The 58518-nt window shown below is 34.0% G+C and overlaps 6 protein-coding genes and 1 long non-coding RNA gene across 8 annotated transcripts; 5 read left to right on the forward strand and 2 right to left on the reverse strand.

The window, feature by feature from the left end:
• Positions 1 to 8443: 8443 nt before the first annotated feature.
• Positions 8444 to 10576, forward strand: LOC107909376 (probable NAD(P)H dehydrogenase (quinone) FQR1-like 2). The gene is made up of 2 exons (XM_016836865.2): positions 8444 to 9239; positions 10114 to 10576. The coding sequence occupies exons 1-2, from the start codon at positions 8674 to 8676 to the stop codon at positions 10340 to 10342; spliced, it is 795 nt and encodes a 264-aa protein (XP_016692354.2). The 5' UTR covers positions 8444 to 8673; the 3' UTR covers positions 10343 to 10576.
• A 728-nt stretch (positions 10577 to 11304) lies between these two features.
• Positions 11305 to 13010, reverse strand: LOC107909375 (UDP-glycosyltransferase 72E1). The gene has a single exon (XM_016836864.2). The coding sequence runs from the start codon at positions 12927 to 12929 to the stop codon at positions 11397 to 11399; it is 1533 nt and encodes a 510-aa protein (XP_016692353.1). The 5' UTR covers positions 12930 to 13010; the 3' UTR covers positions 11305 to 11396.
• Positions 13011 to 18353: 5343 nt separating this feature from the next.
• Positions 18354 to 20593, reverse strand: LOC107909374 (uncharacterized). Its single transcript, XR_001687230.2, has 3 exons — positions 20163 to 20593; positions 18928 to 19179; positions 18354 to 18741 (listed from the first exon to the last, which is right to left on the reverse strand). It is a non-coding gene; the product is annotated as an uncharacterized lncRNA (long non-coding RNA).
• A 1866-nt stretch (positions 20594 to 22459) lies between these two features.
• On the forward strand, positions 22460 to 24966 carry LOC121202996 (UPF0496 protein At2g18630). 2 transcript variants are annotated; one of them, XM_041089553.1, is made up of 2 exons: positions 22460 to 22979; positions 23441 to 24966. In XM_041089553.1, the coding sequence occupies exon 2, from the start codon at positions 23476 to 23478 to the stop codon at positions 24646 to 24648; it is 1173 nt and encodes a 390-aa protein (XP_040945487.1). In that variant the 5' UTR covers positions 22460 to 22979; positions 23441 to 23475; the 3' UTR covers positions 24649 to 24966. The 2 variants fall into 2 exon arrangements, with proteins under 2 accessions (XP_040945487.1, XP_040945488.1); XM_041089554.1 differs by having other exon boundaries at positions 22573 to 22979; positions 23474 to 24966.
• A 717-nt stretch (positions 24967 to 25683) lies between these two features.
• On the forward strand, positions 25684 to 26559 carry LOC107909373 (UPF0496 protein At2g18630). Its single transcript, XM_016836863.2, has one exon. The coding sequence runs from the start codon at positions 25684 to 25686 to the stop codon at positions 26557 to 26559; it is 876 nt and encodes a 291-aa protein (XP_016692352.1).
• Positions 26560 to 29641: 3082 nt separating this feature from the next.
• On the forward strand, positions 29642 to 34133 carry LOC107909371 (UPF0496 protein At2g18630). The gene is made up of 3 exons (XM_041089555.1): positions 29642 to 29993; positions 30490 to 31744; positions 31845 to 34133. The coding sequence occupies exon 3, from the start codon at positions 32859 to 32861 to the stop codon at positions 33828 to 33830; it is 972 nt and encodes a 323-aa protein (XP_040945489.1). The 5' UTR covers positions 29642 to 29993; positions 30490 to 31744; positions 31845 to 32858; the 3' UTR covers positions 33831 to 34133.
• Positions 30495 to 31325, forward strand: LOC121215252 (UPF0496 protein At2g18630). The gene is made up of 2 exons (XM_041089464.1): positions 30495 to 30677; positions 30753 to 31325. Exons 1-2 carry the CDS (start codon positions 30495 to 30497, stop codon positions 31323 to 31325), a joined length of 756 nt encoding a protein of 251 aa, XP_040945398.1.
• Positions 34134 to 58518: the final 24385 nt, after the last annotated feature.

A 58518-nucleotide genomic window follows, 5' to 3' on the forward strand; every position in this document is an offset into this window, starting at 1 on the left:
AAAATTTTTGAAAATTTTAATTAGATCAGCCTATCAAGACTCTCAACAAAACTAGAAGACAAAAACCTTGATCATGGATTTCCTTTACCAAGGTTAACCTTGGATTTCTTAAAGTTCAACCAAGGTGTTAAGAAAAGGGATAAGGATGAATAGAAGGAAGAGAGAGAGTGTGAGTGAGAGATTCTCTAAACATCCATGGCAGCATATGAATAAATAAATAAAATAAAGTTGAAGAAGATGCGCATGGCATATGGGGGGGAAGGGATTCCTTTACCCAATGCTTTTGAGTTGTTGTTTGGGCTAATTAAATAATTAATTCAAAGTGGGTAAACAAAAATTAAATTAATGATTTGCCATGTTTATCCCGACATGTAGAGCTCTTGTTTCCCAACCTTCCAACTTCAAGTATATGCTCAACAGCTATTTGGTGATTAGATTTTGCTGGCTAATCAAAGTTTCCCCCCATAATTAAGGAGATTTTTAACACAAATGTTTATCAAACAAAGCAAAATCTTAAGAAATAGTGGTCCACTCCTCATTAACTTCATAAGAATATTCTTAAATCATATGTATATACAATTTCTTTTTGAAAATTAATTTCTCCCATTACTTTGCTGTAATACAGCTATAAAAACAGCATATTCTCTTTGTTCTCCAATAGATGTTAGAATGTGCAAAAGTGTAGCAAACAATACCATATGGAACACCCCAAGTTTTAGGGTTCATTGCACAGTATTGTATCAACCACGTACTTGCATTAGTTTAGGTGTCAAATATTAATTCGGATTTAACGTGGGACTTATTTTGAATATGTAGATCAAATTGTATCAAAACATACCTAAATCGTGGTTTTGATTTTAAACTGGTCTCTGAACTTCAAAATGTTCTTCTGTTAACCTAGTTGTGAAATGTCAATTCGTAATTGATACGGAACATTCATGAGGATCAAATTGTAAACATGGTGTAACTATAGTGGACGACTTTAATCTGGCGTGTTAAAGAAATCATGCAATTTCAATAAATTTTTAAGAGAATTATTTCTGTTCTTTTAACATGTCATATCCAAGTTATCTATACAGCAAATACATATATGGGAAAAGTTAGGAATTTGGCATTGGGGTGGCCAAAATAAAGTTATAAAATTGTTACACCCTTACTCCAGCTTGGACATGTACAAGGAAACATAGCAAGCCCCTATGGATGGCCCTACACCTTGGATTGCCGGTGAAGTGGCACTACTAGACAAGGGACCTCTCTTACATATAGCCTAATGCCTGAGATAGAGAGGGACCATCAAGGCCAAGTATTCCACCCGATAACCTAAGCATTCTTTAGCCTTCTCCTCCTCCTTAACTCCTTCCTTCAGCTCTCCACCTGAACCAGCCTCTAAACACCCACCACTTTCTCCTGATTCCCTATATCAACAAAAATTTTGCGAACTCAAGACTAAAAATATTGTTTTAAAAGGAACTAAATTGAACTATTAGTAATTACGATAACTAAAATTATTATTCCATTTAACCAATGACGAAGGCCTTTCTGCCCTCCATGACTATACCTCAATACAAACATGTTTACAAATTAAACATGCTTTATGTGATATTTAACCCAAAATTTAATGTCTACACCATTAAATAAGTTGATAGAAAAACTTTATTTGATATTCATACTTTATATATTTTTATATAGTTGTACACATTTCCTCTCTAGGTTTTTCATTTAGTCATATGAAAATGACACAAAGCCTATGATGACAAAATGCACTTAGGTTAATGAACATTGGGAACATCTTTTTTGTTTTTTCAACCTGTCAACCAATCGTAATTTCACGTGATAACAGAGATGCTAGCAATTGGACCCAACTTTTTTTGTTCACCTCAAGAAAGTCTGAAAAAACCCCATATTCGTGCTTGCATTTCATCACATAAAGTTGGCCCTTACCCAATCCTCTAGCATATAGCGACAATAAAAAATAAAAAAGCTGCAATATGATAGTTAAAGTCTGTGTCTCCACATTAATTTGAGTGCTTATCAAATATCAATGTCCTTTTCCAATCAGTTTCCATTGTTCTCTCTTTCTCTCAATCTCAAAGTCAATTTTGTCTGTGTTTTATAGGCCAATTGCCACAGTCCATGTTTCCCTCCCTTTTGTCTTTTACACCATGCTTTAGTCGGAGGGGAAGAGGGATTCTTTCACCATTTTTCTTATGGTCTAATTCTGGTTTTAGTCCCTCTATGATTTCAAGTAATTCACTTCTCTACTTTATTAGTAAATTCAATAGTTACTTTTGTTAAAAGTGATGACCTTTGATTTTCTTTTACTATTATTCAATGACATGGTCAAAGCTACATAAAAATAGCTAATTAGACCTTGGCATTATTGGCAAAAGCTGAGGTCTTAAGATCTCGACTCTCACATTACGTAAATCATATTTGGGTTGTCTTCAAATTTATTCTGACTTAAATCTCATCACATGTGGTCCTTTCCGAAGCTATAATCCAATTGTGCTTTGTAATGCTTAATTCTAATTATAGTTTTTTCAGATATGTATTGCTTGTAATTATACATATACATGTACACTTCAAAAAAAAAAACCAACAGAAATCTAGTGAATCATGTTTAACCAATGATAAATTTACACGAGAGTTGAATCGTTAAAGTTATTCTTTGAAAAAAAAATGCATATCATTAGTATAATCATACTAATAACATCATGAAAATAGCAAGACCAAATTATGTCAGTATATTTCAAATTTCAACATAATAGAAGGAATCAAACCATACTTAGATCAAGTGAAATAAAAAAATTTGATGGATTTCTACATTTTCTTTCTTTGAAATTCAATCGTTCCATAAATGAAAGAAAATAAAAATTTTATAAATAAATTTATACCCTTCAGTTCAGTACTATATCAACCCTTATTATTAGAATTTATTCTCCGAATTGAATAATTAACTCAACAAATTAATTAACCTGTCCACATATAATTTGCACAAGTGGAACTCGAATCTATAAGGTAAGTCTCAACACTTAATTAGTCTTTTATTGTAATTTTTTTAATCTTTGATACTTTATTTTTGAACAATCACATTATAAGTTCTGATTGTATTTGCTCTTTCTAAAACAATACCTAAAACCACCCATAGCTCCTCCCCAACCCATAAATAGGAGAATAATATGCTTCAACGCACTCGAATCCACATCTTTCTGCACTAGTAATAATGCCCATACCAATCGAGTTAAGACTCAATCGACTTTTAATCTTTGATACTAAATATAATGAAATAATGTTTTCTTTTTCCATTTTTACTTTGATAATTTTTTTTTGGTCTAAAGCACCAATTAAATTAACAATTTAGGACATGGGGGTTTTTCTATTCTTTTCATTTTTTAAACGTAGAATCAACCCTTGAATTACGCCTTAATTTAGGGCATTATCTACATTAGTTATGACTTTAAGTGTAGCATAGGGTAATTAAACTTTTAATCTAATCAAATCCAAATTTTAAAATACTCAAAGCCTTTAATTTATACTAAAATGTTAATCACCTGTGTCACGTGAGAACCCAAAAAAAATTAAAAAAAGGTAAAAAGTAATTAATAAATTAATTAAGACCTAACCCATATCTTACCTATTAGTGTAAAAGATGCCAAGTCAAATACTTAAAATGAAAGATAGTTACCTACTTCATCTTAGGTGAACATTATTCAATTTCATTAACACAATTTTCATAAGTTAATTTTTTATGGAAAGCTTGTCACTTTCATTTTCATTTTGAGTACAAATCAACACACATAAATACAAATTAAGGTAGGATTATATTCTCTATACTTTAAATCTAGGTAAAAATTAGATTTTTCGTTGCTCTGATTATATCTGTTTTTTTTAACGCAATGCCTAGAACTACTCATAGTCTCTCTCCAACCCATAAATAGGAGGATAATGCACTTCAATGCACTCGAACACACGTCCTTTTGTATTGATAATAATGCCCGTACCAATCGAGCCTAGACTCAATCGACAATTATAATCATATTTGTATGCAAAATCTTTTTAAGTCAAGCAATAATATTTTTATTTATAAATAAAAAATTTACCATATCCGTGACATGATCTAATATTCCTTATACAGCTAAGTTTCGTGTCATTGGGTGTGTATTAAATAATGTTTAATGATTCCACAACACTCAGATTAAGTCATTAAACAAACCCCATAATTTATGATTAAAAACCACATGAAAAAATCGTACGAAAAAAGAATAAAATAAAGAAAAAAATGTTTGATGGAGGACAAGTGGATGATTTCAGGCGTATACTTTTTAGTGCCCAAACTTTTACGAAATTCCAAGCTGTCTATTTGCTTCTTTTTATTTCTTCCCATTTCCATTCAAAAGCTTAGCACATGGTAGCCATTATAGTGTTCTTCTTAGGTTTTTGAACTTTGGGTTCTTTTTTTTAGGGTTTTTTTTATTGGGAGTTTTGGTTAACACGTGTATGGTAAGGGTTTTAGGATTTTGGGGGGATAGGTACGGATTCTCGCTAGGTGCAACAAAAGGGTTGGCCTTAGATTGGACTTCAAAGTTCAAATTGTCATATGATCCGAAGACAATGGTGTGTGTGTGACCCCCTTCTTGTGTTCTTTTAGAATATGTGCATCTCTTTAAGTGGTCCATTGCTATTGCCTTGCCACCTTGCTTCTTCCGTTTTTCTTTAGAATTATGGTATTTTTCATTTTCATTTTATGGTTTATAATTCTTTTTTTGAAGTTCACGGTTGTTCATTTGAATAATATTATTTTTAAAATTTAAACCCGAATCCTCTTATTAAGAGTGTAATGTGCTTTGCTATTACTTTCAACACACGTTGATTCCTTTTTTATACACTAAACTCTTACTTATTCAATCATCAAGTTTATACAGTTAACTTTCTATATAACAGTCCATTTGTTTGCTAAAATTTTGGATATTATAGAGAGATGGTTGTTATACACTTGTAACAACAGCACCTGAAACATTTGTTTCTTAGAATATGTGTATCTCTTAGTGATCCATTGCTATGGCATTGCCATCTTGCTTCTTCTTTTCTTTGGAATCAGGGTATTTTTCATATTTATTTTACAATTTATGAAAATAAATTTTTTCGACATGCAAGATCTTCCATTTCAATAATGTTATCTTCAAAATTCATACTTGAATTCTCTTATTAAAAGTGTAATGTACCTTATTGTTGATCTCAACACTTTCTGATTCACCCAACTTTTCATTTATCTTTCATATGATATTTAAGGCTTCCAATTTTAAGGTGTTTGATTTGATTGAAATTTTAGCAACATTATCATCAAATTTGTACATGTACCTAACTATTTTGAGATAATTTACAAAAGGGGTTATAAAATTACAGTTTGAAATTTAAATAAATGTTTAATTGAATTTTTAATGTATAAATATCGTATCAAACAAGTCCTTTTTATTTGTTTAGTTGTCAATTTAGGTACTAAAATTTAACTTGTATTTGAATTTAAGCGTATTTGAAACATATTTGTACGTATTGCATAGACAACTTTTTATCTAATGTGTTTATATTTTAAATACTGATAAATTCTAACTTTGCCTTAGATTTTTTTTTCTATTATGATTGTCAAAAGATGTCAAATAAACATGCGATAACAAAATGCAATATGAATTAGTTATTTTTTAATACGTTAGATCTAATCTGCCTATATGATAAATATGCATGTATATAAAATTTGGTCTATGTGTTTACGGTATGCTACTCAACATCAAATTTTGATAATACATTTAACGTCTAAGCTAACAATTAGGTCGATGAATCTAATTATTCTTTGATCCGAGTTGAGGAACCCCTAACACAAGATGCAAAATACAAAAAGGAGTACTCAATCCACAAGATACTTTAGGCTTTTGGGATATGGGTCATATGATGCATTCAGGTTTTTCTATTTGATTGTATTGAAAGGTTTAATGGATTGAGGTTTGTTGATACGCAATATCAACTAAAGTCAAGATGGAGAGGGGAATGGTGAGGAACAAATTTTTACTTACGAAAAACACAATTTGCGGTATTTTGCAATACAATGCTTGACTCATGTATTACACTATCGGACAATAAAATTTATTCAGTAAAGTTTCAAGTTAAAACCCATATGGTAAGCTTCAAGGTGGGGGACAAATTGTTGTGCAATTATAATAAAATATATAATAACCCGACCTGATTATTCGACCCGAAATACTCGTGATTTAGGTAATCCCAAAGACTCTATTTGTCTGGGCGAGGACACCATTCCTCTCTCCATCTTGACCTCCGTTGATATTGCGTATCAACAAGGTTTCTTTATTGAATCAGATTATTTCAAGACAAACATATTATTTCTAACAGAAAGGGACCAACTTCAAGAAAATGATTCGAAGTTTTTGCAGTGTGAAATGATGAACATGATACTAGTAATACTCAATTAAAATGTTTTAATATCTATAGTGGTTAACCTAAATCATCTCAAATAAAAAGAAAAATAATAAGCACCTTCTGGAAAGAGTCTCCAATAGAAGACATGTATAGGTTGTGTGTGTATGATTATTTGGTTGGTACAAAGTATCGGATATGTTTTTGCTTAATCGAGAGATTAGTGTTTTTACCATGTGCAAAAATAGTAGGGTGTGGAAACTTGTTGATTCCTTTTAGGACAAGTGATTTAAACTTTAATTACTCGTTTAAGAGAAAAGAAAATAGTCATTATGTGTCGGTATTATTTTCAAAGCTTGAATTATAACGTAAATTATATTAATATTATTTTCAAATTTATTATAGCTTAAATCTTTCATCTAAATATATGTTTAGTCGATTGAATCTTAACTTTTGTTGTCAATTTAGGAGGACGTGGGTTCGAGTGCGCTGAAGCGCATTATCCTCCTATTTATGAGTTGGGATAGTTCTAGGCATTATGTCAAAAAGAGTAGATATGATCAGAAACTATAATAAAACTATTCAATATATATATTGCTTTAACTTGGAAACATTCGGGGCGTAGATAAGGGCCAGCGATAGTGGTGCCTTAGGCCCCAAGACAGTGTAATGATATATTTGCATTTTGGTCTCAAAAAATTTATAATTTATTTTACATTCGGATAAAACTTTTTGAGAAAAATCTATAACTAATCGTATTCAAATATTGAAATAATCTAATTAAAAAAGAACATTGAATTAACCAATAACATAATAAAAATAAAAATTAAATTCATTTTAAATTTAGATTTAAATATAGTAGTATCTCAGTCGATTGAGTCTTAGTTCAATTGACATAGACATTGTTATCGATTCAGGAAGACATAAGTTCTAATACATTGAAGCGCATTAAGTAGTACATAAAGCATTTGATTTTAGAGTTGTTTTAATGGTCCATTGTTATTTGGGCATTATGCCATGCCACTTTATGCCTTTGAAATTGAAGCCCACATTTTTGGTTCATATAGGCTTTAAATTATGGATTTTAAACCATCATCTAATGGGATAATGGGCCATTGTCTTAAAATTATGGCCCACCACTCAAATTCTAAAATCATAAGGTTTTTTTTTAATCGTTAGATCCGAGCTATCTGTGCAAGAGTTATATATACATGTTTAAAATTTAATCGCATATTTTAAACATACTTTTTATCTCATACTTGAGTTAACATTTAGCACCTAAATTTATAACTAGAAAAATGAGGAATTAAAAACGGACACGAACCATGAAGTTTGAACATTTTTAGAATATAAGTTAAAACTTTTATCTTTTGTTTATTATAATTAGATGTAAAAATAATTTTTTATATTTAATTTTTTTTAAAAGTTATTTTTCAAAAATACTATACAAAAGCTATTGATTGTTTCACTTACCCAAAAAAATATTTTTAGTACTATAAAAACTAAAAACAAAATTATTATTGTCGGTCTAAAAAATTAAAGGGTAAACTACACTAACATTCACTCAATTATTAGTAACTTTCTTTTTTCTTTTTGCCGCCCAACTATATTAGGCTTTTGGGTGTTTTTATTTTTTACTTTAGTCGACTAGTGATCAAAAAAGATAAAATTAAATAACTTAAGGATCATTTTGTACCTTTTCATATAAAGGTAGCTAAAAAACATTTACTAATAGTTAAGTGATAAAAAAATTTACTAATAATTGAGTGACTATGAATATAATTTATTTAAAATTAAAAAACCCGATTAAATCGAACTCAACTATGAAAGGTGGGTTTGGATGAGCGGTGCGTTTACTTGCGGTTAGTGTAAAAACAGCGTTGGTGGTGAGATTAAATATTATAGCGATACGGTAGCGTGAGATAAAAAGTAAGCTAAACGCACCGCATCGCAGCCAATCCAATCGCTCATCCAACCTGAAGTCTTATAATCTTGGTTTAAAATTTTGATAAATCGGACTGGATCAATCTGGCCGAAGTGGACCAGATCGCAAACTCCTCTAGTTAACTTTCTGTTTTTCCCACTGCTGTCATTGGAATCCGAAGTATATATATTTCATTTTCATAAAGGAATTGAAAAAGGAAACTTCATGCGAATCTTTCATCTTCTATGTTTTACTTAATTTGGATCCAAATTCCTCAGAAAGGCCTTTTTCTTCTTTGAATCTTCCATTTTCATCCTTAATCCTCCATGGGCAAGGGTGGTGGTTGTGTCCCCAGCAAGAAAAAGCATCCTTCCTCCGCCGAAGACCCTGCTCGCCGCCGTGGGTCTTCCACAACAGCCGCCAACAACGCACCCATCCCCGCCACCGATGAAGAAACCCGCGAAATCCCCGCCTCGACGGCGGATTCCGTCAATACCCAATCAGTCGCCGCGACCCTGAAAGTGTTCATCGTTTTTTATTCCATGTACGGGCACGTGGAGAAGCTGGCGAAGCGGATGAAGAAAGGGGTGGAAGGCGTCGAAGGTGTGGAGGCAGTTCTTTTTCGGGTCCCCGAGATGCTTCCGACTGATGTATTGGAGCTCATGAAGGTTCCGCCTAAAGACCCAGAAATTCCGGAGATTACGGCGGCGGAATTGGCGACAGCTGATGGGTTTTTGTTTGGGTTTCCGACGAGATATGGGTGTATGGCGGCTCAAATGAAAGCGTTTTTCGATTCAACGGGTCAGCTCTGGAAGGAGCAAACGCTGGCCGGGAAACCTGCTGGATTCTTTGTTAGCACCGGAACTCAAGGAGGCGGCCAAGAAACCACCGCGTAAGTTACGATAATTGTGATTTATTTTCATTGCTTTAATGGTTGAAAAAGAAATTGATTCTTTAATGGAACATTTTGCAGAGAAATTTAGTAACTTTACAATGTTGGCGATGGGGTTAGTGCTGTTTAGTTGAAGTTATCATCTATGTATTAACAAAGTGTTCATAAATTAGCTTAAAAGCTTAGCAACCATGGCAGATAGTCTCTCTTGATATCTAATAGATAGGGAACTGGAGGGTAAGAGCGGGACTGCATTTTACGCCCTTTATTAAAAAATTAGCAAATTAGTCCTTGTAGGTTAGATCATAGATTAAATTGACCATTCTCTTAAAATTTTCATCTATTTCTACAATTAAAAAAATTGTCCCTGTTTATACGTATGAGATTCAAGTAACAATAGAAATGAATAAAAGTTTTAATAGAAAGGACCAATTTGCTCTTTGATCTAATGTTATAGGGACAAATTTGCCCATTTTTTGAGTAGAGGGGCAAAATGCAATCTGTTTCATCAACATTGGAGCTGTTGTAGTATGCCCTTTGTGATTGTAACTTCTTTTTTTCTCTTGGAAGAATAAAGAATTTTCTCGAATTCATGTTATTCTATCCATTTTTCCAACATATTACATCCTTGAATTCACTGATGTTAGTTTATCAATCACATCTTGGCATTGGTCCATTTCCATGTGATTATAGCTTTTCATCATTCAAAGTTCCTTTGAACATACAATATGTACGTTGGTTGAGGTGGTAGTGGCCTTGCCCTCGCAAAATAGTGAACAAATATACTGTTTTTATTTGCTTATCGACGAACTTATGTACCAAATGAGTATATTTGTCAACATTTTAATGCTTCTCATGCTACTGTCTTGTTCAGTTGGACGGCAATAACCCAGTTAGCGCACCATGGAATGCTATTTGTTCCTATTGGCTACACTTTCGGAGCTGGTATGTTCAAGATGGATTCCATACGAGGAGGTTCACCATATGGTGCTGGTGTTTACGCTGGTGATGGCACAAGAGAACCAAGTGAAACCGAGCTAGCTCTTGCAGAGCATCAAGGGAAGTACATGGCCGGCGTGATCAAGCGGCTTTATCAGGCATGACATACCCCCCACACTTTTGTTTTTCAATCTATTCTTCATTAAATTGAACTGTGTTTCGGGTTTGTGAATTGTTCTTTTGGCATATTTGTACTGTTAGCAATCCAGCATGAAAAGATAGTCACACGAATTATTGGTACCCTCTTTGCCAAATTCCATTTCAGTTGAGAAACATGTACATGATTTGATATTCTTATGAGCTTTGTCTTATCAAATAAGATGTCTATATTTGGGAAATAGGGTTCTTGGTTTTGTATAATTTTCTCCAGGTAATTCACTCAAAAGCTTTCATTTACTAAAGAGAAAAAAATTTGTGTTGCATTGTGTGTAATTCTGTGTGTTTGAATCACCATTTTGTCTACCAATGAACTGTTACATCTATTGGTAATCTGATCTGAGAATTGGGTGAGTGAAACCATAGCATTCCGACTTCGACTATAATCGAACCAAGCTCGAACTATAAGAAGCTCAAAGCTCGATTTGAAACTCGCTGCTTGAAACTCGAGTCAAGCTTGATTTAATAATATTATCCAAGTTTGAGCTTGGCTCTAATTAAAATCTAACTATTCAAGCTCGGCTCAATTAAGGTCGTTTACACGATTTTTATGTAGTTTGAGCTCAAGCTCATTCCATATCGAAATATTTTTGGTTTAGTAGTAATTTAATATATAAAATGTTAGAAATGCATTTGTAAATTAAAAATTCGATTAGACTCGTGAACTACTTTAATAGAGGATTAATATACTCAAATTCAGCTCGTTTAAGTTTGAGATAACCTTGAGGATGGCGGAGTTGAATTTGAGTTTCTTTTAATCAAACTTGAATAGGTTGCGAGTACAGATGTCTTGTTTGCACCTTTACTTCTTACAAATATGAGATTTATTTTATAGATTATTCTATTTTTGCTAATTTGTATGGTATCTTTATGAATTAATTATTGTTTTTATATATGGGAATGTTGAGACTTCTAGGAATGAAAATAGTCTCAATTATTTCATCAATAATCTGCAACATTAAACATCACCACACTGATACAGCATCAAACTAGAGATGAAGATCAGCCTGTTTTTGCATTCCGGCGTTGCATTCCAATCTTGCACTCTTCGGCGACTATAGCCAGAGCATTATAAGAGGAGCCGCCATTGCTAACAGCCTTTACAGCGCATGATTTTAGCATTTTCACTTTGGCTCTAATTGCTTCACCTTCTTTATCGACCATAATCTTTTGGATCATTGCCGCTATCGCATCTCTCCCAACCACACCCTTTGGCGCTAATAACTTCGATCTGGTTGCCACCCCAATGTGCTCAGCTAGTACCGTAGCATTCATCTTTTGTTCGGCGTATAATGGCCACACGATCATCGGAACACCGTTGACGATACTCTCCAGACTTGAATTCCACCCGCAATGAGACAAAAATCCACCTATGGATGGATGGCTCAAGATTTCAGTTTGAGGTGCCCACTTTGGAACCACCAACCCGTTTTTGCAGGTCCGATTCAAGAACCCTTCGGGCAAGTAGTCCAGGAAGTCATTGTTGACGCCGTTTGACTTAAAAACTGTCGCTGCTGAATCATTCTCTACCGGTGGACGAACCACCCAAATGAACCGTTGTTGACTGTTTTCTAAACCCCATGCCAACTCTATGGTTTGCTTCGCCGAAAGGGTCCCACCACTTCCGAAAGAAACATATAACACCGATTCTTTAGGTTGCATATCGAGCCACCTTAGAACTTCACCTCTCAAACTCAGCTCAACTGGCCTCACCAACGGTCCGATTGGGTAAACGGGCGCTTTCGGAGCCAGTCCTACCTTCCGTGTATCATGCAAAGCAGCAAGTGTCAGTGGTTCCAGATCGTAAAACGAGTTCACTAGTATTCCGTCTGCTGTGGATATCTCAGTTCCCATGCGGAAATACACCTTGTTTCGTCGCAGAAATTGCTCGTAACAATCAACAAACCGAACCGGTTCACACCCGGGAATGTGAATAGGCTTTTGATTGTTAATGTGATCATCTTGATCCACTTCCTTATCGAGGTTCGGTCCATGGACTGTAAGGGCAAGAAACCAAGCATTAGTAGTGACGAAAACATACTTGAACATCATGAACTCTTCCGCAACAACAAAAGCTTCGGTCGCAAACATGTCGACAATAAGAGCGATGGGTTGGACTTCCATCGCTAATATCGCGGATCGTAAGCTCGGTAAAGCCTCGTGGACCATCATCGCCATCTGCCTTAAGATCCCAGTGGTTTTATCAACCCGAGCCGAAATATCCACAGCCGGCAACAAAACAACATCAAGGAAATCATCCGTGATCCCTGATACTTTCAGGAGTTGGGATCGAGACAAAGAGGCATCCATCGTGACTACAAAGATAGTTGCACTAATCCCGTGATGAGAAACTAGTCTTTTTCCGAGTTCGAGCACCGGAATAAGATGTCCCATGCCGGGACTGGCAACAAGAGCAACATGAACCTTCCCGGTGTGCATAATGACCCACAAAATTTTGAAACTAAATGACCAAGATGAAAACCATAGCTCAAGCTTGGCCCTGATATATACAGGGACCAAAAAGAAAAACGACATGGAATTAAGCTTTTTTCTTTTTCAAGACAAGAATTCATTAAACATGTCACATGCTTTCGATTAGTCATTTATTAACGTGAAGATCCTTTTCATACAAACAATCAAAACATGCACTAAAGAAATAGAATATTTTGGTACCTTAAAAGAAACCGCAAAACATTAATGGAATTTGTCCAAAGACTTCTCAGAAAATTTGAGCCTTAATAGCGGGTCAAGTTGATTTTTTTTTTAAAAATTTAAAAAAAACGTTGAAGGTAAAAAAGTTGGTATAATAATAATTTTAATTTTCAACATTTACTTTTTCTATCAATTTGGTCCTTATCGAGCTAAATTTGGTATTAACCTTTCAAAAAGAGTCAAATTATGGCAAAAATACTATAGAGGCCCTTATACTAGAAGTCGGAATATATTGCCATCTATAAAAAAAAAAAAATATATAGATCAAGATTAGTCTTTCTGTTAAAAATTTCATCAATTTCTTTTGATAAAAATTGGTCTCTGTACGTCAGTATGAGATATACATGGCACGTCATGTGTTATTGTTTGGTTATTTTTTCAATTTTTAATAGTAAAAATGAATGAAAATTTTAACAAAAAAGACTAGTTTGCTTTGTGATCTAATGTACGACTATTTTGCCCATTTTTTAGTAGAAAATGCAAAATGCAATCTACACCTGTTATAGGGGCCTCCATGATATTTTTGCCTTCAAATTACTTTTCTTTGATAGAAATGTGAACTAAAATATTAATTTTTTAATGATGTTGGCGCGACAATCCATATGGCAATTTATGTATACTTCATGCTACCATGTCATTATTTGTCTTATATGTTACATCAATAAATAATATAAAAACTATAAAAAATTCAAAAAAAGTTCATAAAAAAAAGATGAAGCATGCGAGCTACCATGTTTATAAATTTAACATTTTAATCAATATTTCCATTAAAAATCAAATTGACTATTTTTCAAAAGGGGTTAAATTTGACTTTTTTTTAAATGTTTAAGGTCAAATTTAACTTAAAAAAAATAATGACTAAATTAACAAAAGATGTAATTATCAAGGACTAAATATGATATTAGGCCAGTATTTTTAAAGAAAAAAACCTTAAAGGGCGGGGCATTTACTGGATTTTAGGATCGGGATTTAATGATAAGTTGAAAAATTTTTAACTTTTGTTTAGGCAAGTCAAAGAAGAGTTGCTTTGTTTTTGGGTTGATTCCAATTTTAAGATTTTGGATTTATTTACGGTTTAGCATTTAAATTAATTTAGATTTTAAAGTTTTAAAATTAATTTTTCATTTTTGGTCCTTGATTTTTCATTTTTGGTCCTTGATTTTTAGAATTTTAAATTTAAGTTTGGAATGGAGAAAAGTTTGAGTTTTATTAAATTCAAATTTGGTTCATGTACTTTTATAATAAAACTGGATTGAATTGAATTTGAATCTCAACTGATTGGATTGAATTTTTGAATAAATTTTTTTATTTAAATTGATTTTAAAAAATGACGAAAATTAAAAAAAATTAAGATTAATAAGTGTTGGATATAGTAATAAGGTATATTACATTTTTTAGGGGAGAATACAGGTTCGAATATTGAAAACGAGATTGTTGGAAGAGACAAGCATGAGTTCCCAACATGAACAATAGAACGGACATGGATAATACAAAAAAATTCAAATTCAAAATATATTTAAAATATGGTTAAAATATGACATAGGTGCTCGTACACTCATAAATTTAAAATTTAGCCTCTGTATTTTTATTTCTAGGAATTTAATCACTCTATTTTTCAGATTTCAAAATTCAGATCCAATTGTTAATACTGTTAAATTTATTGGTGTGACATTTTGGAATAAATAAAATACTCATTTGGTGGCAATGTAAATAAAAAAAATGTTGTAATGAACCTAAATTTAACAAAATGACTTTAACAGTGTTAACAATTGGGTCTAAATATTAAAATATGAAAAATAGGAGGCTAATGTCCTAAAAATACAAATACAAATAGTAAATTGTTAGAGTTTGTGTTACTCGAATCTCGGCCTGAAAAGTTCGATGTGCAACTCACTTGTTAAGAAAATAAAATAGAGAGACAAAATTGGGGATTTGTGGGGGCGAAAGGCCGAAGGCATTGCCGCACAAGTTGAATCTGTATATGATTATACATCTTCCTATTAGACATTGATTATAAAAGAGTTGTTTAACCCTTAAAATGAGCACATCAAAAAACCTCTTGTACTGTTATTTTTTTAATATTAGTGAATTTCTCCTCTTTGCTTGTGATTTTTCCCAATGAAGGTTTTCCACATAAAATCTGCGTATTTTTATTTTTTTTCTTTTTACTTTATGATCATACCTGTTATCATTATTATAACAAGTAAATACATGTTGAAATTTTGACCAAATAAAAAAAACAAATATTAATTATGCATGAAAAATAGTGATGCATGTCGAACACATGTCATTGAAAACCTGAAATGTAATGACAAATAATAAAGTTCTATTCATTTTATGTTATCTTCAACTATTTTTAATTGTATTAAAACCTAAATATTAATTTTATCTTAATCTCTGTAATTTACAAAAAGATTGTATATTTAATTTTATTTTTTAATTTGTTGATTTTAATTTTTTATATTTTTCGGATTTTAAAATTTTAATTCTGACTCAAACAGTAACAATTAAATTTGTTTGGTTAAATTCAATTTTTAGTTTAGTACTATACGTGCAGTTATAGATATACTCCATATTCTTCAATTGGATCATAACGTTACTATTGTTTTAAAATTTTAGTCTTGACACAAACGGGAGTAGTGAACCTATTAACTAAACTTTTATTGAGTAATAATATGTAAAAATAACAAGCTAACATAACAATACATATATGATAATATGTTTACCGTATCAGATTTTAGAAATAATTGAGCTTAATAAATTTAATAATTATCACTTGATAATAATTAAAATTCTAAATTCTAAAATTATAGCAGAATTTAATTGGTAGTAAAACTCAAGCTCACACCCCTAGAAAAAGTTTAACCCACTTATGGGAAAATGTACCTATTTTTAGGTATACAAGGTAGCCCACCAATCACTCTCGATTAGCAAGGCTATGCACATGCAAAACACTGAAATTAGCTCTTCAATACAAAGAAACAAGAGAAGAAAAAGAGAACAAGGTTTCTTTGAATTGACTTACGTATTTTAATTAACTTCAAAAAGGAGAGAAAATAGAAAAAAATATAAAATTGATTTGGTTGGTCGCTCCATTGGTCGATTTGTATTGTTCTTGACATGAATGGTTAGAGTAAAGAAAAATGGGTTTTTTGGTGAAGAAAAAGATGAAAAAAGAGGAGAGTCTTGAGAGCAGATGTATATAAAGAAGGTTTTCGGGTTAGATTCGGAATCACCAAAGTAGGTTGGATTTCATATATTTTATTTATAATTCTATAACAAAATTATTTGGATGATTATAGTGTTCATATTCAACACTAGATACGTTTCCTTCATAGTCTATATTTGGATGATACACCTGCAAAAATAAAAAATAAAAAATTAGGGTTTGTTACAAGAGACATGTTTTAATTAAAGTAGTCAATATCGCATTCTGTTTTCTTATTGCAATTAGTGTATATCGGTACCAATATGTTTTGATGTACCGTTTTATATTTGTCGATATTTAAAAAAATTTAATTTATGTATATAAAAATATTTACAAATATCAAACGAATGGTATTAAATAAGTTTTAAATATAAAATATTCATGTATTGGGGGATGCACAATGTTCCTATAATAGTAAAAAATTAGAAATTTTATATTTTTAAATATTATTCATGCAACAATTAACGTAGAATGTTGTGATTGATAGGATTGGTGAAAGTCAGAATTTTTTATTAGTACAGAAAAGAGAATTAATTGTATCGATTTATTATTGAAATGATGCGTATCTGTCGAAATAACCACGATGAATACGAAATTGACAATACTACTGTTTTTGGTGAGAGTTAATGGAAGAGAAGATGGGTTGGTAAATCGGGATTTAACTTTGGGTGCATCATGGGATACACTAGAGAAACCTGAAAGGAGAATTTGAATGCTCCACCACTGTCAAAAATAGCAGCCAGCCCAATACATAAAATATTTAAAGGGTTAATTGTACTGGGCCTACTTAAACTATAGCCTAATTTTCTAAATTGGTTCTGAACCTCAAATTGTTTTAGTTGAATATTTGTGGTTTCGATAGACCTGATAATGGTCGGGCCTTTGAGTCTGAAAAGTAAAAGGATTTAGGTGAAAATATAGGTACAAAAAATGAGCTTCTTGACACTACAGCAAAACAAGTTTTTAGTGGTGCTTTTTTGATCCTATAGTGGTTAAAACAATTTCAGGTAAGCGCCGCAAAAATGCCGCTATAGATAATAATGCTAAATTTTGTGACGTTTATGTAGAAAAACGCTGCTATAGAGCATGACATTTAGCAGCACTTCTCATAAAAATGCCGCTATAGAACATGACCGCGCTTTTCCACATATAGAACATGACCTTTAGCAACGCTTTTCCCACAAACGTCGCTAAAGAACATTACCTTTAAAAAAATTTATTTTAATTAAATAATATTTATTTCTATGATAAATATTATATTATGTTTTATTTTTGAAATTTTAACTTTAAAACTAAATATAAAAATTAATGAATGTACATTTAGAATTTAAAATAATAAATGAATAACACAATTAAAATCCAAAAGTTAGAACTCAAGTTATCTTAAATATTAAAATAAAAATAAAAATTCAGAATCAAAAGTAAAATAAATAATAAAAATTGGATTAAATATAAAGATATCAATAAAATAAGATGTTATAATGAAGTTACTTAAATGAAATAAGGACTTAAATCATAACCATGTAAAATATAAGATTTGAATATCCATTCTCATGTGAATTTAGGGTGCTAATGAATATTCTCTTTTCTAAGTCAAAATTCCAATTCTTGTTTTTCTTCTTTCAATTCAAATAAAAATAAAATGTTGAAAACAAAACAATTAAATAAAAAAAAAATAGAATAATTAGTTGACACGAGATTATTATTAAGTATATGCAAATATGCAAGTAGACGATTACAAAACTGGGTGTAGTTTTTGATCAACTAATTAGTTGATCCTACTGCAGGCAGACTCGGGCAACTTTTGAGCAAGATGAACATGGAAAGTCGACCTTCAACTTGCATATAAAACACTATTCAATTACTGGAATAAAGTCAAAACCAATCACTCTATGTATGGAAAATGCCTTTAAAGTTTTCATAAGGAAGAATTAATAAAGTCAATTTACTTTATTTTAAGGTTCCAAGTTTTGAAGAAAGAACATTCACTTGTATGCATCTTCATCTTAATTTGAAAAGTAGCAATCAAACTCTGGATATTTCGATGAAATCACTATTAGAAACTTCACAAAATGAAATTTGCCAGGTTCTATCTATAATCTGCTTAACTAACATACAAACATAAGGCACTCTCATACTTTTTTGCACATAAAATATCTGAAACTCACACCTGAATCCGGTTAACATAAGAGATAAGCAACAGTGAAGTATGATAATCACCTCAGCAGATAGCATTTGATGGTCAGATTTGGCCATTCCTTTTGAAAAAGCACCAACTGGTTCGGGGTTAAGTAAAGGAGGGACCTCGTAAAAGCTACATTTCTCAAAAGCCTCTTCTACAGATAATATTGGTTCTAAATTCTTCTTGTCATAATCAACCACTGCAAGTTTGGCTGCCATATCTGCATTTTTCTGTGTATCTGCAACCTGAAATAGTAGTCATTTATATGTTTAATTTTAAGAATGTCATTTTGTTTATGATATTAGACACAAAAGGCCTTGAAGGGAATGTTATTACCATTCCATTGTGCTCGATATTAGTGAATATTAGATAAAAAAACAAAAACAGAGGCCATAAGTGGCCAACCAACAAAAAGGAAACCATGGAATTACCACCAATGCAATGCGCTGACCAGCACATTGAGTAAGCTCATCTGCATAAAGGTTCAGAACCAAATATGGTCTGAGCCCCTATATTCTCCCCAGGAATATCTTTGAAAGAGATAGCCGTGGAGACTCCATGGGGTGATGATCCAGGCTAAAATTTTATGCCCTGCACCCGTGCCAAAGGCTCTGTGCTATAAATAAATGCTCCATGCAGACAGTTTCTCGGAGATGGAATGTCATCCTCATAAACAGCCTCACCTACAAAATACAGTAGATAAAGCAACATAGAAAAGTTGCAAAATGCTTTCAGCAGGTAAATGAAACTTTGTATATGAAAGCTAATACATTAGTGCCTTTCACAGGGAAAACCTTGAAAGCATCTAACCAACAGTACTTTTGATTCAAGAAAATGAGAAGTCAACTTATCCAAATAAGCATTTATGTGTAACATTTTTAATTTATTAAGGCATTACGAAAATAAAGCTTTACAAATTTGAAGTTTCAGCTGGCAATAGTAGAAGCAAAAGTGTATACACACTAGCAGTAGAATGTTCCAACTAATTAATTACCTCAAGGAGTCAAGCTACTAGGAAATAGCAGGAAAGCATCAATCATATTAGTAGAGGCTGGTTATCATTTTTGTAACTTGATTCTTACTTTTGGAAGCAAAGTGAAAATATCTTTCAAGAATTAGAAAGTAAAAATTTAACTTCAGTGGCAGTAGAATGCATGATTTTGCTTCTATGCAGAATATAGAAATATCTGTGTAGCTGTTCATCAAGGGGCTTAGGAACTCAAAGAGAAAGCCAACAGCCAAGCTGGTCCTGTAAGCTGGACTGCTGGTGCCTTTTTCAGGTATTATGGTACTTTCAAGTAGTTTAATAGCCTCGTATATAACGCCAAAATTTAGCAACTTAGCAAATAGAAATTCCTCGACATTCCTTGCTCTAATTGAATGTTTTGTTCCATAAGCACCAAAAGCCAACCGGCAGTTATTTAGCACAATCCCAGCAGACTTTTTACATTCAGTCACTAAACCAAGCTATCCTACATGTAGTACATTGTGAGTTTAAGCCAGATAAAACATGTATATCGAGCAACCTAATAACGAAACCTTTAATGACAAGCATTTTACATAATTGTATTCAAAACATCCATCAATTTGCAGCAGAGAAAATTCGAAAAATAGCAAAATGATATTACAAATTTAAAAAAGCAAGGAAGGGCCTTTAGTTCATTACCATGAAAGCAAGGACCAGCCACTTTCGCCTCCATTGTTACCAGTCCCATCACCTTTGCCACCAGAATTCCCATCACCGGAACCTCCAAACCCACCGTTTCCACCGGACCCACCGTCCGAAACTGCTGACACACGTTAATAATCCAAACCCAACTGCCCAGCTCCCATTGTGCGAGCACCCCAGTCCTTAAAAACAGCTCGATGGTTTGAACTCGAAAGACATGGATACGAACCGTCTTTGGACTCTCTGATGGGGAACCTGGTCCTTAAAAAATTAGGGATTTCGGGGAGGGGGGAACTGATTTGGGGGAGGGGACAAAAAAAAGAAAGGGTTCTGGGAATAAAACAAGCTGTTTTGAAAATTTTTAATACATATTTGCCGGCGTTTTTAGTCAAAACGTCGCTATTGCTTCCTAACTTTTTGCGCCATTTATAATAAAAACAGAGCTATAGCCCTAACTTTTTGCAGTGTTTATGAAAAAAATGCCGCTATAGCTCTAACTTTTTGTGGTGTTTTCTGATTAGCGTCACTAAGTATAACTTTTGCGATGTTTTTATTCCAGACACCACTAAAAACGTCACTAAAAGCTTAATTTCCTATAGTATGAACAAGAAATAAGACTCTTTTTTTAAATGAACCGAACCTCGGGTAAGCTTCTTTCATCCAGACCTGACCCGATTCGAATCACATGCCTATACTTCTTTCCCTTCTATTAACCTGAATCAGCTCAAAGAATGGAGCTAAACCCTCATAAAGAGATTGAAAGCCTTTTGAAAGGTGGGAAAGTGAAGGTGTTTAGTTAATTAGTAGGTAGCATAATAGTAGTATTATGTATGTTACCTGAAATCAGACAGCTTCTGGCATTTTTGAATGTTGTGATGAACCTGGATAGTTCTTTTGGTCTTAATCCTTGTGGCATTTTATGGAATTTGCACTACTAAATTGCCTATGGTAGTATGAGTGAGTCATTTGGCTTTTTTTTTTAAGATTTTCTTTTAATCTATTTTTAATTTGTTGAGAAATATTTATATTAATATTTTTAATGCATTTAATGTATTATATTTTTAAATTCAATTTTATATAAAAATAATCTAAAAAATATTTAATACAGGTGAGTTGAATCGGGCTCGGGTTTAGTATTTTTTAATTGGACCGGACTTGAGCAAAATTTTAGGCCCATTTTTCAGGCTGGGTTGGGCCCATGCCTAAAAAACATGTCTAAAATTCTGCATAGGCCCAACCCATGATCAGATCTAGGTATTGATATTGTATCAATCCAAATCTTTTATCAGTCTAGGTATCAGTTTAGGGCTTTAGGCAAGGGAAAAGCCAGGAATTTTGTTTAGAGGAGGTTGAGATAAAATTATAAAAGAAAATTTGGAGGGTAAAGCTAAAAATATTGTGTTAAGAGTACTTAAATTAAATTATTTGTTTTTTAAAGAGGCCAAAATTTGAAATTTTCCATTTAATTAAATTATGTTTGTTTTCTCATTTTGGTACTTTTTTTTTCTCACTTTGGTATCTAAACTATCATTTTAATTCCATTTTACCCCAAAATTACTTGCATCCAATAAGGATGTGTCATGTGTCACAATCTTATTGACAACTTCTATTTCTGGGGAAATTTGAGACGAAAATGATAGTTTAAGTACCAAAATGAGAATTTTGTATAGTTTAAGGATCAAATTATGAAATAATCCTTTTTAAATACGTTAGAATAGATACACACGTATTTTCAAATGCTTTATAATAAATTTGAATAGACATTTAACACCTAAATTAGTGGCTAGGATGATGGAAGGATTTGATTGCTACAATATCGATACTTTAAAGACTCAATTAGAATGTTTTAAAATATATGTACCAATTTAAAATCTAGGCAATGGTTATGAACATTTGGTGCAATAAACCCATATATATATTTATAATAATATATTTAAGTCATTGTTGAGTTGGTGTCACGAGCCCATCATACACTGATTCAATGGGAAATTACCATTTAAAAGAGGCATGAAAAAAACAAACAATTTCTTACACGTAATAGCCGTCTTCAGGTGAAATTGTAACCTCAAAGTTCATGAGATCATCCTTTCCATTAGGAAATGATATGGTACAACAATTAGGTAGGTTCAACTCAATAATGTCTGAAAATACAAAGGACAAATTTATAAAGAAAGGAAATTATGAGGGGGGAAAACACAATGAATTAAAAAATATTAAACTAATAATAATAATAATAATAATGTTGTGACTCGAATCCAAACCATTAATCAACAACCTGAACATTAGAGTAAGACATGAAATTTAACTTTCAAGCGGTATGAATAAACCACAAACAAAATAGTGGAAGAGAACAAGGCAGAATCAAAGCTTTATGTGATCTGATGTCGAAATGATTTACGAACACGTTTAGATTCTGTATACATTTATTACAAATATCCCAACTTCAAGTACTGTATCTTCCAATGGACCAAAAATAACATTTTTTTTCCACATTAGCTCCACTCTCCAATCATCATGAAGGTAGAGAAATAAAAAACAAAGCTTCACTCGCAAGTTTGGCCTTTGAAACCCCTCCTTTAAGTTGAAAGAGACAATGTTTTAAGTGGTAGACTACACTTTGCCTCATTTCCCTTCAAATTTCTCACCCTCCTTCAACGCCCATTTCTTGCATTAACTCAATGCATTTCCCTTCACCAAAAAAAAAAGCCCCCTTTTTTAATTCTCTCTCTGTGTGTAAAGTTTGCTCCTTTGGGTGGCTGGATTATAGCTTTATCAGCTTATTTGCTAAGTATTTCAACTGAGAAGAACTTTCAGGTACTTTTTAGCTTGTGCATTTATAGAATCTCTCAAATATTTAATCTTTTTGGTCTATATGCTTGAAAACTATCTCTGGGTTTTGTAAGATCTTGCTCAAGCTTTGCTTATTTTGTTCATTTGTTGAACTTCAAGAATATATTGTGTGGATTTTTTTAGGGATTTTTGTGTGAAAAGACCGTATTTTTCACTTGATTACTGGGTTTTATTTAGATTTGTGGATTATAAATGCAATTTTAGCTAGAATTGATGTTTGTAGTGAAGCTTCACGTTAAGATGCGAGTTATTTTAGGGTTAAAGTATCTGGAAGGTCCCTGTATTATAGGTACTGGATCAAATTAGTCCCTGTATTGTTAAATGGATCAATTTAGTCACTGTAATCAAATAAGTTCAAATTGTAAGAGTTAAATTAGCACGTAAACTGATGTGTGTGTGTATGTACTGCTTTTGGGTTTTTTAAGGAATTCTCCTGTGCCATTTTGAATCTTTATCAGCCATGGTGGGATGTCAATCGAGTAAAACCAAAGGGGGTAATGCCGAATCGACATCGCAAGTTAAACCGGATTCTCAGTTAGAAGCTGATTTGAGTTCGTACGAGGCTGCTTGTAGACAAGATTCGACTCTGCAACATTTTGATGTGACTCACCAGGAACATACTAACAGTGTTATCGGCACGCTTGCTGTCAGTTCGGGTGTTCAATCGGTATCCTTTAACACGCTCCAAGAGGTTACCAGTTGTCTTCTCGAAACAAATCAGGCAGTAGTGAAAGTCATTTTGGAATGTCAAAGAGATATATGGAACAATTCAGAGTTGTTTTCTTTGGTTGAGGAATACTTTGAGAACAGCAAGAAGACTTTAGATTTTTGTACCATGCTCGAAAATTGCCTCAAACGAGCTCGGAATGATCAGTTGATCATTCAATTGGCGGTTAAGTATTTCGATGAAGAGGTTGGATTAGAAGTTGGGGTCGATGAGAAGAAATTCGTGAAGACCTTGGAAGAACTGAGGAGATTTAAAGCAGCTGACAAGCCTTTCCCGAAGGAGTTCTTTGTACTGTTAGATTTGGTCCGTAAGCAGCAAGAATCGATGCTAGGGAAGTTGCTAGTTCGGAAAAGGAAGCTTGATAAGAAATTAAAATCTTTAAAAACATGGAGGAGAGTGTCGAATGTCTTGTTTGTAGCAACGTTTGTCTCCGTGTTGATCTTTTCCGTGGTGGCAGCAGCTGTATCTGCACCACCCGTTGTGACAGCTTTAGCAAGTGCATTGACTGTTCCTATCGGTTTGGTTGGAAAATGGTGCACCTCTCTTTGGAAGCGGTACGAGAAAGAGGTGAAAGAGCAGATGGGGTTAACAAACACAATGGAGCTCTTTGCTCGCATTACGATTTATGATATGGATGACATAAGGGTGCTCGTGACCAATTTAGAGATTAAAATCGAGTCATTATTGAAGACTGCCGATTTTGCCCTCGGTGAAGAAGATGCGTTGAAGCTTGCAATGGATGAAATCAAGAAAAAGTTAGGAGAATTTATGGAAATCATCGAGAAATTAGGTCAACAAGCCGATAAGTGTAGCCGTGATATTAGGATGGCGAGGGCAGTGATTTTGCAGCGGATGATGACACACTCTAGCACATCAACAACCGGAGACATGCCTCTGGATCTCTAGCAACAACGTACCAACCTCGCTGTGTTTGTCTTATACCGAATATTTACGCTCTCGAGAATGCCAAATCTGAAACGTACCTGCTAGTCCAATGTTATATACGGTGTTTTCGACGATATCTAATACATGCTTGTTTCGTAGCAGGTGTTGTTGTACTTCATATTGTAACGGTGCTATGGGTATTCCGTTGATGAACCGGATCTCTTTGTTACCATTAGCAGTTAGAGTAAGGTGTGAAAGTTGAAAGAGTCTGAGTTCAAAACTTCCAAATGATTGAATTAGATGTGTTGGAAATAAAAATAAAGATTTATTTTGGTTTTAGTCCCTCTATTATGCTATCATTTAAGATTCCATTTCTCTTACTTTAATATTGTTAATTGTGTATGGTGTAACGACATTAACTAATAATGTTTTTAATTCCAAAAACGGTCCCAATGATTTAATTAACACGTTGACAGATGTTATCCATTTCCCACGGTGCCAAACCATTATTTATTTATTTAATCGTGTAGCATGTTAGTCTTTTTTTTAATACAAGAGATAGACAAAGCCGTGATTAGTACGATTCGAACTTGGATCATATTTGGGATAGCAAATATTCTGATCGTCAAGTTAACATATGGGGTTCATGTCAGATGAAAATTTTAATAAAAAAAGACTAATTTACTCTTTAATCTAATATACATAAAAATAATTTATGTATTTTTTTTAAATAAAAGAAACTAAATAGAGCTTCGTTCATACTTTTACCTTTTAAATTCTCTATTTTAATACTTTCGGTTTAAAAAATATTTTTATCCCTGTCTTCCACGGCCTAGTGTTTCTGGGTCAACGACTTTCATTGTAAGGGTCTTTGAACCCTCGGCCATGTGCTAACACTTGAAAAGCCAGAACTTTTCAAGATCTTGTTTGTTTTGTTCATTTGTTGAACTTCAAGGGATTTTCTTGGATTTTCCAAGGAATTTTTCGTGTGAGAAGACGATCTTAGTTCGCTTGATTACTGGGTTTTACATAGATTTGAATCTATTATCAGCCACGATGGCATCATCTACTGTCCCGATTCGTACTGACAGGATCATCAACTCACTTCCGGTCGATTCGGACTTGAGGTCTTTGATGATGGAATACTTTGCCAACTTCGAAAAGACTTTAGAATACTGTACTGCCCTTAAGGATTGCCTCGAACATGCTCCAACCAATCACTCAATTATTGAGTCGGCGGTTAAATGTTATGATGAAGAGGCAAAATTAGTAGTCGGGACCGTCGAGAAGAATTCCGTTAAGGCCTTGGAGGAACTGAGGAGGTTCAAAGCAGCTGAAGAGCATTTCGTTATGGAGTTCCTTGAACTGAAAAGAATGGCCCATATGCGGTACGAATCGATGCAAGGGAAGGTGTGTGCTCGGAAGAAAACGCTCGAAAAGAAAGTGGAATCATGGGAAACATGGAGGAGGGTGTCAGTGGCCTTTCTTGTTGCCGCTTTTATTTCCGTATTGGTTTTTTCCGTGGTGGCGGCAGTCAAATCCGCAAAGCCTGTCATAATAGGTTTGGCAAGTGCGTTGACGACTGCTATAGTTCCGTTGGGAACATGGTGCAACAATTCTTGGAAGCGGAACAAGGAAAAGATAAAGATGAAGAAGAAGTTAACAGCTATAATGGAGATCTTTGGTTCTAGTGCAACCACCATATGGATGCTTGTTGAACAATTGGAAATTAAGAAAGCGTCACTGTCGGACTCCGTTGATTACGTGCTCAAAGAAGGATATACTTTGAAGGCTGGGATGGATGATATCAACAAAAAATTGAAACTTGTTACGCCTATCATCACAGATTTGCTTCGAGAGACCCATGACTGTAGCTGTAAATTTAGGAAGGATCAGAAAGAGATTCAGCGGCAGATGATGCACATGCTCTAGCACATCAACATCAACCGGAGAGCGAAGACAATCCCTTGGGAACTCTAGCAATGACATACCTCACCGTATTTATGGCGTATCGGTTTTACATTCCGATTTATGTGCATTCAGGTTTGTGATTACATATATGATCTAATGATTCTATGGTCCTATGTGATCATATACATTTGACCCGAAACAGGTGGTGTTGTACTTTAGTCTCTTAAAGTGCTATCCCTATACCCCCGAATCTGGTTTTCTTTGGACCAATTTCGGTGATGAATTGGAACTCTTTGTTACCTTGAAAATAAATATTATTACATTGACAAATCCTTTAAATTGGATATGTATATTCAGCTGTGAGAATGCATACATTTATTTATATATATGTGTGATGCAATGCTGCTATGTTCCTACTGTTGATTGAATCATTTGTTTCCCAGCAGGTGGTGTTGTACTTTAGTCTCTTAAAGTGCTATCCCTATTCCCCCGAATCCGGTTTTCTTTGGACTGATTTCGACAATGAATTGGAATTCTTTGTTACCTTGAAAATAAATATTATTACATTGACAAATGCTTTAAATTGGATATGTAGATTCAGCTGTGAGAATGCATACATTTATTTTTATATGTGTGTGTGATGCAATGCTGCTATGTTCTTAGTGTTGATTGAATCATTAGCCCCCGATCTCCAGGCTTATTTCCTAGCAGGTGTTGTTGTACTTTAGTCTCTTAAAGTGCTATCCCTATTCCCCCGAATCCGGTTTTCTTTGGACTGATTTCGGCGGTAAACCGGAACTCTTTGTTACCTTGAAAAAAAATATTATTACATTGACAAATGTTTTAAACTGGATATGTAGACTCAGCTGTGAGAATGCATACGTTTATTTATATATGTGTGTGATGCAATGCTGCTATGTTCTTAGTGTTGATTGAATCATTAGCCCCCGATCTCCATGCTTGTTTCCTAGCAGGTGTTGTTGTACTTTAGTTTCTTAAAGTGCTATCCCTATTCTCCCTAATCCTGTTTTCTTTGGACCGATTTCAGCGATGAATCGGAACTCTTTGTTACCTTGAAAAAGAATATTATTACATTGACAAATGCTTTACATTGGATATATACGTTCAGCTGTGAGAATGCATACATTTATTTATATATGTGTGTGTGATGCAATGTTGCTATGTTATTAGTGTTGACTGAATCATTAGCCCCCCATCTCCATGCTTGTTTCCTAGCAGGTGGTGTTGTACTTTAGTCTCTTAAAGTGCTATCCCTATTACCCCGAATCCGGTTTTCTTTGGACCGATTTCGACAATGAATTAGAATTCTTTGTTACCTTAAAAAATATTATTACATTGACAAATGCTTTAAATTGGATATGCTTTTTTTTTTCTACATAAGAACAGGAAAAGAAAAAATAAATAAATAGGTGTTAAATTTTTTTTATTTACCAAAATATTACAATTTTTTTATTTAGCAAAATATACCAAAAAAAAAAACCTGACACAGCCTGATCAGGCCAATGTGATTGGCAGCACCAAAGGTGCCAATGTGATTGGCGGCACCAATGGTGCCGAAGGACTAAAATGTTGGTTAAGGGTAGTTTTAAGGACCTGACATGAAAATTTACCATTTTGAATTTTGAAAGTTAATTGCTGCTGTGCGCACTAAAATTGAAATATGGCTAATTGCCTTTTAAGCCCTTCTTATTTATTATTTTCTTTTTATTCCTCTTCAACTCACTTTTTTATTTAATAACTCTATTTTAATTTATTAAATTTAATAGTTTATGTTTATAGATAAAATAGTTTATGTTTCCATTATTTTTTTCCTTTTGATTTAATATTAGTTAAGGGAATATATTAAATTTATAAAATTAAAACAATTTAATTTAATAACTCTATTTTAATGTAATAAACTATTCTCATTTAATAACTCTATTTTAATTTTAAAAATAAATTAAACTATTTTAATTTTATAAATTTAATATATTCCCTTAACTAATATTAAATCAAAAGGAAAAAAATAACGGAAACATAAACTATTTTATCTATTTATAAATTTAATATATTCTTAATAGACTTATAACATAAACATGTTAGACTATTTTAATTAAAATAGTCTCTTAAGATATTATGAAGCAACAAATTTTATATTTCAGTAAATTTTATATTTTAAATGAAAATAGAGTTATTAAATGAGAATAGTTTATTAAATTAAAATAGAGTTATTAAATAAGAATAGTTTATTAAATTAAATAGAGTTATTACTTAATTAGAATTCTAAGTATCTTAATTATCACTTAACTAATATTAGATTTAATTAAAAAATTAATACAAATACCAGGCATGCCTTATTGAAAAACCAGAAGTAATAATAAAACTGATCACCCATAAATGTAACCCAAATAGAAAAAATAAATTATAATTATATTATATACTCTTAATAACTCTATTTAGTAAATTTTTAAATAAATTATTCTCATCAAATTATCAAAATAATACATAAAATGCGAATTAGTTTATACTTTTTAAATAGCTTTATCTTAGGTAAAATATATTTACTTTAATAATAAAATAAAGGGTTTTTATGAGTAAAAATCATAGATTAAGAGCTTATTTAACTACAAAAATAAGTTGATGGCTTGTTTATTAAATAAAAAAGTGAGTTGAAGGGGAATAAAAAGAAAATAATAAATAAGGAGGGCTTAGAAGGCAATTAGCCATATTTCAATTTTAGCGCACAGCAGCAGCAATTAACTTTCAAAATTCAAAATGATAAATTTGTATGTCAGGTACTTGAAACTACCCCTAACTAACATTTTAGTCCTTTAGCACCATTGGTGCCGCAGCCAATGTGATTGGCCTGATCAGGCTGTGTCAAGTTTTTTATTTTAGTATATTTTGATAAATAAAAAAAATTTATAATATTTTGGTAAATAAAAAAATTATAATATTTTAATTATTTTTTAATTTTTTATAATAATTTTGTAAAAAACCCGATGTACAAATGATTTACGAGCACGTTTAGATTCTACATTTATTACAAGTATCCCCACTGCCTTTATAGTTCAACTTCAAGTACTGTATCTTTCTATGGACCAAAAATAACATTTTTTTTCCACATTAGCTGTCCTTAGTCCACTCTCCAATCATCATGAAGGTAGAGAAATAAAAACCAAAGCTTCACTCCCAAGTTTGGCCTTTGAAACCCCTCCTTTAAGTTGAAAGAGACAATGTTTTAAGTGGTAGGCTACACTTTGCCTCATTTCCCTTCAAATTTCTCACCCTCCTTCAACCCCCATTTCTTGCATTAACTCAATGCATTTCCCTTCACCCAAAAAAAAAAACCCCTTTTTTAACTCTCTCTGTGTGTAAAGTTTGCTCCTTTGGGTGGCTGGATTATAGCTTTATCAGCTTATTTGCTAAGGATTTCAACTGAGAAGAACTTTCAGGTACTTTTTAGCTTGTGCATATATAGAATCTCTCAAATATTTAATCTTTTTGGTCTATATGCTTGCAAACTATCTCTGGGTTTTTTAAGATCTTGCTCAAGCTTTGCTTATTTTGTTCATTTGTTGGACTTCAAGAACATATTGTGTGGATTTTTTAGGGATTTTTGTGTGAAAAGACCGTATTTTTCACTTGATTCCTGGGTTTTATTTAGATTTTTGGATTATTAAACGCAATTTTAGCTAGAATTTATGTTTGTAGTGAAGCTTCACGTTAAGATACGAGTTATTTTAGGGTTAAAGTACCTGGAAGGTCCCTGTATTATAGTTACCGGATCAAATTAGTCCCTCTATTGTTAAATGGATCAATTTAGTCGCTGTAATCAAATAAGTTCAAATTGTAAGAGTTAAATTAACACGTAAACTGATGTGTGTGTGTGTATGTACTGCTTTTGGGTTTTTTAAGGTATTCTCCATTACCATTTTGAATCTTTATCAGCCATGATGGGGTGTCAATCGAGTCAAACCAAAGGGGGTAATGCCGAATCGACATCGCAAGTTAAACCGGATTCTCAGTTAGAAGCTGATTTGAGTTCGTACGAGGCTGCTTGTAGACAAGATTCGACTCTGCAACATTTTGATGCGACTCTCCAGGAACATACTAACAGTGTCATCGGCACGCTTGCTGTCAGTTCGGGTGTTCAATCGATATCCTTTAACACGCTCCAAGAGGTTACCAGTTGACTTCTCGAAACAAATCAGGCAGTAGTGAAAGTCATTTTGGAATGTCAAAGAGATATATGGAACAATTCAGAGTTGTTTTCTTTGGTTGAGGAATACTTTGAGAACAGCAAGAAGACCTTAGATTTTTGTACCATGCTCGAAAATTGCCTCAAACGAGCTCAGAATGATCAGTTGATCATTCAATTGGCGGTTAAGTATTTCGATGAAGAGGTCGGATTAGAAGTTGGGGTCGATGAGAAGAAATTCGTGAAGACGTTGGAAGAACTGAGGAGATTTAAAGCAGCTGACAAGCCTTTCCCGAAGGAGTTCTTTGTACTGTTAGATTTGGTCCGTAAGCAGCAAGAATCGATGCTGGGGAAGTTGCTAGTTCGGAAAAAGAAGCTTGATAAGAAATTAAAATCTTTAAAAACATGGAGGAGAGTGTCGAATGTCTTGTTTGTAGCAACGTTTGTCTCCGTGTTGATTTTTTCCGTGGTGGCAGCAGCCGTATCTGCACCACCCGTTGTGACAGCTTTAGCAAGTGAACTGTTCCTATTGGTGCGGTTGGAAAATGGTGCACCTCTCTTTGGAAACGGTACGAGAAAGAGGTGAAAGAGCAGATGGGGTTAACAACCACAATGGAGCTCTTTGCTCGCATTACGATTTATGATATGGATGACATAAGGGTGCTCGTGACCAATTTAGAGATTAAAATCGAGTCATTATTGAAGACTGCCGATTTTGCACTCGGTGAAGAAGATGCGTTGAAGCTTGCAATGGATGAAATCAGGAAAAAGTTAGGAGAATTTATGGAAATCATCGAGAAATTAGGTCAACAAGCTGATAAGTGTAGCCGTGATATTAGGATGGCGAGGGCAGTGGTTTTGCACCGGATGATGACACACTCTAGCACATCAACAACCGGAGACATGCCTTTGGATCTCTAGCAACAACGTACCAACCTCGCCGTGTTTGTCTTATACCGAATATTTATGCTCTCGAGATAATGAAATCCCGCCTCTACTCATGAGGTGAATATTTATAAAAATGCCAAATCTGAAACGTACCTGCTAGTTCAATGTTGTATACGGTGTTTTCGACGATATCTAATACATGCTTGTTTCGTAGCAGGTGTTGTTGTACTTCACATTGTAACGGTGCTATGGATATTCCGGTAATGCCGGTTTTGTTCGGACGGATTTTCCGTTGATGAACCGGATCTCTTTGTTACCTTTAGCAATAGAGTAAGTTGTGAAAGTTGAAAGAGTGAATTGGTGTTGGAAATAAAAATAAAAATAAAGATTTATTTTGGTTTTAGTCCCTCTATTATGCTATCATTTAAGATTCGATTTTTCTTACTTTAATTGTGTGATTGTGTGTTTTTAAAAAATAGCTTTAAGCATTCCATTAACTAAAAACAACTGCCTGTTATCCATTGCCCACGGTGCCAAAGGTTATTTATTTATTTATTTAATCCTATGGTCACGTTAATTTGTTTTAATAGGAGAGAGAGCATATCAATTTACTCCTTGGTCTAATATACATAAAATAATTTATATATATTTTTTAAATAAAGAAAACAAAATATAATTTAACTCGTACTTTTACCTTTTAAATTCTTCCCTCAATTTAATTAATTTGTTTACGTTTAAAGCTTTAACATTACTTTTTAAATGTAATTTTTTATTTTAGTAAAGGCTAAAATTTTTTATTTTTACTTTTGGTTTAAAAAAACACTTTTACTCCCAAGTCCCAAGAATATTTTTAAAAAACCTCAAACGCATCTTTTATCATTTTTATATAAAAATACTTATTAAAAAACCTAATTACATTCAAAAACGAAAATGTTGTCCAATGTCATTTTCCACGGCCGACGTCTTCTGGGTCAACGTTGATTTATTTATTTAGTTTATAAAAACCAAAACTTTACTCGCATATTCTCGGTCTTTGAACCCTTGGCCAAGCGCTAACACCTGAAAAGCCAGAACTTTTCAAGATCTTGTTTATTTTGTTCATTTGTTGAACTTCAAGGGATTTTCTTGGATTTTCCAAGGAAATTTTCGTGTGAGAAGACGACTTCGTTCACTTGATTACTGGGTTTTACTTAGATTTGTGTATTAGCATTTGAATCTATTATCAGCCACGATGGCATCATCTAGTAGTTCTGAACCGTCATTCCAAACTGAAGCGCCACCGGATTCCCGATCCGAAGCTGAATTGAGCTTGAACTGGGTTGCTAATAGTTATAGTGATACTCTCCCGAATCGTACCGTCAGGGTCATCAACTCACTTCTGGTCAATTCGGACTTGAGGTCTTTGATGATGGAATACTTTGCCAAGTTCGAAAAGACTTTAGAGTACTGTACTGCCCTTAAGGATTGCCTCGAACGTGCTCCAAACAATCACGCAATTATTGAGTCGGCGCTTAAATGTTATGATGAAGAGGACAAATTAGAAGTCGGGACCGTCGAGAAGAATTCCGTTAAGGCCTTGGATGAACTGAGGAGGTTCCAAGCAGCTGAAGAGCCTTTCGTTAGGGAGTTCCTTGTACTGAAAAGGATGGCCCATATGCGGTACGAATCGATGCAATGGAAGGTGTGTGCTCGGAAGAAAACGCTCGAAAAGAAAGTGGAATCATGGGAAACATGGAGGAGGGTGTTGGTAGCCTTTTTTGTTGCCGGTTTTATTTCCGGGTTGGTTTTTTCCGTGGTGGCGGTAATCAAATCCGCAAAGCCTGTCATAACAACTTTGGCAGGTGCGTTGACGACTGCTATAGTTCCGTTGGGAACATGGTGCAACAAGTGTTTGAAGCGGAACAAGGAAAAGATAAAAAAGAATAAGAAGTTAACAGCTATAATGGAGATCTATGGTTCTAGTGCAACCACCATATGGATGCATGTTAAACGATTGGAAATTAAGAAAACGTCACTGTCGCGCTCCGTTGATTACGTGCTCACAGAAGGATACACTTTGAAGGTTGGGATGGATGATATCAACAACAAATTGAAACTTGTTACGCCTATCATCACAGGTTTGCTTCGAGAGACCAATAACTGTAGCTGTAAATTTGGGACGGATCAGGAAGAGATTCAGCGGCAGATGATGCTCATGCTCTAGCACATCAACCGGAGAGCGAAGACAACCCCTTGGGTACTCTAGCAATGACATGCCTCACCGTATTTATGGCGTATAGGTTTTACATTCCGATTTATGTATATTCAGGTTTGTGATTACATGTATGATCTAATGATTCTATGGTCCTATGTGATCATGTACATTTGATCCTAAACATGTGGTGTTGTACATTAGTCTCTTAAAGTGCTATCCCTATTCCCCCGAATCTGGTTTTCTTTGGACCGATTTCGGTGATGAATTGGAACTCTTTGTTACCTTGAAAATAAATATTATTACATTGACAAATGCTTTAAATTGGATATGTAGATTCAGCTGTGAGAATGCATACATTTATTTATATATGTGTGTGATGCAATGGTGCTATGTTCTTAGTGTTGATTGAATCATTAGCCCCTGATCTCCATGCTTGTTTCCTAGCAGGTGGTGGTGTACTTTAGTCTCTTAAAGTGCTATCCCTATTCCCCCTAATCCGGTTTTTTTGAACTGATTTTGGCGATGAATCGAAACTCTTTGTTACCTTGAAAAAAGTATTATTACATTGACAAATGCTTTAAAATGGATATGTACATTCAGCTGTTAGAATGCATATATTTATTTTTATAAGTGTGTGTGATGCATATGTCCTTAGTGTTGATTGAATCATTAGCCCCTGATCTCCATGCTTGTTTACTAGCAGATGTTGTTGTACTTTAGTCTCTTAAAGTGCTATCACTATTCCCCCAATCTGGTTTTCTTCGGACCGATTTCGGGGATGAATCAGAACTCTTTGTTACCTTGAAAATAAATATTATTACATTGACAAATGCTTTAAATTGGATATGTAGATTCAGCTGTGAGAATGCATACGTTTATTTATATATGTGTGTGATGCAATGCTGCTATGTTCTTAGTGTTGATTGAATCATTAGCCCCCGATCTCCATGCTTGTTTCCTAGCAGGTGTTGGTGTACTTTAGTTTCTTAAAGTGCTATCCCCATTCGTCCTAATCCTGTTTCCTTTGGACCGATTTCGGCGATGAATCGGAACTCTTTGTTACCTTGAAAAAGAATATTATTACATTGACAAATGCTATCCCTATTCCCCCTAATCCGGTTTTTTTGGACCGATTTTGGCGATGAATCGAAACTCTTTGTTACCTTGAAAAAAGTATTATTACATTGACAAATGCTTTAAAATGGATATGTACATTCAGCTGTTAGAATGCATATATTTATTTTTATAAGTGTGTGTGATGCATATGTCCTTAGTGTTGATTGAATCATTAGCCCCTGATCTCCATGCTTGTTTACTAGCAGATGTTGTTGTACTTTAGTCTCTTAAAGTGCTATCCCTATTCCCCCTAATCCGGTTTTTTTGGACCGATTTTGGCGATGAATCGAAACTCTTTGTTACCTTGAAAAAAGTATTATTACATTGACAAATGCTTTAAATTGGATATGTAGATTCAGCTGTGAGAATGCATACATTTATTTATATATATGTGTGTGATGCAATGCTGCTATGTTCTTAGTGTTGATTGAATCATTAGCCCCCGATCTCCAGGCTTATTTCCTAGCAGGTGTTGTTGTACTTTAGTCTCTTAAAGTGCTATCCCTATTCCCCTGAATCCGGTTTTCTTTGGACTGATTTCGGCGGTAAATCGGAACTCTTTGTTACCTTGAAAAAAAATATTATTACATTGACAAATGTTTTAAATTGGATATGTAGATTCAGCTGTGAGAATGCATACGTTTATTTATATATGTGTGTGATGCAATGCTGCTATGTTCTTAGTGTTGATTGAATCATTAGCCCCCGATCTCCATGCTTGTTTCCTAGCAGGTGTTGTTGTACTTTAGTTTCTTAAAGTGCTATCCCTATTCTCCCTAATCCTGTTTTCTTTGGACCGATTTCAGCGATGAATCGGAACTCTTTGTTACCTTGAAAAAGAATATTATTACATTGACAAATGCTTTACATTGGATATATACGTTCAGCTGTGAGAATGCATACATTTATTTATATATATGTGTGTGATGCAATGTTGCTATGTTCTTAGTGTTGACTGAATCATTAGCCCCCCATCTCCATGCTTGTTTCCTAGCAGGTGGTGTTGTACTTTAGTCTCTTAAAGTGCTATCCCTATTCCCCCGAATCCGGTTTTCTTTGGACCGATTTCGACAATGAATTAGAATTCTTTGTTACCTTAAAAAAATATTATTACATTGAGAAATGCTTTAAATTGGATATGCTTGTTTTTTTTTTCTACATAAGAACAGGAAAAGAAAAAAAAAATAGGCGTTAACTATGGTCTTAGCGTGCAAAAGTCAAGCATATCTTCCTCCATTAAAACTCGAACCTGTTGAGAGGGAGCGTCAAATATAATAACACTATGCGAGGCATCATGAGCCATGTTAACTAACTGATCCGCACATCTATAGCCTTTGCGAAAAATATGTCTAATTTTCAAAATCCAATCCCCCTTGATTAGTTCCAAGCAATCTTTAACCAAGGTGTAACAAGGATGAGAATCAATCATCATGGACTTAAGAAAATGAACAACCATCGCTGCATCTAGCTCTATTATCAAAGGCAAAAATCCTCTTTCCTTTGCTGGTAATGACCCTTGCCGTATGCCCCATAGCTCCGCTTCAAGGCTATTCGTCACTCCAATGTTGATCACAAACCCCGACATCCAAATCCCTGCAGCATTCCAAATTAACACCCCAGTCGAGGCATGACCATCATCATGCTGTCTAGAGCCATTGGTATTTAACAAAAAGACACCTTTTGGAGGATGTTTCCACTTCACAATCTGACCTGAAGCACCACCTAAACTCACCGAAGAAGAAAACAACAGCCCCACTTCACGAGCAAGTTTAGTAGCATAAGCAAGAATAGCATCCACACTTGGGGTTTTAGCATTGAAAACTAAATCATTCTTAGCTTTCCAAATACTCCATAACAATAAAGGAAACAAAGGATTCCAATTACAACCATGACTTACCTGGATCTTCTTATTGATGTTGGTGAACAACTAGCCCACCAACTCATGTTTATCATCAAATTGAACCCCAAATCATCTACCTACACATTTCAAAATACCAACCACAAAAGGGCACCTACAGAATATATGATTGACATTTTCCAAATCCGCTCCACGGAGACGGCAAATAGACTCTAAATCAAGTCCCTTTTGACGCAAAACATCGGATGTGTTAAAGCAATTGAAAAGCAGATGCCAAATAAAGAAACGAACTCGTTCAGGCACTAGAAGTTTCCAAACCCATGAACATATGCGCTTCCAAACATTACTACTGTTAAGATTCGCTAGGCCCCCATAAGCGGACTTTGCGGAAAACAAACCATGATTCTTTCAACCCCAAACACAATGGTCACCCTCCGCAATAGACATGAATGACAGTGTGGCTCGAATTTCATCAAGCTTGGATTGAGGCAGTAATGAAGTTAAATTATCAAGCTGCCAAGAAGCATTTTGGGTCAAAATCGATTCCACTTTCAAGTTGGTGTCCAGTGTAGCATCCATCCGAGTCACAGCATGTAACAAAGGGCTCTCACCCACCCACCAATCGGCATATGACTGTTAACATTAATGTAAGACAATTAATAATGGTTGCCATTAACATTAATGGGAGACAATCAATAATGACAACCACCAACTTTGGAAAAGTGGCAAGGGATAATTTTTTTTTGGTCCTTGAGATAATGGGCTATTTATTGTTTGGTCCTTGAACCTCAACTATAAATAGGCCTTCTCATTTCTCATTTCAATTCATCCCAACCAATCTTTCTCTCTTAGTTTTCTCTCTTCTCCCATTTGAGAATTCTTAAGGAATTCTATTTGTTTGTAATATTTTCGAGATAGTAAAGTTATCATCTGGTGTTAGTGCCCGAGGACGTAGGTATAATTTACCGAACCTCGTTAAAACTCTTGTGTTCTTTCTTGTCCTATTTTTCTTTCAATATTTGAGGGTATAATAGTAGTATTTAATTGTGCTATTAAATTACTATAGAAGGGATATTCTGTCTAAGGAAAGACTTGGTATTTAAGAGATCCATGTGATCCACCTCTCTTCCCTGGGAATTGAACTTTGTGTGATTTTTTAGTACAATAATTTACACGCTTCCGACCCTATTGGAACAACAAGTGGTATCAAGAGCCGAAGGTTAATCGTAGTATGCTCTGTGGTTGCAGTTTAAACTGATCTTCCACATCAGAAAAGATTTCCTTAGGTATATTGAAAGATTATGGAGAAAACGGTCGGTGTAGGAGCTTCAACATCGTCCATGTGGACAAGACCGACAATTGCAAATGCAAGATTGGCCGTGGAGATCTTTGATGGCACGGGCCATTTTGGTATGTGGCAAAATGAGGTTCTAGATGCCCTTTTTTCAGCAGGGTCTAGACATTGCCATTGATGAAGAGAAACCAGATGATGTACAGGAGAAAGATTGGAAGGCGATCAATCGGTTGGCATGTGGCACAATTCGATCATGCCTTTCTCGAGAGCAGAGGTATGCTTTTTCAAAGGAGACTTCTGCAAATAAGTTGTGGGTGGCACTTGAAGAAAAATTTTTGAAGAAAAACAGTCAAAATAAGCTCCACTTGAAGAAAAGACTGTTTCGCTTCACATACGTCCCAAGTACCACAATGAATGATCACATCACCAAATTTAATCAGTTAGTCACTGATTTGCTGAATATGGATGAGACATTCAAAGATGAAGATTTGGCTTTGATGCTGTTGGGGTCACTTCCTGAGGAGTTTGAGTTCCTAGAAACTACTCTACTTCATGGCAGGAGTGATATATCTCTGAGCGAAGTCTGTGCGGCCTTATACAGTTATGAACAGAGAAAGAAGGACAAACAGAAAAACTCAATCAGAGATACAGAAGCTTTAGTAGTCCGAGGTCGTTCATACACTCGGAAGAAAACTCAAAAGGGGAGATCAAAGTCAAAGTCCAGACTCGGGAAAGATGAATGTGCTTTTTGTCATGAGAAAGGCCACTGGAAGAAAAATTGTCCAAAGCTGAAGAATAAGGGAAAAGCTGCTGTAGATGCTTGTGTTGCAAAGCATGATACTAGTGACTCTGAACTATCACTGGTTGCATCATCATCGTCGTTCCATTCAGATGAGTGAATATTGGATTCGGGTTGTACCTATCATATGTCCCCTAACCGGGAGTGGTTCTCTGATTTAGTAGAACTAAATGGAGGAGTTGTTTATATGGGCAATGACAATGCCTGTAAAACTGTTGGGATAGGTTCAATCCAATTAAAGAATAAAGATGGATCAACTAGAGTTCTGACTGATGTTCGGTACGTGCCCAGTTTGAAGAAAAATCTCATCTCATTGGGAGCCTTGGAATCCAATGGTTCAGTTGTTACTAGGAGAGATGGGGTTTTGAAAGTGACATCTGGCGCACTTGTGATATTGAAGGGCATCAGGAAAAATAACTTGTATTACTACCAAGGTAGTACAGTTATTGGAGCAGTCGCTGCAGCTTCCGGCAACAAAGAATTGGACTCAATACAGTTGTGGCATATGAAGTTGGGACATGCCAGCGAAAAATCCTTGCAAATTCTGGCAAAGCAAGGATTGTTGAAAGGTGCAAAGGCTTGCAAATTAAAATTTTGCGAGCATTGTGTTCTGGGAAAGCAAAAGAGAGTGAAATTCGGTACTGCTATCCATAATACAAAAGGTATTTTGGAATATGTTCACTCAGATGTGTGGGGGCCTTCCAAGACACCTTCATTGGGAGGAAAACACTACTTTGTTACTTTTGTTGATGACTTTTCCAGAAGAGTTTGGGTGTATACCATGAGAACTAAGGATGAAGTGCTTAGAGTTTTTCTTAAATGGAAAACTATGATCGAAAACCAGACTGGCAAGAAAATTAAGCGGCTTAGGACGGACAATGGAGGGGAATATAAAAGTGATCCGTTCTTCGATGTGTGCCAAGAGTATGGTATTGTTTGACACTTCACAGTTAGGGATACACCACAGCAGAATGGATTGGCAGAGCGTATGAATCGAACATTGCTGGAGAAAGTTCGATGTATGTTGTCCAATGCTGGGTTGGGCAAGCAATTTTGGGCTGAGGTTGTGACATACGCTGGCCATCTTGTTAATCGTTTGCCATCATCTGCATTAGAAAGAAAAACTCCTATGGAGGTATGGTCTGGAAAACCGGCTACAGATTATGATTCCTTACATGTGTTTGGAACCACTGCATATTACCATGTGAAGGAGTCAAAGTTAGATCCGAGGGCAAAGAAAGCTCTCTTTATGGGAATCACTTCTGGAGTGAAGGGATTTCGTCTTTGGTGCTTAAGCACAAAGAAAATGATCTGTAGCAGAGATGTTACCTTTGATGAATCTGCCACATTGAAAAAGGTAGCAGATAAAGATATTCAGACGAGCAATACTCCACAGCAGGTGGAGTGTACTCCAAAACAGGTGGAGTTTGAGCAGATGGGGATTTGCCCAGTTAATAAGTCTAATTCTCCAGCCACAATGGATGAATTAGAGGTTGAAGAGGTTCTGACCCAAGAACCACTAAGTACACCAGAACCAGTTGCAGTTGCAAGGCCACGGAGAGAAATTCGTAAACCTGCTCGATTTACTGATATGGTGGCCTACGCCCTTTCCGTTGTTGATGATATTCCTATCACTTATCAAGAAGCAATGCAAAGCTTAGAAAGTGATAAATGGAAAAGCGCCATGGATGAAGAAATACAGTCTCTCCGGAAGAACAATACTTGGGAGTTGGCGCAATTACTGAAAGGTAAAAGGGCAATCAGATGCAAGTGGGTATTCGCAAAGAAAGATAGATCTCCTAGCAAGAAGGATATTCGCTACAAGGCAAGATTGGTAGCTAAAGGCTACGCTCAGAAGGAGGGAATTAACTACAATGATGTATTTTTCCCTGTTGTGAAGCATTCCTCCATTAGAATTTTGTTGGCCTTGGTAGCACAGTTGAATTTGGAACTAGCTCAACTTGATGTTAAGACGGCTTTCTTGCATGGTGAGTTAGAAGAGGAGATCTATATGACTCAGCCCGAAGGATACACAGATGCTGGTGGTAGAAATTGGGTTTGTAAGCTGAATAAATCGCTATATGGATTGAAGCAATCCCCGAGGCAGTGGTACAAGCGATTTGATAGCTTTATGAGAAGGCAGAAGTACACAAGAAGCAAATATGACAATTGTGTATATTTGCAGAAGCTGCATGACGGATCTTTCATTTATCTACTCTTGTATGTTGATGATATGTTAATCGCTTCGAAGAGCCAAAATGAGATAGATAAGCTGAAGGCTCAGTTGAATCAAGAGTTCGAGATGAAAGATCTAGGTGAGGCCAAGAAGATTCTCGGCATGGAGATAAGTAGAGATAGACCGAGAGGCAAGCTTTGTTTGAATCAGAAGCAATATCTGAAAAAGGTATTACAATGTTTTGGTGTAAATGAAAACACAAAACATGTAAGTACCCCACTTGCTTCTCATTTGAAACTTAGTGCTCAATTATCTCCGAAGACTGAAGATGAAAGAGAATATATGGCGAAAGTCCCATATGCTAATGCAGTTGGGAGTTTGATGTATGCGATGGTGTGTACGAGGCCTGACATTTCACAAGCTGTTGGAGTTGTGAGCAGGTATATGCATGATCCTGGAAAAGGACATTGGCAAGCTGTGAAATGGATTCTACGGTATCTTCGAAAAACCGTAGATGTTGGTTTAATTTTTGAACAGGATGAAGCACTTGGTCAGTTTGTAGTTGGATATGTTGATTCCGACTTTGCTGGTGATTTAGATAAAAGTCGTTCAACTACGGGGTATCTGTTTACTCTTGCGAAAGCCCCAGTGAGTTGGAAGTCTACCTTACAGTCTACAGTAGCTGTGTCTACTACAGAGGCAGAATATATGGCAGTTACAGAAGCTGTTAAGGAGGCTATTTGGCTTAATGGATTGTTGAAAGACTTAGGAGTTGTTCAAAGTCACATAAGTTTATATTGTGACAGCCAGAGCGCTATTCATTTAGCGAAAAATCAAGTCTATCATTCAAGAACCAAGCATATCGACGTAAGATATCACTTTGTGCGGGAAGTCTTTGAAAAAGGAAAAATTCTACTTCAGAAGATTCCGACAGCAGATAATCCCTCAGATATGATGACCAAGGTGGTAACAACAATCAAGTTTAATCATTGTTTGAACTTGATTAACATCCTGAGAATTTGAGCACCTTCAGGTGTATGGCGCTCGAGAGCGCATTTGTAGGCACTACAAAAGATAGCTTTATCGAATTTGGGGAGTTGAAGGAAGTGTGTGAAGATGTGATTATCCTAATCAAATCTTCAAGGTGGAGATTGTTAACATTAATGGAAGACAATTAATAATGGTTGCCATTAACATTAATGGGAGACAATCAATAATGACAACCACCAACTTTGGAAAAGTGGCAAGGGATAAATTTTTTTTGGTCCTTAAGATAATGGGCTATTTATTGTTTGGTCCTTGAACCTCAACTATAAATAGGCCTTCTCATTTCTCATTTCAATTCATCCCAACCAATCTTTCTCTCTTAGTTTTCTCTCTTCTCCCATTTGAGAATTCTTAAGGATTCTATTTGTTTGTAATATTTTCGAGATAGTAAAGTTATCATCTGGTGTTAGTGCCCGAGGACGTAGGTATAATTTACCGAACCTCGTTAAAACTCTTGTGTTCTTTCTTGTCCTATTTTTCTTTCAATATTTGAGGGTATAATAGTAGTATTTAATTGTGCTATTAAATTACTATAGAAGGGATATTCTGACTAAGGAAAGACTTGGTATTTAAGAGATCCATGTGATCCACCTCTCTTCCCTGGGAATTGAACTTTGTGTGATTTTTTAGTACAATAATTTACACGCTTCCGACCCTATTGGAACAACAATGACTTGGTCAATTTCATCTCCAATCCGCCACCTTATCCCTTTCCTGATACAATCTCGTATTTGCAACAAATCTCATTATCGGGCAAACCAGGCTTCAATCTGACAGGCTTGTCCAACAGCTTACCGAATCAGGTCAGTTCTTGCTGGCCTAATGATCCCCATCTAAATAATAAACCTCCATTTGATGCATTGGTGCGATGGTCATGGGTTTTGAATTTTGACCTGTGACACTAGCACTTGAAAACCATTTCTGAGTTTTTCTAGCATCTTGCTGAACCTTTGCTTATTTTGTTCATTTCTTTGATTTTTTTAGGAATTCTTTTTGTGTGAGAAAACCATATTAGTTCACTTGATTATTGGGTTTTACTTGGATTTGTGGATTATTGAAGCTTATAAAATCATCATACCATTTCTGTGTTAGTACTTGAATCTTTTATCAACCATGATAGCATCATCTAGCTGTCCTGAGCGGTCCCAGTTCGTAGCTGAATCGAGCTTGTACAGGGTAGTTTTTGGACATGGTTCAACTCTTCAGGAACGTATTGATCTTGTCAATGACATACTCGCAGTCGATTCAGACTTGAATTCTTTGGTGAAGGAATACTATGGCAACTTCGAAAAGACTTTTGAGTTATGTACTACCCTTAAGGATTGCCTCGAACGTGCTCGAAACAATCATGGAATTATTGAGTCGGCGGTTAAGTGTTATGATGAAGAGGACAAATTAGAAGTCGGGACCGACGAGAAGAAATCTGTTACGGTCTCGGAGGAACTGAGGAGGTTCAAAGCAGCTGAAGAGCCTTTTGTTGAGTAGTTCCTTGTACTGAAAGGAACGGCCCGTAGGTGGCAGGAATCGATGCAAGGGAAGTTGCGTTGCTTTCATATCTGCTTTCATAATAGAGGGTGTCGGGTGCCTTGAAGCCTGTAGTGACTGCTTTGGCTAGTGTGTTGACGGTTACTATAGTTCCGACCTGGAAAAGGTGCGATGAGCGTTGGAATCGGAATGAGGAAAAGGTGAAAAGGCAGAAGAAACTAACAAATGCAATGGAGGAAAGAATCTGACTTCTCAAGACTTCATACTAAAAGGAAGTGTTTGTTCAAAACTTCCAAATGATTAAATTAGATGGGTTGAGCTTCATCATTGTGTTGGAAATAAAAACAAAAATAATGATTTATTTTAGTTTTAGTGTTTCTATTATGCTATCATTTAAGATTTGATTATTTTTATTTTTATTTTAAAAATAATAGAAGATAGGTGAATTTAATGTTGATTGAACATGGGTAATTGGTGTTCTTGATTGAATATTTAAGGTGTTTCTTAATTTTTACCAAATTAAATGAGATAAAATTTCGGTCCAACAAAGAGATTTAAATTATAATTAATAAAATTCACTTCAACCGTCGACTCAATCAATTTTAACTTAATTTAATTAATTTATATCAATTTATAAGTCAATTGATTTCTTTCTCTTACTTCGAAGTTGGTGTACTTTATTACAAAAATATCATGAGTAAGTGGTGGAGTTCATTTTTGTACTTCAATTTGATTATTTTAATTCATATACTTTTCAAAATTTGAAATTTTGATCCTGACTAAAACAACCTTGGTTTTCTAAATCAGATTGGTGATTGAACTAGTTAGAACATCGGTTCATTGGTTCGATCGGTTTGATTAAAAATCATTAAAATTCATAAAAAAAAATATTGAACTATGACCCTCATTCTAAATTGGTCTCTAAAGTTCAAAACATTTTAATTACATCCTCAAATTATCAATGTTATATAAATAAGGCACTTCTTTTACTAAAATCGTTAATTTAATTGTTAAATGATACATAAGTTCTTATGTGGCATAATTTAAAATGAAATTTTTACAGAAAAATAGATGAAAAAATCTTGATTTTGAGGTCTTCAAAGCTTTTAGAGAAACTATCATTCTCTCTCTCTCAAAATCCGATTTAATGTCTCTATTCAGATCAATATACTCATCAGTTCTACACATTAGGTTAGTTTGATGCCTTCTGAGAACATATTATTATATACTAAATGATTGGTATATGAATATGATTTTAAGTAAGGCGTGTATGGCTTAGAAGACACAACCGATCAGTTCAACAATGCAGTGCACATGACATATGTTTTATAGACATAACTGACTAAAAGTGTTAAGAAATTCAGTGGCATATAATATTTTGCAATGACATTTACTTTCTCAATTTTCATGACCAAAAGTCTTCAAATAAGGGTGCATTAGGTATATATTCCCTGGAAACCTTGTTTTAAGCATTTTCAGGTTCCCATATGCATAACATATACACTACCTATGTATGTATGCATGTATAATAATGTATTTGTTATAAGAGATAAGATATAACAAAAATCGAGTGATAAAGATATTATGAAGGTTATTATATTAGAAGTCAAATTGTATTTTGTTCTTTCTATTAAAAATGAATAAATTATTCTATATACATTAATTTAAAGAGTAAACAGGTACTTCCTTTTAAACATTTCATTTATTTATATTGTAAAATCACACCATATGAAGTTACCTAATAACAAGAAACAAGCTCAACCTCCATGGTAGAAGTAATAGTCAAGGCTTGCTTTGCACTCCTCCAATACATAGAAATGTATCCAATTGTTGATTTTTGTGAATCAATACACCGAAACAAAATTCACGTTTTAGTAACTAATTGCCTCCAAGTTGCTAGTTTGGCTATACCCTTGGATCTTTTTAAGGTACCTTTTCACTTTCTTTGTAGCTCTTTGGTGGTCTCCACTTAGATTACTCAGATTAATTTTGGCTCTACTTTAGTGATCTAGTCAAAGATTATCCAAAGAATAGTTTCGAGAAAAATAACCAATTGATGACCATATTGTACCAAGTACGAGATACATAAACCATTAAACTACTTGAAATGTTAGGAAGGTGATGACAATAACACTTGTACTGTTAGCACTCAACCAAAATTTGAAAACGCATCTGATTCATTAATCCGAAATTTAAAATAGGTTATTCATTGCCATTACCTACAACATATATTGTAAATGCCCAATTCTATCCGGCCCACCATAAACCAAATGAAAAAAAAAATTAAAGTTCAATAAAAAAAAAGTCCATTCACATTAGGCCCAAATTTACAAGCCCAAAGGGCCCAAATAAATAAAAAACCTAGAAGCCCAGTGGACCAAACTATTTCAGAATGCCAGAAACCCTAGGGTTTCTGGCGTCACTCCTTACCACGTCAGCATGCTCGCGCCCCAAGGTCTGCCACCGTCATCGTCAACCACCACATGCAAAAAAGAAAAAAGACAGACAAACATGCAAAGGCAACAAGAACAGTAGAAAAAATAGAAAAAATAATAGTGCAAATCGGCTATAAAAAAGGCTAAAAAAAATTGTAAGGGGTTGATTTTTTGAAATAGAAATCAAACAAAAAAATACACGAAAATACATGAAGAAATACTAACAAAAAGCAAATAAAAAACAGAATACAAAAATTTAAAGGTGATTTACTTTTTTTTTGTTTTTTATAAGTAATAAATAAAAATAAAAATCGATCACCTGTTGTTTGGTCTTCACACCACTATCGTTATCTCTTCCGGTCTGAAGGCTGTCGAATCCCTAGGGGTTCGGCCAAGGCCGCGGCAAAGAACGTCGAAAATCGAAAGGTTTTCTCCTATTTCTGGAAGATTGGCTTCGTGTAACACCCCTTACCCGTATTCAACGCCGAAATAGGGTACGAGGCATTACCAGAACACATACACTTGTAAACATATTAAACCGTGTTATAAAATTTCAGATAAACTCATCATACATAATTTTTTATTGTATCAACATATTAAAGATAATCATACATTTACATGTCATGATACATATCATTCTCTTGCTGTTTCTCTATAGGCATATATCATTCATTTCGATATTTCATGTATCATCATTTTCATGAATTATGCGTACATATCGGTAATAGTTCATTTCAAACTTATGTTATCTCACTTCAAAACTTTGCCTGTTATATCATTTAAATATCATTGGTTACATTTATTTGAGATAAATACCAATAATAATTCATTTCTCAATATTTACAATTCAATTTGGCTTTCATTTGGTAACATCATATACTATTACATTGAGCCTTTATTTATTTCATGAACAATTAGTACATACTTTCTATTCACATTTTCATATTCAATTCACATTTTCAAATTATATTCCACAATCACGTTTTCTTTCAATGGCTCAACTATTTTATTTCGTTTGATTTAACTTTTCATTTAATTACCCCTATTAACAGACTCGGGCTTTGACGGTTACGTGGATTCCAACCAAACACACCAGTACGACACATTGTGCCTAAAACGGTACATAGTACTTGATCATTAATCAGTAACGGTAGCAGTAGCAGTAACAGTAACAGTATTCAACACACAAAGTGCTGATTCTGTAACAGTAATGGTAATAGTATTCGACACACAAAGTGCCGAATTGGTAACAGTAACAGTAACAGTATTCGACACACAAAGTGCCGAATCGGTAATAGTAACAGTAACAGTATTCGACACACAAAGTGTTGAATCGGTAACAGTAACAGTAACAGTATTTGACACACAAAGTATCGAATCGGTAACAGTAACAGTAGTCAGCACATAAGTGCCTGATCAGTAAGCCGGCAAAACCCCGTACTCTTCCATATCCTATGGCATGCTAACTATATCCGACTAGCCTGACTAGTTAATAGGGTATTTAACTCACTTTCCAGTACAAATTTCCATCTTAGTTTAGTATCAATTATAATTCCTTATTTCTATCAGTTTCACAGTATTGCAGTAATTCATTACTTTAGTAATTTCACAGTTCAATGCAGTACACATAACAATATTCAATATTCCATTCATGACATTTTTTCATGCCAAATTATATACCAAACATTCCACACATACATATGCTATGAAACTTTATTTCCCCACATGAGCTTAAACCGTGACCAATAATGCACAAATATAAGCATCATTTCTATTTCAACATTTGTCGATTATAATCAAACATATGACCAATTATACACAATTCATTCATATATTTTTCCAATTTTCCTCCTCCTCTCCATTCCACATCCTTAATGTATATAACACGCTTAAGCAACATTAACTATATTTTCACTGGTTACTTATATGTAAATTCAAAGTTGTCTATGTGAGTCAGAGTCACTAAATTATTTAGATCTCAAGCTACAGAGCTCCAAATTAAGATCCGTTAATTTTCCTAGAAACTAGACTCATATATCTTCTTATCATAAAATTTTTAGAATTTGTGGCTTAGCCAATAAGTACAATTTATTCTTTAAAGTCTCTCCTGTTTCACTGTTTGGCAGTTCTGACCTCTTTTCACTGAAAATTAATTATCTCATTGTACAGAGTTCTGATGACATTATCGTTTATTTATCTTGAAAATAGACTCTTTCAAGATTTCAAACATATAAATTATAACTCATAATTATTTTGTACAATTTTTAATTATTTTCCAAAGTCAGAACAGTAGATTCCGAAATCATTCTGACCATGTCTTACTAAAATTCAAATATCTCAAAATATATAATTCTTTTGCTTACTTTGTTTCTTTTATGTGAAAATAGACTCATTAAGATTTAATTTCATACATTATTCAACCTCTAATTCAATTTCCACCATTTGTGGTGATTTTTCAAAGTCACACAACTGTTGCTGTCCAAAACTGTTTTGTTGCTAAATTTACTCTCTCATAATTTCACTTACTCTATTTCACTGATCAAGGTCAATTTCTCGTCTTTCTTGATTTATAATAACATATTTAACTTATTTAACACTCACTTTATTCAATATAGTCTAAAAATCATACTTTAGAAAAATTACATTTTTACCCCTAAAGTTTTATAAAATTATAATTTTTCCCCTAGGCTCGTAAAATAATTTTTATTCAATTTCCTTACATTTTAGGCCTAGCTGAATCATTTTCATAACTACAGCAGTCCACAATTTCCATTAATTCATACACTTACATACAATTCACAACTTTTTACAAATTAGTCTTTTTAGGCAATTTCACTGAAAATCACTTAGTAAAAGTTGTTTCTCTAATCATAAACATGTATAATCTACCATTAACCATCAAAATACACAAATTTCTAACCTGGGTCAAAACCTAGACTTTCATCATATCTCGAATAAATGATAGAAATTGGTAGATCATGTTACAAGAATTTCAAAAAACATGAAAATCATTAAAAACGGGGCAAGAACGGACTTACTATGGAGCTTGAAAGCTTGAACCAAACCCTAGCCATGGCTTCCATGACATATTCGGTCAGCCCCCCATGAGGAGATGATGATTTTTGGCCTTATTTTGTCTTCTTAATTCATTTTATTTACCAAATTACCAAAATGCCCCTAACTTAAAAAATCCTATTTCACTTATCTCATGTCCATTTTTGTCCACAATAACCAATGGTCTAATTACCATTTAAGGACCTCCAGTTTAAAATTTCATATCAATTGGACACTTCTAACATGTAGAACTCAACTTTTGCACTTTTTATAATTTAGTCATTTTTACTAAATTAAGTGCCCAAACGTCAAAATTTTTGAACAAATTTTCACGACATCATCCTGTGAAATTGTAGACCATAAAAATATAAAAGAATAAAAATAAATTTTTCCTCGTTGAATTTGTGGTCCTAAAACCACTATTCCGACTAGGCCCAAAATCGGGCTGTTACACTTTGATTTTGGTAGTTTCAACTCCAAATCAGAGTCCTACACTAAAAGACGAGTGAGAGAGAGTGTTCTGGATTTTTCAAGTTGCTGGCGACCGGAGGCCATCGTGGAACAGTCGTCGGCGATCGGCGGCCATCGTGGAGGCTTGTTGTACCAGTGGCCGGATTTTGGGCTATTTTTCGGGAGAAAATAAAGATAAAGAGGGTTTGTTTTAAACACATATGAAATGAAATTTTTTGATTTTTTAACTTAAATATGGAATCAAAACAATGTCGTTTTGACATGGGTTCATAAACCCCAAAACGACGTCGTTTTGTGGCACGACCCGATTACCGACCCGACCCGCTTTAGGATCCACGTGTTTTTGATACGGAGTGTCTATTTGCGCCTTTGGTCCTTTCTCCTTTTAGGCTATTTACAATGTAGTCCTTTTTACCGTTTAATTTTAGCAATTAATTTTATTTTATTTCATTTTGGTCATTTGGCCTTTTTGGGAAATAGACACCCAAAACGGCGTTGTTTTGAGGTGCGACCCGAACCGCGCAAGATCTGCATGTTTTCAACCAGGGAGGGTCTAATTTCTACTTTAGTCCTTCCACATTTTCGCTATTATTCAATTTTATCCTATTGCTTGATTTTTATTTTTAATTTCCCTCGTTTATTTTATTTTTTGCAATTTAATCCCGGGATCACTGTGGACCCGCTTGGGGGATGACACGTGTCTCAGGGTTTGGGATAATTGCCCAGTTTGTCCCTATTTTTTTCGCGTGTTTAATTTTAGTCCCTTATTATGATTTATAACTTTAATTTTGTTTAAATTTCAATTCAGTCCTTTATCCAATTAATTTCATCCTTTTATATTTTTTTATCTATTTATTTATTTGTTATTCTTTTACTTTTAAAACATTTAAATTTGATATTATTTAAATTTGTTTTATCTATTTATTTATTTATTTATTATTCTTTTACTTTTTAAATGCTTAAATTTAATATCATTTATATTTGTTTTATTTATTTATTATTTTTTACTTTTTAAAATATTTAAATTTGATATTACTTATATTTCCTTTTCATTAAGCATTTACATTCTTTCTTTTTTTTGCCCTTATTATCATGATTATTATTTCATTATTCAATCACGACATGAATCATCATTATAAATTGATGTTGCATTTTCATTATATCTGCTTTATTAATCTATTTATTAATCACGAGTATGACATTTTTATTTTATCTTTTTATTTATTTTCTTTATTAATCTATTTATTTATTTATGTCATTTATTTCATTTCTTCACCCTCTATTATTTTACCTTATTTTACTAATCATCGTGCCATCCCGTTAAAATACATTTATTCGTTTTTACATTATGCCCAAATAAATTAAATATACTTCGTTTTAAAAAGTTATACCTGTTTTATCTAATGCATATAAAATATCAAAACCAATGCAATGTTCATTATTTTTGGGATTCGAAGAAATCATGCTCCTAACTTATGGAGTATGACATCTTCCTAGAACCAAAGTAATCGAATTTCCCATTTAAAATAACAAAAAAAAGAGATTTAAGTAACAATCAAATGACGCCTATTCTTGATTTCGAGGATTTAAGGCATTGTGTCCTAACTTACGGGACATGATCCTTCATTCTCGATTAACTTACGGGACATGATCCTTCATTCTTGATTAACTTGAAATAAACCCTTTTCATGAAAAGTAATTTAGTTGTAATGCCTTAATACAAAAAAAGATCATGTTTTAAACTCCTTTCGAATTTTTAATTCTCGACACTAAGATATCAAGTAATCAAGTAGGTACCAATTTTGGGCGTAACGAGGGTGCTAATCCTTCATCGTGCGTAACTTACTCCCGAACTCATCTCTTAGATTTTGAAGACCAAAAATCATTATTTTAGTAAATCAAACCTTTTATTAAAATGATCAAATTACGAGGTGATCCGATCACACATCATAAAAAAGGGTTGATGGCGACTCCATTTCATTTGTTTTAAAATCAAAAGTCAAATTTCAAAAAAAGAGTTCCTACATATATTAGCCACTACCTTAGTGACTAGTGGTTGAATAGTAACTCAACATTTTATTACTTCGTCCATTGCATTTTCATTTCTTTTTACTCATTGTCGGCATCTACTGTATTTGTTTGTCGTTTAATTTATATTAGAAACTTAGTAAATTAGTACAATTTTTTCTAGATTCGATTGTCGACATGCTTTCAAGCAGATTTATTTTATTATAATTATATACTTGCAATTATTGAAAAATAATCAACATTATTTTGAGGTCCACTTGAATTTTTATTTTTGAACTATATATATGATTAATTTGGAGGATGACTTAATTACTATCGTCCATTTGAGATTTAAATTATTTTAATTCAGTAAAAGTATTATGGAGATCATTGAATTAGGAGTCAGATTGCATTTTTTTCTGTACTCAAAAAAAGAGAGCAAGTTGATCCTATTAAATATTCTATTTATTTCTATTGTTAAAAAATTAGTTCATATACATCAAAATGAACTACATATAATTATCTAATTATTCTATTAGCTATATTAGTTTTTTAATCTGAATTTCTAATTAAATCAAGTTGATGGGATTGGATTTTATTTTAATTGACTAGTATAGGTCTAAGTCTGTGTTTAGTAATTAAAAACAGTCCAAATTATGCCATTTTACACCGCCTGTGGATCAACGTTTATTTATTTTACAAAAATCAAGACTTTACCCTCGATTACTGGGTTGAAGCTTGAAGGAATTTTCCAAGGAATATTTCGTGTATTAGTATTTGAATACCACTCATATGGGATCAGGTTTGAGTGGTGTTATTTCGTGCCCGGGTAAAATTTGAGTTTTATAATTTCAATTCGATTAAATTTATTAATTAGATCAAAAATTAATTTAAAGAAAAGTATTAAATTAATTGATTCAAAAATTAATATAAATCGAGAAAAATAAATTACATGAAATTTTTAATATTTTATTTAATCCAACTAAATGAATTAATTATATTAATATAAACTTATAAATTAATTAACTCATTTGCTAAATACAACATTTCAACAGGATGAGAGACAAAGTGGTGTTCAAATGATTTACGTAACACGTTTTAGATTGTGTCATTTTCCACACTATGTTCATTTCCCACCGACTATGCCTTTTGGAGATTCTTTTTATTTCCACATACAGCAGTGGTCTTTGTTTTTATTTTAAACAAATGTGTCATAATTACTTCTAAATTAAGAATTTCATTAATATATTTTTACTTCTAACAATTTTTATTTTGAAACTCATTTCGAACCGATAATTATGTTAAAATTAGGCATGGGAAAAAACTAAAACCGATAGATTCTGAGTCGACCCGACCTAATAGGATCGGGTCTTTTCCTTGAAATCGGATTTTGGGTAGGTCAGGTTAGCTTTAGAGAAGGGTTGAGTCAAGTCTGGGTTTAGCGTGAAACTGCCTCACTCCATCTTGAAATATTTAAAAAATTACCTTGTATATTTTTAAATATTAATTAGGTTAAAAAATTCTTAAATTTTATCGCTAGCAACATCATTTTACCACATTTTCTTTCCCCTCTCATTTTAATTTTTTTGTCTTAAGTCTCCCTCTCATTTTTGTTCCTTTTTATTTATGATGAATTTTTTTTTTTATACTTAGTCATCCCAAGCGTGGTTTTTAAATATATGTATATTTGAATTTAATTAACCATCATTTCAAATATAAAGTTTGAACTTGGGTCAATTCGGATCGGGATCGAGTGTACAATTGTTTTTTGGGTTTGGATTCGGGGTAGGTTAATTTTTTTAAGCTCGAGGTCTGGGCATGGCAGAAGAGTATCAGGTCAGGGTTGGGGTGGGCAAAAATCCTTCCCGCCTCGCCATGTTGCCATTACTAGTTAAAGTTATATTGTTAAATTTGAGTTCATTGCAACGTCCTTTTTTTTAGCTACATTGTTATCAAGTGTATTTCTTTAATTTTAAAATGTCACACCAATAAATTTAACAAAAAAAAACAATATTGACAATTGCACCTAAATTTTAAAATCTTAAAAAATAAATAAAGAGACTAAATTTTAAAAAATAAAAATACATAGATCATTTTATGGTAAAAAATGCTCTCACCATGTTCTTTGTCGCTGCCTATGGTGGAAGACAAAGCCACCAAGAAAGTTTGCATGCGTAATAATGGTCTCGAGGATGACGATCATTTTGTGGTTGTGGATGAGTAGGATAATCCCAAAGGAGGGGACAAAAATTTCAAATCGAGATTGTCTTTCAAGGACATGTTATTTGAGGTGTCGAGGGATGCTAAATTGTCTTTGCAAGAACAGGAGAAAGATGACTTACAATTGATTGAAGGGGATGTATCCATTGGGATAGAGGATGGGCTTCCATCAATTCAATTTTGTGATAGGGTTTATCAAATCCTTTATCAGGGTATGTCTCAAACAGTCGTGGTTAAGCTTTTGGGAAGAAAAATAGGCTTTCAGGCTCTTTCAAATAAAATTTATCATCTTTGGAAGCCATTAATTCCTGTGAAAAATATGGTTTTGGAAAATTATTATTTTATGGTGAAATTCCAAGCGAAAGTTGATTATGTTTAAGCCCTCACAGAAGGACTGTGGATAGTTTTTGGGCAATACTTAACGGTTCAACCTTGATCGGAATCTTTCTCTACTAGTTAACCATATTCGATGAATGTGGTGGTATAGATTCGCCTCCCAAGTCTCCCGAGATATTTGTATCGGAAGAGCATTTTAACAAGTATTGGGGAAATGGTTGGATATGTTATTAAACTAGATGATAATACTGGGAATGCGTAAAGGGTCATTTTGTTCGAATGACAATCCTTCTTGATTTGAATAAGCCTTTAGTATCAAAAATCAAAATCGATGGCCGAATTCAACGCGTGGAATGTGAGTCTCTTCCTAGTATTTACTTTTCTTCTGGACGGCATGGGCATTCGTGTGATTCATGCTCATCATTTGTTTTCGAAGGTCAAAATGATGTTTTAGCAGGGGGATAATGAAAATCGTGAAAATCCCGTTATGGCTGAAAGTAAAGAAGTTTCGACAATGTTTGGACCGTGGATGGTTGTTGATTGTCGGAATAGTAAATTCAACAAGAAATAGACGGTAGCTCAATAAGACGAGAATGAGACGGAATTTGTGGGATCTCGGTTCAACATCCTGCAGGATTCACGGGATTTAAACCAGGGTGTTAATAGGGAATCTAGTCTCACTGTTTCAGGTAAATTAAAAGGCTAAAAAATGATTGTGGTTGGAAATGAGATGGCTTGATGTATAAGTAAGAATGGTTGTTTTCGTTTAAAAATGAAGCTTTTTAGCTGCACACGGCAAAACCTTTGATTTTATCGTCGACAAGGTTAGGCGGAAGTTGGATTGTTGGAATGCTAGTATGTTGTCAATGGCTAGGCGGGTCACTTTAGCGCAAGCTGCTCTGTTGTTGATACCTAACTATTTTATGCAAACTATGAAGATCTGTCATAGTATTTGCGCAAAAATTGAGAAGAGGTTTTATCTAGGGGGAGATTGACTCTAGAACCAAGATGTCTTCGGTTAGTTGGGGATATTGCTACCAGCCCTTGTCTTAACCCTTTGGATAACAAATGGAAGCTTATTTGGACTTTGGATGGCCCTCAGTGAGTTCGTCATTTTCTTTGGTTGGTGCTCAAGGAACGAATTTTGACTAACATGTAGTGTTGTAAACGTGAAATCTCAACAGATCATTCTGGTGCAATTTGTGAATTAGCTGAGGAATCTTGTATTCACGTTTTAAGAGACTGCTACCTAGCATGGGAGGTTTGGAAGTATATTGTAACACCCCTTACCCGAGACTGTTGCCGGAGTCGAGCATGAGGTGTTATCTAACTTAACTTACTAGTTCGAAGAATAAAAATTTGCTTTTAGAATTAATTTTACTATTCAACAAAACTGTCCACTTGCACGACTGTCACTAATTTAATTATAACTCGAGTTACGAAACTCAAAATTTAAATCCATAAATTTTCCCTAAACTAGACTCATATATCTTCTTACCATAAAATTTTTAAAATTTTTGGTTTAGCCAATTAGTACAGTTTATTCATTGAAGTCTCTCCTGTTTCACTGTCTAATAGTTCTGACCACCACTCACTAAAAATCAATTATCTCAATTTACAGATTTCATATGGTGTTTCCACTTGTTTTTATAGAAAATAGACTCACTAGAGAATCTATACATATAAATTATGACTCATAATTATTTCTGTACAATTTTTAATGAATTTCTAAATTCAGAACAGATGACTTCAAAAACCATTCTGACCCTGTTTCACTAAAATTCAAATATCTCAAAATATAAAATTCCTTTGCCTACACCGTTTATTTCATATAAAAATAGACTTGATAAGATTTACTTATATATATCATTCACCCCTAATTCCATTTCTACTATTTTTGGTAATTTTTCAAATTCACGTCACTGCCGCTATCCCAAAAACTGCTTCTTTGCAAAATTTTTACTTTTTATAGTTTCATATTCTTTACTAACCATTTCAATAGCTAATCTTTAGCCATATCATATGAACATACTCAAAATGAATAAGTATCTATACATGCCATAACTTTAAACGGTTTGAAATCACATAGTACCGAAATGTCTGTTGATAGTGTGATACGAGGCTCCGACAATCCCCAATTCTATCAAGTTCAAAACGCTATAAAACAAAGGAAAGGAAGAAAAGTGTAAGCTACTAATAGCTTAGTAAGTTACATGTAAACAATAAGTACTCATTTAATAATTAACATTTTTAACATATAACTAATCAATACATTTCTTATCAATTTCAATCACTTACACATGCACAATCTTACCAATTCACTTGCACATACATTTAAAAACTTAACCTTTATCACATATGCTCATTCTTTCAAATGTACCTGCATACACACTTCATTTCATGTTCACTTTAACTCATTATTAATCCTGTTGAACACTCGGATATACACGGATACGTAGAGAATTAGCACATAAGTGCCACACTGATATGTAGCCGAAGCTACCACTGATATGTAGCCAAGCTACCATTGAAATGTAGCCGAAGCTACCGCTGAAATGTAGTCGAAGCTACCACTGATCAATAACACTGGAAATGTCCACGGGCCTGCTCACACAAGCTGTCAGGTGTCCGCAACACATGCTAGATCACCCAGCACCCGGGACTCACTGTAACACTGATCTCTAGTGACATGTCACTTGAATCCACTTCTATTCCTAAGTTCAACCGGGAATTTATGTAACAGCCCGATTTTGGGCCTAGTCGGAATAGTGGTTTCGGGACCACAAATCCGACGAGGGAAAATATGGTTATTATTATATTTTTATGGTCTACAATTTCACGGAAAATTTTCGTAAAAATTTCGTTCGAAAATTTCGACGTTTGGGCACTCAATTTAGTCAAAAGGACTAAATTGTAAATAGTGCAAAAGTTGAGTTCTATATGTAGAAGTATCTAATTGATATGAAATTTTAAATTGGAGGTCTTTATGTGGTAATTAGACCATTAGTTAGTTGATGGACAAAAATAGGCATAATTGGTAAAAATAATTATTGTTCATAAGTGTATGTTAGAGTGGGAATTTGATGTTGCCATAGAAGGGAAAAATGTTCAGCATGTCATAAAACCTAAGAATAAGTGATGAAGTTTAATTTCCGAGCTTGGGGACAAAAGTGTAATTATGCAAAAGTTTGGGGGCAAAATTGTAATTTTTCAAAAAGTTGGGTGGTGGATTATTTTAATGAATGTGAACATTAAATGAGTTAAATTTGCTATTATAGATCAAGAAAGACGTGAAGATTATCTCAAACGAGGAAAAGAAAAGATAGTGGAGTGAAGTGCAAAATTACGATATTTTGCACCGAGGTAAGTAAACACGTGACTTGATGTATTATTTTGACATTAATTGATATATGTTGAGATTTATTTGGAATTAAAATAAATGTTTGGCCATATCCTAAAAATGTTGTTAAATCGGGAAAGGTGGTAAAGGGTTGCAATATATGATTTATGGGTTGAACACTCGGAATAAGCCGAAGTATGTTGTACATAAAGGGGTTGCTGTGTGCTGATTCCCCGATTCATTGGTGGTGCTATGTGCGATATCCACCGTATCTTTGAAATGTAAAAGGGGGTTGCTATGTGCTGATTCCCCCGAGGGGTTGCTAAGTGCTGATTCCCCGGTTCATTGGTGGTGCTAAGTGCGATATCCACCGTATCTCTGAAATAAAAAGGGGGTTGCTATGTGCTGATTCCCCCAAGGGGTTGCTAAGTGCTGATTCCCCGATTAAGTGGTGGTGCTAAGTGCGAGATCCACCAATAACGGTTAACATTCCGAGTGCTCAACGAAAAAGTGTGGAAGGTGAATATTGCCATATGGTGGAAATTTTTATGGGGCAAATATTGAGTTGGATACTAAATCGATCCATGTATGAGATGGGAGAAAATATCAAAAACGAAAAAAGGAACGATTTAGTTATAAACTGTGTTGAACAACAGCAGATGGGTAACTTTGAAAAATCACCATAAATGGTGGAAAATGAATGGGAAGCTGAATAATATATGAAATTGAAGCTGAATGTGTCTATTTTCATATGAAATAAATAGAATAAGCAAAAGAGTTGTATTTTTGGAGATATCTGAATTTTACTGAAACAGGGCTGGATTGATTTCGGGATCCCCTGTTCTAACTTTGGAAAATCACCAAAAATTGTACAAAAATAATTATGGTGTGAAATTTATATTCCTGGATTCCTTATTGACTCTATTTTTAATAGAAACAAGCGAAACCATTTTTAAAATTTTGTACAGAGAGTTAAGTGAATTTTTTTTGAGGAAGGGTTAGAACCGTTGGGCAGTGAAACAGGGGAAGTTTTAATGAATAAACTGTACTAATTGGCTG

This window comes from Gossypium hirsutum, chromosome D03, assembly GCF_007990345.1.
Source record: "Gossypium hirsutum isolate 1008001.06 chromosome D03, Gossypium_hirsutum_v2.1, whole genome shotgun sequence".
Lineage (NCBI taxonomy): Eukaryota > Viridiplantae > Streptophyta > Magnoliopsida > Malvales > Malvaceae > Gossypium > Gossypium hirsutum.

Excerpts from the sequence above, each read along its gene's own strand:
- LOC107909376 (XM_016836865.2), top strand. The coding sequence starts at position 8,674 with ATGGGCAAGGGTGGTGGTTGTGTCCCCAGCAAGAAAAAGCATCCTTCC. Across the intron at positions 9,240-10,113 it reads GGCGGCCAAGAAACCACCGC|TTGGACGGCAATAACCCAGT; the intron begins GTAAGTTACGAT and ends TGTCTTGTTCAG.
- LOC121202996 (XM_041089553.1), top strand. The coding sequence starts at position 23,476 with ATGGTGGGATGTCAATCGAGTAAAACCAAAGGGGGTAATGCCGAATCG.
- LOC107909371 (XM_041089555.1), top strand. The coding sequence starts at position 32,859 with ATGGCATCATCTAGTAGTTCTGAACCGTCATTCCAAACTGAAGCGCCA.
- LOC121215252 (XM_041089464.1), top strand. The coding sequence starts at position 30,495 with ATGGGGTGTCAATCGAGTCAAACCAAAGGGGGTAATGCCGAATCGACA. Across the intron at positions 30,678-30,752 it reads GTGTCATCGGCACGCTTGCT|GCAGTAGTGAAAGTCATTTT; the intron begins GTCAGTTCGGGT and ends GAAACAAATCAG.
- LOC107909375 (XM_016836864.2), bottom strand. The coding sequence starts at position 12,929 with ATGTCGTTTTTCTTTTTGGTCCCTGTATATATCAGGGCCAAGCTTGAG.
- LOC107909373 (XM_016836863.2), top strand. The coding sequence starts at position 25,684 with ATGGCATCATCTACTGTCCCGATTCGTACTGACAGGATCATCAACTCA.